At 36.1% G+C, this 63,911-nt stretch overlaps 1 protein-coding gene across 1 annotated transcript; it reads right to left on the minus strand.

The window, feature by feature from the left end:
• Positions 1–9,608: 9,608 nt before the first annotated feature.
• Positions 9,609–60,684, minus strand: LOC122040993 (phospholipase D beta 1-like). Its single transcript, XM_042600510.1, has 9 exons — positions 60,573–60,684; positions 59,917–60,111; positions 50,819–51,064; positions 50,669–50,737; positions 50,428–50,575; positions 37,966–38,114; positions 22,846–23,010; positions 10,903–11,100; positions 9,609–10,329 (listed from the first exon to the last, which is right to left on the minus strand). Exons 1-9 carry the CDS (start codon positions 60,678–60,680, stop codon positions 10,036–10,038), a joined length of 1,572 nt encoding a protein of 523 aa, XP_042456444.1. The 5' UTR covers positions 60,681–60,684; the 3' UTR covers positions 9,609–10,035.
• Between the last annotated feature and the right edge of the window lie 3,227 nt (positions 60,685–63,911).

Consider the following 63,911-nt stretch of genomic DNA (forward strand, 5'->3'; position numbering starts at 1 on the left):
CGAGCATCCCCATGCACCATCCTCCGCTGATGACCCTCCAGCTGATGCTCCTCGCATGGATGATCCATCTATTTGATATGACTATTTTTATGCATTGTACTATGAGCATCTGCACTACCTATTCATTTTGTTAGACTTCTTTGAAGGGTTATGTACTTACTTGAATACTTAGTCAGTTTCACAAATTCTGGATTTACTTATCATTTTTCAATTCTAGGAAAAATAATTTTCAAAATTCCCAATTTCCTAGATTGTTCAAAAAATTGAAATAACCTAGGCTTTCCCCCTAGAAATCATGTTCCCCTAGAATTCAGCCAGAGCATCTCACAAATACCTAGGTATAACTTGATTATGATTGAAAAACATAGAACGGCGTGAGATGCATAGGGTAAAGCCTGGACTCAAGAATGCTTATATCTATGCATTAATATGAGTCTGGGCGTTAAATACGCAATATACATTAATCAAGTTAAGTCCTCCAGCTCTAGTCAAGTCTATCTGGACCAAAGTAACTTAACTTGACTAACCAAGTGAAAGCTACTGTCCTGTAGACAATCAGCAAGTAACTAAAGGTTAGACAGTTGATAAAGGATACTCAATTTTTTAGTTAAGAATGTTTTGAACCTCAGGGCTCTGATACCTAGTAAGTTAAGAACCAACTGAATTTGACTAAGGACCAACTGAATTTGAACCAACTGAATTATAACTCATGCTTGGACTTAAGGAGCAACTGAATTTGAACCTAAACCAAATTTAAAATATTATCCAAACTTAAGTTTACTATCAATACTTCCATCTATGCATCATTACAATCTTAATATTCACATCCTTACTGAGCCTAGCTAACTGTAAAATCTATCTTTGCACTTAACTAAGAAATATCTAGTCTATTATTTTTATTGATATATGGCAAAGGGGGAGAGTAGTAAAATTCAACAGTTAAGAGGGAGCAACAATTAAGGGGGAGCAACAATTAAGGGGGAGCATAGAGTTTTAGCAAAATTTGTAATTAGCAAATTTACCTGTATTAAATGGTGATTTATTTTTTTTGGATTACTTAACTTTGAATTTGAGTTGCCATAATCAAAAAGGGGGAGATTGTTGGTGCGGGAAGCATCCGACGATCGAACTCGTGTTTTGATAATGGCAAAGAATTCAAAATTAAGATGTTTTGTATTCTAACAAGTCTACTTGAGGATTTCAGGAAAGTCCTAACTGCGGTTAGGCAAAGGAATAAAACCCTAGGGGGTGGTAACCCTAGGTCATAGGGGGTGGTAACCCTATGCGGAAAGTCTTGGCAGGTCGATAACTTCAGGCAAAAAGTCCTAGGGGGTGGTAACCCTAGGTGGAAAGTCCTGGTGTCGCGAGCCAAGTGAAAGACTGGACTAGCCGGGAAGCGGATGTCCAGCAGAAAGTCCGGAAGTATCGAGTGCTGAGCAAAAGTCCAGTCAATCTGGAGGATCGTACTGGCAACAGGTAAATCTCCTGAGTGGAGTAGGTGAGGACGCGTTCCTCGTAGAGGGAACAGTAGGCGTCGGGTCGACCTAGGGTTTCCGGTTGGAAATCCGAAGTCAGACCCGGACTATCCGGAGACTGTCTTAAATATTCTTTATTATCCATGATGTTGTTTTGTGCTAACTTTGTGTTGCAAGATGTTGTTTGAGAGTAACATATCTTGCAGGTACAAAATAACGATGATTTTCCTCGGATGAACAGTGTCCGAGGCGCCTCCATGGGGCTTGGAGGCGCCTCGGGTTCAAAATCCTGAGCTGGCGCGAAGAGCAGGCTTAAGGCACCTCGGAGGGGTTTAAGGTGCCTTAGACAGCTTGGAGGCGCCTTGAATGGACTTAAGGCGCCTTCAAGTCGCGGCAGTCAAAAGATTATCCCAGCGAGCAGATCGGGATAAAATTCAGGTTTAAGGCGCCTTGGAGCTTGTTTAAGGCACCTTAAACACTGTTTATAAAGGGGGTTTGACCAGCAGCTCAATCCAACGTGTTCCAAGTCTTCTTTACTCAACGTGCTACTCCAAAAGACTCCCGGAAGTGCTGCTACAAGTCTCCGACGACCCAGAGCTCCGAGATTTCTCGTTTTCGTCGTCGGTATAGAATTCTTTTATCGCATCTCTTGTAATACTTAGTTTGTAATAATCGAGCTTATAGTTGTTGCCCACCGGAAGCGATCAAGGATCGCGAGCCTTCGAGTAGGAGTCGCCTTAGGCTCCGAACGAAGTAAAATCGACCTGTGTTCTTGTGTGCTTGCTTATTTTTTCCGCTGCTTTAATTACTCTAACGCTGTTCTTGATTCCGATAAGTACAAAATAGCCGCGAGCGCTATTCACCCCCCCCCCCTCTAGCGCGTCTCGATCCAACACTTTGTTTGGCTCCGTTGGTCCGCTCATGGGTTGTGATGCAACGTGTTAGCCGGCAGGGATTCCTCCCCGTCATCGTGTACCGAGAGTTGAGAGAATTGCGCTCCCCCATTTATGATTTGGGGTAGGAGGATAGGTGTACTCCGACAGCATCCCGTCTACTCGGTCACTCATCAGGAGTAGTGACGACAGAGTGCACGGTTGTCACAGCCCTACCCATTCGGCCTCACTATTATGTGTGAGATGGTTGACTGGCGTCAAGGGTGACCAGGACGCATCATTAGCATCATATGCATGATGCATTTATTGCTTGTGTTTATGTTTGCTGCATTTATATGCTGCATATTGTTTGGATACCTATGTTTGACATGCATACAGGATTTCTATACCACTCGGACTGTTTGTCCTTATACTCAGGTTCTGGTTAGTACAGTTTCTCTCCTGTTTACTTCAGATGCATTTTTATCTTTCTATTATCAGGAGACTGTACGCATGATTAGTGCTAGGTGTTATTTCCCTACTTTGTATATCAGTTGTACCTGCTGAGTGTTGGACTCACCCCACCTCCATTGTTGTTATTTTTTCAGGTTGATGCTGTCAGGAGAGAGTTCCAGTTGCTAGTCCCTACAGACCTCGAGGATATTATTGGTCTTTTGGTTTTCTTACATAGACTATGCTAAATTTGTTTTGTTTGATGATATGGATTTTGTAATGACGATGGATTTGGTTTGGTTTTGCTTTTACTATATGCCTGCCTAGACGGCAGAAGAGGTAAATTGATCTTATCATCGGATTTGTGTTTTATGAGTGTAGTTGAGTAGGGTGGATTTTGAGTCTTCTTATCATTGCTTATTAAACTGCATGGAATGTCTGTGTGTTGTATTTTATTTCTGTTATTATTCCAGCCGCATGTGGCTGAGGTATATGGAGATGTAGAAAGTTTCAGATTGTCCGCCGTACAGGGGAGATGCTGCCGAAATTTCTTCGGACAGGGACTCCTCTGGGGCGTGACATCAAGTCCAAGGACTAATAGTCATACTAATAGCCATATGAGAAAGTATATGACACTCATATAACGATCCATGATACTTTCTCATGGTGGGTCATTCAGTATACATTCCCCAATGCATACCCATGTGTCAACTTGATATCTCCATATCCATGACTTGTGAGATCAAGTCATCGAATTGACCTACATGCTAGTCTCGTCGCATTAACATTGTCTCTAAATATTAATACTTGACTAGGAATGATTAAGAGTAGTGTTCCCTATATCATCTCACTATCGATTCAACTAACCAATTGATATATGTAAGAACCTTCTACTCAAGGACGCTATTATACTTAGTTATTTGGCACTAATACAAGTAAGCATAATAACCATAAATAAATGCCTTTATATATATAAGAATATGATACAACGAGTCCATACAACAATCATCAAATGATTGGCTCTAGGGCTCTAACTAACAGGAGCTAGGTCGGCCACTATATGAGTGGTAGCTTCTGGCCGACTGAATTAAATTTGTACTTCTTCTTTTTCTTCATATACCAGGATGGGCAACTTCTCTTGAATTGTATTAACTTCCATCCTCTAAATTTTTTATGCAGCATTAGCCTCCACCTTTATTATTTCTATGTAGCATTTGGCGCTACTAGTTGATCGCCTTTGACTTCCCTCATTTGGTCATCCACAAGGAATTTTATTTTATGACAAAAAGTTGAAATGATCACCCAGAATTCATTTAAAGCTAGTCGACCAAAATAATGTTGTAAGCGGAGGGCGTATCCATAACTATAAAGATGGATTGGCTCGTTCTTATCAGAGGATCCTCCCCTAAATATAAAGCTAACTTTATTTGGCCGATCGACTAAACTTTGTTGCCTGTGAACCTGTACAAAGGAGTCACCATGGGCTAAATCTCGCTCAAGTATATTTGCAGCTGCTCGAATGCTTGTTTGAAGATAATGTTAACTGAGCTACCTGTATCAATACAAATATAAGAAATATTATAATTATCTATAACATCCTTGATTATTAATGCATCATCATGGGGTATTTCCACCCCCTCTAGATCTTTGGGCCCGAAGCTGATTTCGGGCCGGGCTATCCGCTCTACACTACAGCCGACCGTATGAATTTTCAGACATCGAGCATGTGACTTCTCCTCTTGTTTGGAGTCACCATCGATTGGACCTCCAACTATCATGTTAATATTATCCCGGGTAGCATTACTGTAGTTTTTCTCTTGCCATGTTGAGGGTTGTTCCTGTTGAACTCAGGTAGGCATTGGAACTTGTTCAGCCTAGGGCTAAAGTGTTCTCTACTGCAATTCAACCACTTGGCACTCAATCATGAGCGGGATATTTTGTCGCTGATATGGTTGGTTATTTGGAGTTGGAGAACGCCGACGGTATCTGAGGTTATTGTTTCATTGATTCTGTAGAGTGTAACAATCCTCTGTGTTATAAGTGAATGCTCGATGGTATGTGCACCACCTTCGTGGAGCTTCCCAAGGAGCGTCCACATATTGAATGGCCTGAGGCTGCAGCTTTGGATGACAATATTGAGGACCTGCCCGGGATCCTTTAGGTGGAGGGGCAGGTAACGCTAGGCTCTTGATGGCTAGAGCGGGAGCGAGCGTGGTGCCCTTCTTCTTTTGGGCATCCTTTTCTTCTTCAATGTTGATGAATTCAGTTGCCCGTTTGATCAGTAGGTCAAAGTTAGGTGGAGGTGTTCTAACCAAATCATGGAAAAAATCATTATCGGTGAGTCCTTGAGAGAAGGCACTCAATAAATCTCCGTGGTTGCTATGGGGATATCTATAGCCACCTGATTGAATCTCTTGATATAGACTCGGAGTGTCTCTTTAGGCCCTTGTTTGAGTGAAAAGAGGTTCCAAGGGGTTTTGTGGTAACGTCAGTTATTGGAGAAGTGGTGGAGAAATACCCTACGGAAGTCCTTGAAATGGCGAATGGAGTTGTTTGGTAGCCATTTAAAACATCTCTAGGCTGCCCTATCGAATGTGGTGAAGAACATTCGGCATTTCACACCATCTATAAATTGCTAATGAAGGGCATCATTCTCAAATTTGAGGAGATGATCCTCCGGGTCAATTATTACTGAATACTTTCCTATGTTCAGACTCTGATAATATTTTGGCAATGGATCCTCCAATACCCATTAAGAGAACAGGGTGACAATTCACTCCAAAGAGCTATCACTGGCTACAACTTTTCCTTCGCACTTGTCTCGGACAGGTGCTTCTCCCAAAGATTCTTGGAGTACTTCTCCTTGGCCCAATTGCTCAAGCGGTGTGCGGAAGAGTACTTGAGGGTGCTGGATTGGTGAAAGAGGCGCCAAAAGCAAATGATGAAGGCCTTCCTCTTTAACTCCCCTTTCCCTTTGATGAGTTGTTATCAACGCTGTCGGATTTGGTGGCGACAACGTGCCACCAGTGTTTACTTGATGTTGTTGTTGTAGTAATTTTTGTGCTCTAGTGTTGATGAGCAACTCCAAATCTTCTCGTGTTAAAATAACGACAGTGAGTTTTCTAGCCTCTTCTAACTCGAAGCTTCAAATTCAAGTGAAGTTTTCTACAGACGGTACCAAATTTGATCCTATCTAAAGGCTAGAGAGATGGCGTATTGGCTCACGTGGATGGTCTGTTGACCAACGAAAGGCTTCTTTAACCGGCGATGAAGCTCCTCAACCATCCTGCACATAATCCGACAATCCAATAAAGCATTAATGACCAAAGGTTAGGGAGGGGTTTCCTGGCAAGACCCTTCGACGCTAAAGTCAATACGTTTTCCGACAGGTGGATGAAGAAGGATAGTAGGGTTTGAGAGAAAGGTTTAGATGATACTTATTGCGTACCATGCCAATGGAGAGGATCCCCTTTATATACCTCTCACAACCTCCATGATTGTAAGGTGGCCCCTTGCGTCAGAGTTTGTTAGGTGATAGAAAAGTACAATCTGGGTGCTCCGTAATGATAGTCCGAGGAATTTTTTTTCTACCCACAAATGTATCTCTTTTGTTGTTTATGCTTCACACCATTATTGAGGCAGTTAAAGGAATATGTTGTCATGATTAGATGGCTTATGAGAGACATAATAACCTTCGAAGAAGGCTTCAAATGAATATTCCCTGACAAGTTCTGGTAAGTTGTTATAATGTTGTCAAAAGTTGACTACTGCGTATATATTGGCAAGTCCATAAGGTCAACCATATTTATACCTACTTTTGTGTTAATCTACTCTGTCATGCATCAAATACTATAACATATATTCATAGACTGATATGGTGCCCACAGTATGCCAAAAATCCATTTAAGGAGTCATATGTTCATTTAAGAGATGATATGATATCAGGTAATCTTAGATCCTGCCAACCTTTACCCGCCCGGTTGTTCATGTCAAGCCTCCAAAGGATAAGTGCCTTTAAGCCCGACCGAACTTTCCCCGCCTGAGCATATATTGCAAGCTTTATGAGTCTGAGTGTCTTTGAGCCGAGACAACCTTTGCCCGGCCGAGCGTACACAAAAAAGCCTTATGTTCGACCAACCTTTTCCGATCGATCGTATATTAAGAACTTTATGAGGCCAAGGACGCTAAGCTCGACCGACCTTTGTCCGGTCGAGCGTACACAGAAAGTCTTATGTTCGACCAACCTTTATCTGACTGATCATATATTAAGAGTTTTACGAGGCTAAGGGTACTAAGCCCGACCGACCTTTGCCTGACCGGGAGTATATAGAAAGTCTTATGTTCAACCAGCCTTTATCCTACCGATCATATATTAAGAGTTTTATGAAGCCAAGGGCGTTAAGCCCAACCGGCCTTTACCCGACCGGGCGTACACAGAAAGCCTTATATTCGACCAACTTTTATCCGACCGATCGTATATTAAGAGTTTTATGAGGTTAAGGGTGCTAAGCCCGGCCGACCTTTGTCCGGTCGAGTGTACACAGAAAGTCTTATATTCGACCAGTCTTTATCCGACCGATCATATATTAAGAGTTTTATGAGGCTAAGGACGCTAAACCCAGCTGTAATTTATTGACCGAGCGTATTATTTCTTTAGTTTTAGAGTAAAGTCCTAGAGTCCTTAGATTCGACCTGGTTTGTAGCTGGTCAACCTTATTTAAGCATCTTGCTTTAGGGTTGTGCCAGCAAGATCCGAGAACTTTGAGGTTGGGCGATCAATAGAACTAGGTGTGAAATGCTTCTCCATTATGACTTTGACCGCCACATCTCCTTAACTTTAACTACCATGTCATCTTCTAGAACCGCTCGCTATAATCTGTATCAATGATATTAGAGGTCAAGGATATGAAAATGGATCTAATATGAAATGGAGACATAAAGGTGTATAGAAAATGTTACTTGAAATGAATCCATAGTTTTTTATACTCCTTGTGGTTGTCATAGTCATAATTTAGTTTTGTGTAATACGGAGAATTGTTGTCCTAAAGTTGTCATTTTTTGAAGTAATACAATGGATCTATACATTGTTCTTCTCTTCTACCAAGTGATGGAAGATTTTCAAAGACCATGTAAACGGTTTGACAACTAATCCATTGTCACAAACATGCTAGGTAAGTCATGTTGAGAGTGTTAAACCTATAAAGGAGCGAATTGCACAAATAAGAGATGTTTTGTATGACTTGGCCAATGATAGCCAAGATCTCAAAATGAAGAGTGAAGCCAAGTCCTTAGCATTAAATAAACTTGGGAATTTTAAATTCTTACTTGGTGTGATAATTTGGTACAAATTGTTGCATGCTATCAACATTATGAGCAAATTTCTTCAACTTGAAGATATGCATGTTGATATTGTTATCAAACTTTTATTGGGAATTATTTTATTTCTAGAAGAATTTAGAGAATATATGATAAGACCATGGTTAAAACTAAATCAATGGCATGTGAGATGGGCATTGAAATTATATTTCAAGAGAAACGTGTTATTTGAAAAGCAAAGAATTAATTTGGTGAAAGTAATAGTGAAGAAGTGACAGTCAACTACAAAATCTTTTTGATTCAATTGCTTTCTCTTTAATCAATCAAGTTTGTTCTTCTATGAAAACTTGATTTGAACAATTTTAAAAATATGAAGAAACATTTGATTTTTTTATTCAATCTAAAGAGGTCACAAAGCGTAGATGATGAAGTCTTGTTGAGATCTTATAAGAATCTTAAAAATTCTCTAACTCATAGGGGTTATTTTAATATTAATCGGAATGATTTATTTTCCTAGTTGACATTCTTGAAGTGCTCATTACCAAGAGAAGCAAAATAGAATTACTTAAAAAAAATAGATAGATGTTTTCTAAATGTTCACTGACTCTCTCAGTTATGGTAGCAAGTGTTGAACGAAGTTTCAAAATTAAAGCTCATCAATCTTTTCTTCAATCAATCATATCACAAGAAAGATTGAAGAAATTAACTATGTTATCAATTGAAAAAGAAATTACTAAGCAACTTAATTATACATACTTGATTAGTATTTTTTAGCTCTGAAATTGTAAGGTGGCTTATTTTTTAGTGATTATTTTTGACATGTTTATTTTATTATTAGATTATAATAGAAATATTTTGACCATTGCGCATTTTTTTAGTTTTTATATTTTCTTTAATGTATTGATTTAATTCGAAAAAGTTGTTATGAAACTAAAAGAATATGAATACTCAGACATTATGATTTAGAGGCTTTTTTAAAAGTCAGACTTAAGGTCCAAAAATTGTTAGGACCGACCTTGCGTGTCTTCCACCTTTGTCTTGATGGAATCTTATCAAGATAGGAACTTTTCTCCTCATCAAGGTGTAGAACTTGGAGAAGAACTCCACTGCTTATGCCTTTATCTTCGACTTGAAAAGGTCAAATTCTCGCGTCTCATGATTGCTCGACCGTGTTTAAAGTACAAGCTCTTAATTCTCTTAGTTTCTTGGCGACGCTCACAATTATTCATTACAATCAAGATGTTCTGATGAGTGCAAAGTCCTAAATAGGTCCTCACAACAAATGCTAGTGCCTATACAATTGATGATTAGTAAAACTATTTGCATATTGCCACAGGAAGTTTCTTCTGTCTATCTGTCCGACGGATCATCCACCTTGGCTGATCACACCTTGGCAATGGTAAAACTCCACCTTGGCTGATCACACCTTTGCTTATGTAAAGATGTTCCCTTGCAATTTATTGTGTCCAAAAATTCCAGGATACAAAAGACCTTTAATACTAAAAGTAATGTATGGCATTAATTTAACAGCTAAATTCACATAACACTAGAAAGGATGCAATGGGATTGAGTTAAGTACACAAGCCCATAGCTTTACATTGCTGAAGTTGCAACATAAAGAAGTCACAAAGAAGGCTGAAAACCTACACTCAGCAAAGCTTTTTATTTTTCTTTTGCAGAATCTCGTTTGGTGACAAAAAACTTGAGATCATGAAGATGAATAATGCTTAAGCTCCGCTACAATTTTAGACTTGATGGATACCTTCAGTCAGCAGATGTAAATGGCTGAAAATGAAGCAGGTTTAATCTAGCGAACAGGAAGGCCATTCTGGAAGTGTTTGATCCATATATAATGGTACAATGATCGAAACTGAGTCTCAACTGTTTGGATTGATCTATACAATTGTGAAGAACAAAACTCATATGGTAAGGTTCTCTTGAATGCCAAAGAATGATCCACAGATATTGCCACCAATGTCTGGGAAAGTTTCATAGCCAGGAATAGGTTTCACCTTGCCTTGCCTATCAACTTCCACTGGGTAATTCAATAAGTGGCCCTTCATTTCAGTAATGTCGTCAGCCACATATTGTCTCCAATTCCGTAGACCAAGGTTGCGAATCCTTCTCATACATTCAACGCTCTCAGGAGAAGCAAAACATTCCTCAAGGGTTCCAAGGTGCTCAGCCCACAATGCCAATCTATAACCGAAAATCTGCATGTTTGATTAACTAACAAAATTAGAAACAAAGAAATTGCAACAGATAGAATAATCAAATTCCATTCAAAGAAATTTATCTGCCTAGTTTTTCATTCTTTAAAGAACAAAAGAAGCCTTAACCTAGTACATGGGGTTCAAACATTGAAAACTTATTTACCTGAAACACTTTTATGGCCAAAGGGGAACCAAAAGTTATGCTCTATGGAATACCTAACATCAAGACGAATGCTTCAAATACACACACACACACATCAAGATGAATACTTCAAATACACAGACACGCATACATATTAAAAAAGGATCTTCAAAGCAAAGCATAGTGAACTCTCAAACTGATTTATTAAACCAATGCATTATATTAGCTTTGTACAAATGGGGATATCCCAAGAAAGATATTAGCAGAAGGAAACAAATATATAGTTTCCTTATAAGTCAATGCCAAAATGACAGAAATTTGTCATTAAGTCTTTGTTTAGATGATAAATTTTCCCTCAAAATTAGAGGAATGAAGATGGGCAGTAGTTGTATGAACATTGTAGAAACATAACATTAATTGAGAGTAGTTACCTGTCCCCGGGGACCAGAGAGTTTTCTTGCCCATGTATGCTCTGGTTGGTATGCGCCCATTGCAATTTCTGTATCCCTGGTACCTTCCAAGGACCTCTGGTTGATATTTGCTGATCCTATAATAACATATTCATCATCCACTATCATGCCCTTTGAGTGCACATATATCATGAAGCGTCTGCTTTTCTTTGCAAGTGCCTGAAGAAATAAGAATCATTAGGTTTTGTTATAAATTACGGTCCTTCTAAGTGAAACAAACATCATCTTTTATCAATACATGCACATATATGATAGTTAAACACAAGATGAAGAGCAAAGGGGTTCTGCACAAAGCATATTAGCAAAGGGGAAAAGAGCAAAACTGATGTTGGTTTGGATGATGGCTAAGCTTGGTGTTGATTCAAACATCAATTTTATGGGTTTCCAAATATTTGTAGCTATACCAGCATACTATGGGAGCCAGACTGTCTCCAGCAAGATCTTCCTCCTGATATGAGCTAGGATTTCCATCTCTGATGACAACTTTGCATCCTTCAACCACCTACCACTACAATGCCTAGTCCTCAACATGACTGAACCACATGCAAACCACTATTAAATGTATTGTTCGACTTGTCAAGCACTTTTAAACCTTCAAATATGAGCTCACTGATTATCATCGTCTATACTCGTGCTCTTGCTAATGCCCTAATTAACCAATAACAATCTTCTTTGATCAAAGTTTGATGGACCAGAAATTCCTTTGTGAATGCTCACATGCTCCACCAGTTCCGTACTTCACTTCACTCTGTCTTCTCGCTCAAATTGCACTTCTTCAAGGCTTTTAATATTGTCAATTGACATACACCACTCAATGTCAAACGCACTGGGAAGTTGGATTTCATAAATAAATAGGGCGTCAACCATTGGGTTCAATTAGAACAGTGGCTCAAATAGAACTCACTCTCTACCTTTCTCAACTTAATTAACATTGAAGCCCTCAATATAATCATGAAGTTGTGAAAGACATGAGTGTTTGCTCCAATGAAGTTGCAAAAGACAATCTCCGAGGATAACCCTTCCATCGCTGCAATGGGAAGAAACTTTGTAAATTTCTTGTGATACAAAGATTGTTTGGATTGACATAGAGAAGCAAAAAGCCACTATAATGAAGGTACTACACCTTTTTCAAATGACTTCAAGATTAATCATTGACTTCATATCGACAATCTAATAAACAATGGGTTTGATACCTGAAGGTGACTTAGATCACTCCCTAAAGGCTATTTGGTTTTTTGTTCTGTGAAAAGCCACGAGGATTGTGGATCCACCGTCAATGAAGTTAATGCAAAAAGTCCTATTTAGACTACTTGCTCCTCTCCTCTATGGGTGAAGTCCTGATCAAGAAAAGTGCATTCTTAGCCATTCTGGCAAACTACATGGGTGTTTATTAAATTCCTAAGTGAGTGAATGAAGCATATGATAGATTCTATAGGAGTTTCTTATGGGAAGGCAGCAGCCCGATAACCAATATTAAGAATAAGCCACATGAAGTGTTATTTAATGAACAAAAGCTCCTGATGGGCTAGAAAAATTAACTTTGATTGAAAATTCCTTTCTAACTAAGTGGAGGTGGTGTTATTTAACCCAATTATTGTGTACCTTTGGAAGATATTTTTCTCAACAATACTATCTTGCCATTTAATTGATTGGCTACTCAAAATGTCAATTGGTATGCATTTTCTCTATTAGTGACATGCTTAAGACCCTTCATCTAACACAAGAAGGAATGGAAAGAATGCAGATAAATGGGCATATATAGGATAACTGGTGGTGAATTTCCGCAACACTAGGCGGCTCTCAAGTCTCAAACCCATTCTTTGAGATTGAACACCCTCATCACTTTATTCTATATATATAGATGATTTCATATCTATCTTCAACTAGTACAGGTAAGTATTATCATAGTAGGACTTGATATGGTCTTGCACAATAAAGAATAAGGCAATCACCAACTAATCTAGTGGAGATGAGGGAGAGGGAGGAAGAGGAAGACAAAAAATGATAGCATGTTGATGATGATGAGTATGGTTCAACGAATTTAATGGATCCAAATCTATTAATGACTAAGTTTAAATTTGGATGTGTGGCGATAATTTTAGGTTCTTGTGGATCACAAGATATCATGAGTGGTTCATTGTAAACATATCATGAAGTAGTGCAGGTAAATATTTTCCTCTTGATATTGAGGCTATTGAAGCATTGCTAACACCATTAACTAATATGGAAGTGTGGGTATCATTTCAAGTTCCTGTTGATCATGAGATCTCGCAGGTGCTTCATAGTAGACATATAAGGAAGCAATGAAGGTTCATATTTTAAAAATGTGTGAAAGTTACAAATTCTTTTTGAGTGCAGAAGCATATTGTTAGCTTAGGGGACTAATTCTAATTAACCGTAGGTAGCCCTCCACTACCTATATATGGATGTTATTAGTTACATGAAAAATGATAGGACGACGATCCCATAGTATAATAATTATTGGACCATAAAACTCCATCTTAAGCTGATTTGAATATTTTATAGAATAGCAACTATAGATATATTCAACTATAACCCTCTTAAAAATTTAGTTAATGAATCTGCCAACGAATTGTTAGAATAGACAAAGAAAATGATGGTCTCATTAGCAAAAATCTTCTCTCTGATGAAGTGTAGTTTATCTCTACATGCTTTGTCCGCTTATATAATACTAGATTCGATTTGAGACTATATGTAGTAGAGTGTAATTTTCACATTAAATCTTCATTGGCTTTGCAGGGATGTATCCTAGCTTGGTCATAAAATGCTCAACACAAATAAGCTTGCACATTGTTAAGGACGTAACCCCATATTCTGCCTCTACATTTAGACGTTACCACAACTTTGCCAAGAAATAAGATTCCCTGCTATGAGGATACAATAACCCAAGTGGTGATTGCCTATCTATAGGAGAGTCCACCCAGTTTGCAATAAAATAATCAATATCTCAAGATAACCTCGATCAAAAAATAAAATGTTTAAAATTTTTGAGGTGTCATTGTTATACTATTGAAACTTTCAAAGATCTTATCTGGAATTTTTGGAAATATTTGGACCTTTTTGCAAAATGGCCATTAAATAACCAGAACCTCTTTTCCTCCTCACTCCTGTGCATGCGTTCACCTTTTTTTTCCTTCCAAACTCTATCTTTCTCCTTACCCCCAAACCTTAAATTTCTCTCCTCATGTTGCCATTGTTGTCGCACGTCAATGCCACCATTGTCATTGCACGTTAAAGTCATTGTCAATTCTATTGCAAGCCGCCACCACCATCACACGCGTTGCCGCTCCCATCACAAGCCGCCAGCACCATCACAAGCTACTGTTCTCGCTAGCCAACCTATTTCCATCATCGCGCGCCAACGTCGCTGCAACACAACATCCTCGCAACACTACAATTCCACAACACCGCCGACCTGTGTCACTCTTTGCCTAAATTCTTCTAGCAAAGTGAACCTTAACTAAGAGCCCTTCAACCAAAGTGACTTGGATTTACTCAGGTGGATTTTTGTGCTCGATTCTTTTGAATTACCTTATGCATGATTAATTAGATAAAATAGATGTCATAAATTATCTATTATTTTTAATTTAGCAAAAGGAATTAGTTGTGATCATTATTACTCTTGTTGCTTAAGAAACTTTCCCTAAATTGCTTGTTATATTTATATCCTAGTTACTTAGTTGTTTTATCTTTTTTCCGAATCTTAATAATTAGGCTATAACCAAATAATTCTAAATTAAAAGAAAATTTATAGAAACATAGAATAGTCCCTTTAACTACTATGAGAATTTTAGTAAAATTGAATTAAATAATTGATTATGCTAAACTTGCCCAATAAATAATATGAAAGAACTTCAACTCTGTGTTTTGAAGTTGTGTGATATAGTTAACCAAGTTAACAACGAAATAAATGTAACTTAGGACTCATGGAGCTTTGGCTCCACACTTCAAAAAAAAAAGTGCAAGACTATTTATCTCAGAATAAGAATTTGATAAATCTTATAATTATAGAGCATTTGCTCTGAGCTTAAAAAAAAGACTCTTTGAGTCTTTTTGCGCATTCCTAGGCTTCATCCAAATTGTATGAGATGTTTTACTCACGGGATGAATTGCGAGTTATTCACCCTATATATGTATGTATATGTGCATACACATGAAACATTTAGCTACGAGTGAATTGCGGGTTATTCACTCTTATATATGATGTATCCTTCTTGGGTGAATTATGGGGCATTCACCCTCATCTTACATTTATATATGATTCATTTCATATTGAATGGATTATTGGTCATTCATCCCATGTATATACTATACATCATAACGGGATGGATTAAGGATGCCAATGTTCTCCACGGGTTCGAGGCCCCGTGGGGAAAACTCGAAATGGGGGCAGGTTCCAGGAGCTATTTCAGGTATGGATTCGGGTTCGGGAATTTTCAAATCTCCGCATTTAAATTAGAGCGGGTATGGGAATAGCATCCCCACCTCGAACCGCTAATCGCATCGATCTCCGACGGTGGCACTCCCTTCGATCTTCAGTCTTCACTCACATCGATATTTGCCAACGTCGGCCCGGCACCACTCCCTTTGATTTTCAGCCTTCGCATGCATTGATCTCCACTAGCGTCACTCCCTTCGATCTTTGCCTACACCTCTCTAGTCTCCCGTCAACTTACACATCCTCGTATGCCATCAATCTTTGGACTTTGCATCTCTTGTTTGTCGTCTCCTATCCCCATCGGCAATCTACATCTCCCATCGGCAGATCGACTCTTGCCTGTTGGTATCTGCCACCGTCAGTCACATCTCCACTTAGCTTCCACCGTTGTTTAATATTTCAACAGTTGCTCTCGTCAGTGAGCCATATTTCAAGTTTTTATTTGTGCCAATTTCTCAAATAATTTCTTAAATTAATATTTCTATTTCTATCGGACCTAGTTCATTCCCTTAAAATTACTTAAGAGCTGTTATATCCGAGAAGTTTAGGATTTAGAAATATAGAAGTGGGTAAATTAGATATGAAAAAAATTGAAAAGAAAAAGAGAAGCATGACCATAAACAAACGCCCCTGGACAAGCAATATGAAATCAAGACTTAATGTGGCAAACGACAATAGGTCTTGTGTTTTCATTTATGCAATAGAGTTTGCGTATTTTGCTTTCACACACTATTAATATCTCATAACACAAGCTTACCTTAAAATAAGTCAATTTTTTACTTTACAAGTTCTTGTTAATGTGGGGATATTTGGATGAGTAGAATATGATTTTTTGATATTATGATATATCTTTAAGATGGAAATTAATGATAACGAGGTTGAGGATGCTATGCAAACTACTCAAACTGTGGGAAGTCAAGTTCTTGCATCGACAGCATCGCATTCGCAAACGCAAAATGAGAGTGTTCTGACTCTAAATAAGGCTTTAGATGTTGAAATTGTGGATACAAAAGGTGGAAAGAAAAAAATATAGATCTATTGCATGGGATCCTTTAGAGAAAAAGCTAATTGGAGAAAAATGGAAAACGGTCTGCAATTATTGCAAGACCTTATGTGGTGAAACTAAGAATGGTACCAAGCATTTACTTGACCACATAAAAACATGCTTGCACAAAAAATAGAAGACCATAAAACAATCACTATTGCACCCAACAAAATCCAAATTATGGGACAACGCAGCTTGGGACATACCATTTTAACCAAGATCACGCGAAGCAAAGCTTGCAAATATGATTATATTGCATGAGTACCTGTTATCTATGGTTGATCATGTGGGCTTAGAAGGTACTCTCATGCCTTCAACCAATATTTAAAGTTGTTTCCCGAAACACAATCAAGAATGACATCATGAAGATATTCGAGTATGAAAGAAATAAAACAATGAAATTATTAGACTCAAATGCTAGTCGAATTGTGTTGACAACTGTTATGTGGACATCAAGTAATCAGAAAAGAGGATTCATGGCAGTCACTTCACACTTCATCGATGTTTCATGGAAATTACAAAGTTAGCTTGTCTGGTAAAATTTTTTCTCTTTAATTTTATACTTGTATTTACCATTACTAATATTACTATTATCATTTAAATTTATTATATTTCTTTTTTTACTAGGTTTATATATGTGTCGTATCCACATATTGTTGAGGTCCTCCCAAATGCCCTTATTGATTGCCTCTTGATTGGAACTTGGATCGAAACTTGGATCCTAAGTTATCTATTTTAACTCTTGATAATTGCACAATTAATGATGCTATGATTGAGCTTATTCTAGACAAGCTTCCTCCGAGTTCACTTATCTTAGAAGGAAAATTATTTCACATGTGGTGTTGTGCCCATATTTTGAATTTGGTTGTGAGGGATGGACTAGAATTAATTAGTGAGTATTGAAACTATTCGTTATAGTGTCGCATTTTAGACAACAACGCCAAAGAGGGATGAAAAATTTATTGAAACAGCTCGACAAATAAAGGTTCCAAGCACAAAGAAACTGGAACTTGATTGCAAAACACAATGGAACTCTACATATTTAATGCTTAACACTGCATTGGAATATGAAGTTGTGTTTGCTCGTTTGAAAAAACATGAGACTTTATATAAAAGAGTTCTCACACAAGAAGATTGGTCAAAAGTAAGAGAGATTTCTTCTAAATTGGAGATGTTTGACGATGCCACATAGTTGTTTTTGGGGACCAAGTATCCCACTATAAATCTTTTCTTCTCAACTATTTGCGATATTAAGTTGGCAATTGGTGATTGACTTCTCTCGGATGATAATGTGGTGAAAACAATGGCAAAAAATATGAAAGTAAAGTTTGACAAGTATTGGGATGTGATGAATTGTTTATTGGCAATTGCGAGTATTTTAGATCCTATGTACAAGCTGAAGACAATTCGATTCTATTATCCTCTTATTTATAGTGATATGTCTTCATATTAGATTGACAAACTAAAGAAAAAGTTGTGTGACGTGGTTAAAGAGTACGAGAAGAAATCCAAACAATCACAGGAAGTGAAAGATTCACAATCTTCTTCTTCTTTAAGGTCTCCACTTCCTAAGCATGGTAGTTACGCTGATAAATTTAAGATGTTCATGGATTCTAATACTAGTATTGAACATGAGAAGTCAGACTTGGATTATTATTTAGAAAGTCTCTTTTGCCAAGAACAAGTGAACTTGATATCTTATGTTGGTGGAAGACCAATAGGATCAAATATCCCATTTTGCATGATATTGCTAAGGATGTGTTGGCCATTCTTATAATGATCGTTGCTTCCGAATCAACATTTAATACTAGTGGGAGAGTTTTAAGTGCTCACCATAGTAGACATCATCCTAAAACTGTGGAGGCTTTGATGTGTGCTTAAGATTGGTTAAGAAGTGAAATTCAAGATATTAAATAGTTTTTAAATGAAATTATTTCTAATACTTTCTTTATTGTTTTTCATTATAATATTTGTTATTTATTTTGTCTTATTAGATTCTACAACGTCCAATGATCAAAAGTTTGACAATAATTCTGATATAAAGATAAGATATTTTTGTTATTGTATTAAAGTGTTTTAAATTTAATTAATCTTTTTTCTATATGTCTTATTATTTTGTAGGAGACTGAGTCATACTCATGCACTAACAGTAACTCTATAGAAGAAACTCCATAGAATGATGGATGTGGTGAGGCGACATAATGGAGAAGAAAGTAATATGATGATGGTGATGATAATGATGGAGTTTCATCTTTTCTATTTATTAAATCATAGACTATTAATGTTATTATATATGCATTGGAGTTTTGTATTAATATTTGTATAAAAGGTGTTGAATTTTTTTTTTTTTTGCCAAGTCAATGTGGGATGGGGGTGGGGATGAAAATTTAATCCCCGTGGGTTCAAGAATGAGGATTCCCTGATTAGATGGGGGAGGGGATAAAATTCCGGGGCGGGGATGGGGAACCCGCCCCTGCCCTTCCCCATTGCCATCCCTAAGATAGATTGCAAGTCGTTCACGCTATATATATATCTATATATGTTTAAAATGCAATTCGTTATGAGTGAATTACAAATCATTCATCCCTGTATAAAATGCATCCTTCTTAATGAATTATGGGTCATTCATCCTTATCTTACATTTATATATAATATATTTAGTATTGGATGGATTGTTGATCATTCATCCCATGTATATACGATACATCTTTACTATATTTATATATGTTTAGGATGCATTTCATTCTAGATGGATTGTAGGTCATTCATCCCTATATATGAGGCATTCTTCATTAGGCAAATTGCATGTCATTTGCTCTTTATATATATATATATAAAAGAGTGTAAAAGAGCAAACACGAGAAATGATGAAACAGTCTAAGAGAAAAATTTTAAAAAAAATTATGTTAACAGATTAATGAAGAATGATAACATTAATTATTTTCTATTCATTGGATTCTTTATGAGATATCATGCACTTCCTTCTATCAATGGGAGAGATTGTGGGCCATCAATTGCTAAAAGTATGACAGCAATTATGGCTGAGATTTCAAGATCTAATTTACCATAATTTGTATATTAGCTGTATATATTCTTATCTAAAACAAATTAGCAATAATTACTGTATATATTCTTACCTAAAGTAGATTAGCAGTAATTAGTGTAATTGCTATAAATAATTTTTTTTGTCTAAAATAGGTTATACAACAATTCTTATTTAAAGGAAAGATCATCAAAGAAAAGGGCATTTAGCCATTTCATCAAATCTTGTCATGGTATCATAGCAAGGTTCTAAAATTCGTAACTGAATCTTCAAATCTTTATCAGTATATTTTGCTTCTGTTTTACAGAGTTTTCTAGTGTGCTTTCATTTTTTTTAGTTGATTAATTTCTGATCAACAACTTTGGCTTTGAGATTTCATTTTGTTTAGAATAATGTCTGCTAAGAATTTTCTTGGAAAAATGTATACACAAACTTTGACTATTAAATTTACAGGAAAGAATTATGCAGCATCGAAATTTCAGTTCATAATGTTTCTGAAAGCGAAGAAGCTTTGTTATCACATTAACGGGTCTGCTCATGCTCCTAAAGAAGGTACAGAACTTAGTCAATGAGAGGCAAAGGATGCTCAAATCATCTCTTGGGTTTTAGGTTCTATTGAACCTCATATGGTGAACAATTTACGTTCCTTTAGTACAACAAAAGAGATGTGGGATTATCTGCAACGCATATATCATCAAGATAACACTACAAGATTATTTCAACTAGAACTTGAGATTGGTAATTTTAGTCAAGGTAATCTCCTTATTGAGTAGTATTATTCTGGATTTATTAATCTATGGAGTAAATATTCTAGTCTTATCTATTCAAAGGTACCTAAAGAGGCCTTAGCCAGCCTTCAAGCAATTCATCAAGATAGTAGACGTGATCAATTTGTGATGAAACTGAGGCACAGGCTGGATTACTTAATAGAAATCTTGTCCCTTCCTTTGATAGATGTCTTGAAGAATTGTTGCGTGAAGAACAAAGAATGGTTGCACGCAATAGAGATCTGGTTTGGATATAGCTGTTTAACCATTATAAAAATTTTCATAATTTTTCCACGATTAAAAATATTTTTCAAATTACTTTTTTCCAAAAATAGTTTATAAATTGTAAAAATTCAGATTTTCAAAATTTAAAGTTCATGATTTTCTAGATAATAGTCACTGTATTTTTTATTTCTTAGACTCTGTTTTAAATTTACTTAAAGTTATTTTCTAACATACCCTTATTTTTAATATGATTAAAGGGGGAGAATTAGAGGTTAAATCTAGGGGGAGGGTACATTTTGATTTTTGCACATTTTTTTTTTTGCAAATTATATACTTGTTACCAAACTATTTTTGTTTTTATTTTTATCCTAACTTAACTTGGTTTGCTCACGGAAAAAAGGAGGAGATTGTAAGTACCCCGTGGTAGTTTTGATATGATCAATCAAGTTAAGTTAGGCCTGATGTGGTTTGATGCCTTGTATCTAAGTGTGCAGGAACTTAGGAGCACAAGAATTCGAGCGAAAGATACAGCTAGCAAGGATGGCACGGGAGAGAGTCGACGGGCTCGGTGTGTTCGAGAGACAAGGTGCTACGTAAGAGTACGATGATGGACGAGAAGGGAGCGCGCAGCGTTTCGGACGAAAAGTCGGAGCGGAAGACTGCTCGAGAAAGATGAAAAATGGGTTCGGGTGAGGCCTATTCCGGATGGCCGAAATCACCCAAGCGAGCGGAGCCGGAGTGGAAGACCGGAACTGAAAGTCAACTCGAAGTTGACTGCAGTCCGAGCACCCATACTTGGTCCGGGCGCTTGGATCCCCCGATGCAACCCGAGGGCACCTCGACGTGCTCAGCGATGCGGATAAGATTTATAAGGGTCCGGGCGTCGGGAGCTGGTCCGCTCAAACCAAAGAGTTTATCCAAAGCCATTGCGATGTGATCCGTTGCGATGTGGATAAAGTTTTATCCATGCCCAGGCACCAGGAACCCTTCCAGACGCCCGGATCAGGGTTATAAATACAGCCCTGATCTCAGTAGTTCAGAACAACACTTGTAAACAATTCTCTTTCTATTCTACTACTTTGTTTGTGAGCTGTCAACATTGTAAGAGGCTACTCTGTCTAAAGGAGATTTCTAGTGAGCTTTAATTGCCTTGAATTAGCAATCCTCTGATTGCAACCCAAGTAAATATTTCCTCCCTTTAATTAATTAGTTTCTTAATTCTTTTGTACAAGTGTTTGTCTTAATCAAGCTATAGGATTGAGAAAGGTATTTGTTTTCTTTGTGTAGGACAATTCACCCTCTTCTCGCCGGCCGCTAGGGGCCAACATGGGGAAGGACACACCCTTACGTGATCACGAGAGATGAGGAGGGTGTTGTCTTACAGTGAGAGATGAGAGTCCACATCCGTTTCCTTGCATGAATAATTCCAAGGAGGGGCCTTATCGCTTTCCTTCAATCTTGATACATGTATTGTCTAGATCCAACAATGACAACCAGATCAAACCCATACACCATGATTTCCTAGGAAACAAAATTACAACTATCCTCCCATGAGCTTTATCAAAATCCCATGACACATGTCTGATCCAAATTGGGAATGCTAGATGTACTCTACACAACAATACTGGAGAACTCCATAGACGCCACAGGAACTTGTATGAATAGTATATTATAACTATATTACAATTTATATTGTATTTCCATATAACATACTATAATATAGCTTAGATAACTTATGCAAGTTGCATTATAAGTTATACCATTAGTTATTAGAAGTTAATACCAAAGTTATATAGATTAGGAACTTAAATTATATTATAAGTTATTATTAGTTGTTATCTAACCTAATTTATATCATAAGCTAATAGAATAATTTTAGCTTTATTAAATAAATATTCGTATTTGTATTTTTAATATTGTTATCCTGAATTTGGTTCCAGTATCTATGAGATCCTATCTCCTCATTCTGGAAAAATCAAATGTCTAATTTTAGATCATACTGTCACATGTCCTCGTATGTGAAAACTGTCTCATCCTCGTATGTAAGTCTAAGTAGCATAACCTCTTTGTCTGAGATTTTAGCTCCACTTTGAATTTATCATATAATAAAAAATAGTATAATGTGTAAATTTGCCCCCAAAGAAGTCAGCTTCTTAATTCAGCAAATATTTCAAAATTATGTACTAGGTACAAAAACAAAAAGAAAGATGGCAGCAAGGAGTTCCCTTTGGTGAATAGTTCATTGTGATGAAAACAAGTAAAACCAAGACAGCAGAGACATTAGTAGAAAATGTGGATGTGAACAAAACTATACAAGTCTAAAACATATACACATAAGTGTCCATTATAGAAAGGTAGGGATTACTTGAGGAGAATTTTCTGCAATCTGATTTGAATTATTAAGATCAGAAATTTCACGATTCCCCAAGCAAAAGAAGTTCAAATAATCTTGTGGCTCATAAGTATTCTCAATACCAACTTCCTTCAAGGCTGTATAGATTGTCTCGTACATCATTTGCATAGTTTTGTGCTGCAGAAAACAACAGAAACATCCCAACTTCAATATAATGTTGTTCTTATGTTAATATGAAATGTGGGCATTTGCTACTCATGTCTGTATAGAATAAATGGGAAAAAAACAACTCGATTTTAGAAGTTCCAAAATTGCATAATATTTGCTGCAGAAAAAGAATAATCACTTTCACACGTAAATATGAAATCTCTGGCAGATACATATCAAGCTTTACACTAAAAGGATGGTCATACCTCAAAACGTGCATAGTCAATTGAGAGCAACATGTTCAAACAAGGGGAAAAGGAATGGTGATAATCAAAATGGAAAGAGAGAAAGTTGAGCCATCATACTCCATCTTCTCTGGGATTTCCACATCTGGTGAGAGAGAAGAATCGTCCCTCTCTTTAAATTACACTGCAAGCTGCGAGGAAGGGAAGCAAGCGATCTTGCTAAGGACATGGGAGGAGAAAAGGAGGAAGATAAACCTGATTTATCTAATACTTCCCTTTAATAAATCCAAATTAATCTCATTTACTTCAAATGATCACCCACATAAATCTAACTAGTTTGATATCAAATCGAAGTCGGTTCAAGCTAAAATCCCATCAAAACTTAGTTATCGATATTGTGAATTCAATTATAACTCAGTCCTCTAAAACAAAATTGAATTAAACTGCAAATAAAAAAATAAAAAAAATAAAAAATAACAAAAGTTATGCCTAGTTTAATCTCATTTAGAACTAAGGTACCAAAGCAAGTTTCATTGTGACCTACCACTAATAGACTATCATATTGTGTCAATTATGACCAACTCAGTATTGTTAGATAGAGTACAAGTGACGCCAGGCAGGATAGCCATTATCCTACGGACAAACGAGAAGGGGAAATTAAGAAAAGGAACCACTGTCCTCCAGATTTTCCCCCAAAAAGTATTATTTAATAACTAAGGATAATCTCTCAAATAGCTAAACACATTTATATAGACTTTAAACCTTAAGACAAAGAAAGTAAAGAAATCCTAACATATGGACCTAAATTTTTAAGATGCAAAGAAAGAAAATAAATTCTAAAAGAAAGAATCCTAAAATTCCTAAACAAAATCAAAATACAAAAAAATAAAAAATACCAAAAATACCTAAAATAACAAAAAAAAAAACAAAAAATAATAATTTACTAAAAATAATAAAAAAGATTCAATGAATCTTCCTACATCAGTCGCCTCGGGTTAAAAATTACTCGTCCTCGAGTTTATAGTGCCAGGTGTTAGCTCAAAAAGAACATCGAGCACTAAATCACAAAATTTACTAGTAGTTGTTGGACTTTCACCTCACTTTCATCCTGCTTCATAAGAGCAATGTGGGCTTCATCGCACGAGATCAATCTGATGATCAGCTTGCCCATGTCCTCTCGGCGAGAGCTCAAAGACTTGAATGGGGGAAGGTATTTGCCACTGACGTCCTTCACCAACTACAATGGATCTAAGACGAACACCACCGAACAAGCCAGGTGGTAGTGCGTCTTGAACCTCTTGTCGATCACCTTCTCTAAAGGAGCGAGCTTGATATACTTGGAGGTCCAGCCACTGACCTTGGACCACAGCTCCTACCATAGGGACAGGGATTGCCCCACTAACAGCCGCTTTACCTCTGTTTCCAAGACCATGCCCATCATGTTCCGCACATCATCACAGCAAATTGATTTACTAGATTCATTGAACACAACGGATTGCATAGCATGAGCAGAGGCCAAGATGTCCTCGACCATGGGGAAGACTTACAGCGTCGGCGCACCACCTTCGGCTGTGTCATAGGACGATAACACGTGGAGGAGGCACGCGCTGTCCAGCTCCTGGAGCTGGTACTTGTGGAAGATGTTCCTCACTTGCGGGTGCTTGTTGAAGAATCTCGTGAGCTTATGGCATTTGGCTGCCAAACAAGGAAAATCTCACGGGCGATGTCCATGATGAGACCACGGAGGCCTTGTAGCTAGCATGAGAGATTCACCATCCATGGATGCTGGTTCTCCAATTCCAAAAGCGCCTTGGACTTGAACTTGTCTATGATGATCCTAGCACCTCTGAGTGTTATCCTCGCTGGCAAAGTCTGTTACGGTGTCTAGCAGCACCACCTCTGCCAACTTGGACGCGGCTAGGCCGTGAGTGAGCAAGGACTAATGGAAGACAATGGTCCCGTTGGGGAGGTTCACCGTTATGTTAACAATATATGAGGATGAGTCCCTGGGTTTCTTCAACCCATAGTTGGACAACCGGAAGAAGAGAGAATCGTGGATGCGCGCATCGGTGTCCGCATGGGCATCCTCATAGAGTGCCTCTAAGCATTGGCCGACAAGGTCACAACAAGAAACTAGGGAAAGACCCACATTGCTGAGGAAGGCGCTGAACTTGGGATGCTCTGCGGAGGAGAGAGAGATGGCGTCGGTACTGACAGACTCATGGAACCAATCGGAGAGGAGGAAGGAGGCGGAGTCTGTTTGAGGTTTGAAGAGGGATGGAGCAGAGAAGGCCTAGGGGCTCTTCAACCTCTTGACATTGCACTCAGCATCTTCAATGAGCCAAGGTCCTCCTTCGTGCCGGAGAAAACTAGCAGAGGAGGTGGTAGGAGCGGGCGAGGCGGCGGTGTGGAGAACAAGACTTCGCCGTTGCTACCAACAAAAAGTCCAGGAGAAGTTAGAAGAGTCTAGGATGCGGAGATCTTGATCGAGATTTTTCGAATTCTACCGTATTCCACCTCCAACCAACGAAAATCCATCTTCTTCATCCCGGTCCTCTTCATCAAACTCTTCCTCATCTTGGTACTTTTCTAGGTTAATTACTCCTCCAAATCATCTTCGAATCCATCCAAATAATCTCGAACATCGAAACTATCGTCCTCCATAGCGAAACCTAATCATCCCTGGAATGAAATTTAAGTGTATCCAAAAGGAAGAAAGTGACTTTTCATTTTTTTTTTCATCTTCTCTAAATCTCTAATCTTGGCTTTGCCTTGTTGGTCTCATTAGCATCGCAAGTGATGTTAGTTAGAGCCCTAGAGCCAATCATTTGATGATTGTATGGACTCATTGTATCATATTCTTGTATATTAATAAAGGCATTTGTTTGGTTATTATACTTATTTGTATTAGTGCCAAATAGACTAAGTATAATAGCGTCCTTGAGTAGAAGGTTCATACCTATATCAATCGATTAGTTGAATCAATAGTGAGATGATATAGGGAACACTACTCTAAATCATTCCTAGTCGAGTATTAACATTCAGGGACAATGTTAATGCAATAAGACTAGCATGTAGGTCAACTCGATGACTTGATCTCACAAGTCATGGATATAGAGATATCAAGTTGACACATGGGTATACATTAGAGAATGTATACTGAATGACCCGCCATGAGAAAGTATCATGGATCGTTATATGAGTGTCATATACTTTCTCATGTGGCTATTAGTATGACTACTAGTCCTTAAACCTGAAGTCACCATAGTTCCCTACATAAGGAGTTATGTACTTTGGTTTCGTCAAACGTCACCCGTAACTGGGTGGACTATAAAGGCGATTACTGGGTATATAACGAATTATGCAGAGGGATGTGAGTGATGTAGATGGGATCTATCCCTCCCATATGACGGGAGCGACATCGGTATTCTTGATAGAGTTAGACCACGAAGTGCATGGCCATGCCCAAATGAGTCAACATGAGATGTTGAGCTCATTTGATCGAGTGAGTCTACTTGGAGTTCAAGATTTAGATTGGTCAGAGGATGACACGGTCTATGCCTCACATTGACCAATCTAGATGTCTAGGATAGAAGGACAATGTCACATTTTGTGAGGAGTCACAATTAGTAGTCACAAAGTGATGTCGGATCTCGACATTCTTGTAACTTGGGTAGTAATGATGTGTTGCTAGATACCGCTCATTACTTATGCTCCTAAATGGGTTTAGGGCATTGCCAACGTTACAAGAACCTATAGAGTCACACACTTAGGACAATTAGATGGAGATTAGGTTCATATGATGAACCAAGAGGATTAGATTTATTTGATGAATCAAATTGGATTAAGAGTAATCCTAATTGGGCTAACTTGAGTTTGACTCAAGTTGATTCATGTGTTCAATGAGTCTAATTTAGATTTTGACTCATTGAATCAATTTAATTAAATGAATTAGATTCATTATATTAAGTTGGCTTGAATCAAATGGTTAGATTAGATCAACCATGGAAGAGATTTGGTCAAGTTTGACTTGACTTGAGAGGAAGATTAAAAGTCAAGTTTGACTTGACTTTATGCCACCTCATTGGTGAGTTGGCATTGATGTGGACCACATCATCATGGTTGCCACCTCATGGGAGTTACTAGTGAGTGCCACCTCATGGAGGTTACATTCTCTCCTTGATGACAACTTAATGCATTAATGAGGGAGTTACAATTGAGAGTGGCCGGCCACTTTTGATTGAATGAGAAATTCAATTACACCTTTGTGTAAGGTTTTCTCCACCTCCGTGTCCGTGTGGATACTTCTAGAGGACCGACGCTTACGGTCTAGAGATCCGGCAATTCCTAAGCGGTCTAGAGATCCGGCAATTCCTTGGACGAGCGGGAACGCGAAAGGGCACGCTTCAAGGTATACTTCTCAACACATAGATCTAGGAGTAGATCTAGATATTTAAAAACTCGTACTCGTAATTTTCGTTTGGTTTTCCTTGCACGAATCTACGGCTTTGGGTGATTCGGGGTTTCTGCGACGTGAAAAGCGGTTTTCGCGGCCCGAAAAACCCAACAAGTGATCCCACGATGTTGATGTTAGGCCTCCAAGTTTGAAGACAACTAATTTTACTTTCGCCTGACCAGGAACTTCCTCATAAAAAAAAAATATTTTCCACTTTGTTAAGCCAATCAATGAATCCCTACATCTGTGGCGTACTAAAAAACCCTGGAAAATCAACTGGAAACCCGATATCTCGATATCGTTCCTCTCGACCATGGTTTTCCTAGAACTAAGTACAACTGTGATGTGGATTTTTGAAAGCAGAACTAGAAGTAAGATAAGAGAACTAACGACCTTTAAGATCTTGGGCACTACGATCACAGTGTAAGGCTTCCTTAACAGAAACCTACCTCTCACAACCTCGACCACGTACCTCATGATCTTCAAGGAATTGTGCAGCTAGATGCTGGGTTAAATTTGTGACTTGCCTCTATATATCCTCAATCTCATCTTGGGTGCTAGGACCACGGTGCAAGGCTTCCTTAGCAGAAACCTGCTTAGTACGACTATGACCACAATGACCTTCCATTAGATTTGATGCTCAACTTCCTCAATCAGAACTTGCCTGCTCTGATACCAATTGACTCCGAGCAGGATAGTAATTATCCTACAGGCTGACGAGAAAGGAGAATTGAGGAGAAGACAAGAGTAACCGTTGTCCTCCAGAATTTCTCGAAAAAATAAAATTTTATTTAATAACCTAGAATAATCCCTCAAACAGCTAAACACATGTTTATATAGACTCTAAATCTTAAAACTGAAAAAAGGAATAGAATTTATAACATATAGACCTCAATTTCTAAGATGCAAAGAAAAGAAATAAATTATAAAAGAAAGAAAAAATTATTAACAAACTCATAAGGGCAGTCGGTGCACGAAGCTCCCGCTATACGGGGTCTCGGGGAAGGATCCATTGTACGCAGTCTTACCCTGCTTTTTGCAAAAGGCTATTTCTAGGATTCGAACCCGTGACCTTTTGGTCACAAAGCAACAACTCTACCGTTGTGCCAAGGCTCCCCTTCATTATTAACAAACTTATAATCTTAAAATTTCTAAATGGATTCAAAATCCAAAAATACATAAAGATAGAAATTACTAAAAATACCTAAAAAATTAAAAAAAACCCAAAAATTATAAAAAAGAATAATTTACTAAAAATAATAAATAAGATTCAATAAATCCTTCTCATCAACAAGAACTGAAATTTAAGAACCTGATCTATACAAAAATCAACTAACAAAGACCCTATTCCTAGAATAAGTGACAAAGCTTCTACATGAAAATAAGACTAATGTGTTAATTCAATTAGAAGTTATAAAATAAGCATTAGACCAATTTTTCTCACACAAAAGGGACTGATAAAGCAACATGAAGTTTCCTAAAGGGGTTTCTCGAAAAGTGTTTATGGCATCAGTGCATAAAAACATAATCTTCAATATCACACTCCTCTTGTAAAGGTTCAAAATCTCAAATCATACCAAAATGTCCATACCAATCGGTATTTGAATTGAATATCGTGATGATATTTTGATGCAGGGTGTCGGTGATGGCTTGGAAGTTGAAGGAAGGAGACATTATTTGTGTCGACTTGTATAAAGTGGTATCGAGTTTTGGTAATTTATGGAATGATACATTTTGATTGTTTCATCTAGCACAAAATAAGATTTCAAACCATGCTCATAATTATGGTGTGCATTAGTATGTATTTTAGTTTTTATTACTCAATTCAAGCTTTCTCTTAATTAATCATTCTTCTCTTGAATAAGTATGCAAGCTCACATGGGAAAGAAGGCATAAACAAAGAAAACATATCCATTGGTTGATGTGTCGAGTGTTGGAAATAGATTTTGCAACTAATTAGTCAAATAAGAATACGAACGACTATTTTACGAGTAGATCGTCGTAAATCAATTTCTCATATGAATGAAAAATTAATACCCAAAACTATCTAAGTGATAGAGGAAATCGTGATATTATTAGTTTGGTCAAACTTTTTGACAAGGGCATGAGTTTATACACATGCATGGTCCATGGGCATAGAAACATGAACACACTAACTCAAGTATGTTTGGATGTTAGTTTATAGAGACTAAAATCAAGAGATTCCTAAGACGTGCATTAATTGTGCACGAAAGAATGGCAGCATTGATTGACACTTATTTGCACGTGCTAAATGACATGTGAGAATCATACTCTTCAACATGTCTAGCTGAGTCCCCTTTCATCGAGGAGACATATAAGAAGAAAGATTTGTCTTCTCTCCTATTAATGGAAATATGTCATTCATATTACTCGTTCACACTTGTTTACCTCTTCATCAAATCACGAAATTTTTAAGTTGTAAATTTTTCTCTTGAGTTCTTCTCTCTTCCTCTACTTTCTAAAGAGGTTCATTGCTTCGAAAGGAACCCAAAATTTAGAGTGCTCTTATTTTGAATAGTAGACCATTATATTTTTGAGGCAATTGTTAATAAACCGTAAGCAACTAGGTTAGGCAATATCATCTTAAGGAAAGAAGGCTTGGCATCATCTCAACCTTAATTCTCTTATCTAAAGGGATAAAATGACCCAAAAGTATGTGTTGGCATCCATAGAGATTACTTGACAACTGACATTATTAAGTCAGTGACTGACATTAGTAAATTGGTGATGATGCTACCAGAAGGGATCCATCTATCTTCCAAAGGGGTGCATCTACAATCGAAAAAGGTACCCTAATAGTAGAAAAGGTGCGTTGAGAATCTTAAGAAGGCATGATCCACATCACCATACCAAAATCCCACTGGTTCGAGCTATTGACTTGTTATGTTGTTGACTTGTTAATGAACTCACTTACCAGGCCCAACATGTTGGACCAAACTCAATAATTGAGAGAAACTCCAACACAACAATCTAGAGACAATATTTACAATTATGTTTGTTAGTAACCTGAATGGTTGAGGGGAAGATTGCTAGGACCCCGAGTAATATGTACCACAATTTTGATGTTTGGTGAAGTAAATTTAAGTTAGGCCTTGCTATGTTTTTAACATGTATATCTAAGTGTATAGGGATTTAGGTAAACACACAAGGAGAATCTGATGACTCAATATCCGATGGAGTACGTTAAAGAGTGGTATGGGACACCCGAGAGATAGAAAAGGACAAGGAGTATAGGTGACCACGAGACTTGAGGCAAAAGACGCAAGCAATGGAGCCGACGAGCTCGGTGCATCCAAGGTATGAAAATCTTGGCGGAAGAGTATGTCAGTGAGCGAGAAGGGCACATGGGGAGTAGGCCAAAAGGGTTCGGTGCATTTGAAGGATAAGAAGCCTGCAAAAGTCTGCTCAAGTTAAGTTAGTGGGCTAAGTTAAGTAAACTATACTCGAGACGAGGGTAGAGACCTAGGCATACTCAGTTGCAGTGCAATTGAGTCAGGAGGTTTAGGCGACCGAAACATGGTCTTGGTCAGCTGATGCACATTTTTACTGTTTAAACAGGTTAATAGTGAGATCAAGTGACCTCTTTGGATCAAACGATCAGAAATCAAGATCAGGCAACTAGAAAGCCATGTGGAACATGATCTAACTTGAAGATCCGATTTGATAGGGATCAGGTGATCAGAAAAGGTTCTCTCAATCAAAAATGTCGCTACATTAGTAGAAGCAAGGACAGACGACTTGTTCGTAGATGAGGCAGGAAGTCGAGTCAACATTTTTTGATCAATCAAATTAGGTTTTTTTTGGTTAACCAAATATACCATGTTTGCACTTTAACCAGATCGGGCAGAGGCTATAAAAGGATATTAGTAGCTCGAAAATAAACAACCACACTTTGAATACATATGTTAATAACTATTGACTTCATTGCAAAAAGCCACTTCTTATTACTCTAATATTGTATAAGAGGTTTGCCTCTGACCTTTTATTGAAGAAGAGAAAGATAGTGGACAACGTTCTGTGCATAAGCCTTGGACATAAGAGTTGTGAACCAAATAAAATTTCGTGTCCTTTCTTTTTGTACGTTTTATTTATTCTTCTAATATGTGTGTGTGGCCTTGCTAAGTAGCAAGAGATGGAAAAGTTTTTAATGGTAGGTATGCTATTCAACTCCTCCCGCTTTTGTGATCCTGTGCTTTCGCATTAAAATGGCAGCTACGCTATTCAACCCCTCTCCCTATAGTGATTCTGTGCTTCCGCATTCAAACCATCAATGTCAATTATGAATCTTGCTCCCACTAGAGAGAAACCATATAAAGTCTCTGGACTTCAAGTAGTAGCATCCAAGGATGTTGTTTATTTAGAAGATAATATACCTCACGGGGTTATAATTAGAAGATGCCCCTAGCATCTTAAGATAAGCCTCAAGTAAAGGAAGAGTTAATCACATGGAAAAATAGAGTTTTCTATATAAGAACCATGCCATCAAAGGGCTAGAGAATAAACTATACAATGATTATAGTGCAATCATAATGGCCAAGGCTTTCTAAGTGGCGTTAGACTACAACTAATAAGTGGAGAATGACGACTTATAAAGTAACCAAAAAAGTGGCCCAACAGAAGGCTTCAATAGAAGCTCCTACCCACTTAACCAAAAGCTAAGCTTGAGCCAAAAGATGAGATCTATGTGAAGGTTAAAATGGATGTTTGATGAGTTAGGATTGTATTACACATGTTGCAATTAACCAAGAAGCGGGTCTCACCCCTATTACGACGAAACTAAAAGGGTTCCTACTTACGACTCTTCGACCGCAACCAAAGGACACGTCCTTAACTTTAGTTCCACGCTTAACAGGCAATGGACTCACTTTGGTTTACAAGCTCAGCATGTGATAAAATCCTTTCAAGTCTCATGATAAATGGTGATTGGACGTGGCCCTAGTCAACATTTTGAGATACTTCCCTAGCACAAATAATACTCATCGATTAGACGTGACCCTATTTGATTGAACAATTAAGGATGGTTTTCAAGATTAAAAGGCACCCTAGTCAGCACTCTAATGAAACGACAACTTTGGCTTGGCACGATGTGAAGACCAAGAGATATGAGCTTCATCCACCTCTAGTCAACACTCTGATTAGGTGGTCGCTAATTTGGCTAGGCACAATATGAAGACTAAAGGATGCATGCTTCCTAAGTTGAGTGTCTCTCAATGAATAAATGCACCATTAGTCAACACTCGCATTAGACTACTATAGCTTTGGCTCAATGACATTAGAAGGCAAAGGGTGCATGAGTGTATCTTGAGAAGAAGAGGAATCTAGGTCAGCACTTGGATTGGAACACCATAGCTTTGGCTCACTGAAATTGAAAGACAAAGGATGCATGAGTGTTTCTGGAGAACAAGTGCAATCCTGATCAACACTCGAATTGGAGGACTGAAGTTTTAGCTAGATGAAATCGAAAGACTAAGGAATGCATGAGTGACTCTTAAGAACAAGCACAATCCTAGTCAACACTCTAATTAAATGATCGTACCTTTGGCTTAGCGAAATTATAAGACCAAGGAATGCATGCTCTCTAGACCAAGAAACTCCAAACGCAATCTTGGTCAACACACTTTAGTTTGCACTATTAAAAGGTCAAATGAGGATGAGTAGTTCTAAACTAAAAATGCGACTTTGGAAACTTTACCAAAGTATCACAATCTTATTGTCTTGCCATCTTTAAGGAACCCATACAATTGTATGAGATATAGAGACTTGCTGAGAAGCAAGATCAAGGCCCTGAAGTGTTTAAAACACTAGAAATGTGGTTGAAAAAATCAACCAAAGCAAAATCATCTACAGTGATCAAGTAAGAGAATAAAAGGTTTTAGTTGAGGAATGTTTCTTTGAAATGAGCAACATTCATGAATCAACTATATTCGACTGACCTCAATCCAACGATATTGCAGAATTTGAGAACTGCGTATCAAGGAGATGATAAATGCTATGTTAATAAGTTTGAGATAATCCCTGAACTTGTGAGAGAAGTTATCCTCTCGACAAACCACTAACCCCTTTGAGATATAGATGAAATTCTTATGAGTCATAGAAAGGTCATACACCATCCGACAAAGCCAGGAAATATGGGGCGTTTAGCTAAGGTTTCAAGTGCCTAAATTAGGGCTACAAGAGTTGATTGCATATTCAATAGATATACATCAATATGTGCTAACGGTTATAATATACTATGGTAGACAAGAAGCTAGGAGAAGGGCACAACTATGAAATGATAAGTTTTGATATGTTCATCAAAACACTTAATAGCATTTAAGTAGTAGATCTTTAGTTGGCATTTTCATTGAGTAAATTGTACTGCTGATCGACTAACTAAAAAAAGGCCATACTCAGACATGAAGTATAATGTATAATTAGGGGAATGGATTGAAAACCCAACATGTGAAGTATTGGTAACACAACCATACTAACTAGAGTTCCCAAGATCATGATTCAAAAAAGATAACTAAGCTACATGATTCAAGGCATGTAGGAGTAATTATTTCAACTCATTTAAGAGGATAGATAGTGCGACCTATAAATGGATAAAGATGAGCAAGAAGCTTTTAATGATTATTATATTATATCATAAAGGATACAATAGAATATTGCAAGATACTCTAGATAAGAGATCACCTATATAAGTGCTAAGTGACGACCACTAATTATAAGCACTTATGAATTCCCAAGAGTCCATGCTAGAAACATACACTTCAAAGAATTAGTAGAAGCCTAGGGGTTATTGTATGGGTATGATTGTCTGAGTTTACATTTGAACAATTCAAGACATACTTCACTAGGCAACAAGTAAATCCAATCATATTGCATTATAAAAGATTCAAAACTACAAGGTATCACTCCTGATGCAATAGTAATTTTTATTTGAGACTTCTTGAAACTTATCCATACTTTTCCTTCATGTGTAGGTATTGTTGGAAATTGATTTTTGAAATCAATTGATTAAATGAGGTTATGGACAACTATTTTATGAGTAGACTATTGTAAACTAATTTCTTGGTGAATGAGAAATTAATATCCAAATTATTAGAGCGATGGAGTAAATTGTGATATTATCAGTTTGGTGTGGCTTGATCAAATGAGGGCATAAGTTCATACATGAGCATAGTTTAAGGACGTGGATACATAAATGCTAACTCAAGTATGCATGAATGTTACCTTGTATAGGATTAAAATCAACGAATTCCTATGATATGCATTAATTATGTATGAAAGAATCACTAGTTGACACTCACACGATGTCAAATGGCATGTGGGAATCATATTGTCTGACAATGTCCAAACGAATGCTCCTTGGTTAAGAAGAGAGAAGAATGATTTTATCTTATCTCCCATTAATGGAAACATTATATTCAGATACTTGTTTACACTACCTCTCCATCACTATATAAAGGCCTCAAGACTCTCTTCTCAAATCACTTAATTCTCAAGTTGTAAGTTCTCCTCTAAAGTTTTTCTCTTTCTCCTCTCTAAAGAGTTCTAAGGCTTCAAAAGTTTATCGGGACACCAAATTTGGAGTGCTCTTATTTCGAATCTTAAATCATTATATCCCAAGAGGCAATTACTAATAAACCTTAAGCAGTTGAACATGCTAATATCATCTTAAAGAAAGAAGGTTTGCCTTTGCCTCAACCTTAATTCTCTTATCTGAAGGACAAACCAACCCAAAAGGGTGTGTCGACATCCATAGTGATGTTTTGACAACTGACATTAATAGTGACAAAGCTACTAGAAGGGATGCATCTACCACCTGAAAGGGGTGCTTCGATAGCCGAAGGAGTGTATCAAGAATTAAAAGAAGATTTTATCCATATCACCATACCGAAGTACCACTTCAAGTTATTGACTTGTCAGAGTTGACTAAGCAAACCCAACTTGTTGAACTAATCTTAATAATTAAGAGAAACCCCAACACAACATTGAGTATCAAAAGATAGCATAAAATGAATATTTAGTAGATAAATTAATAGAGCTATTATAAGAAAATTTGGTAATCGACAAGATAAAATCACAAATATCAAATTTCTCACCAATGCAAGGTTTAAAATTTTCCATGCTGAAGTTTGTCCTAGACCAGAATAATATAGTTTCAGTACCGTACTATACCATGCTAATATAGTTTTGGTAATTTTTTTTAAATATAAGTGTATATTAATTAAAAATTAATTTTATTAATATTTGATTATCAAAATGCTCACTATTGATGTTATATTTTGAGGTATTGAGTTCATATTTCAATATTTTCTCATAAGATAATGTCTATTAAATTTTTGTAAAAAATATTTTAAAAAGTAAGTAATTCTTAAAATTTAAAATTAAATATAAAATTATAAAATTATTTGAAAGACTCAAAGAAAATTATAAAATTATTTGAATGTCTTAGATTATTTTTTGAATGTATATACAAATTTTTAATTTTTTAAAACTTATTCGAAATGTTTAAGAATTATATTATTAAAAAATATATTATTTTAAATTCACATTCAATTTCAACATATATTTAAAGTATTAAATTATTTTGTTATCTTTTAAAATTATTTTTTTAAAAAAATCTTAATATTTTATAACAATTATTAATAATATATTAGATTTATAACTATTATATATAATTAATAGTTATATAATAATTAATAGTTTATTTTATAATAAAAAATACATTTAAAAAAATAACCTCTAAAAAAATTGCAGCAATAGCTGCAAGTGCCTTGACCTTGCTGAGGGCATTGAGGGGCATGGCAGCCTCCGCTCGTGACACTCATTGGCGCTTCCGCAGAGGACCGTGACACCCTCCGCGCCCCCACGGAATGTCTTCGCATAGTTGCAACACTATCAGCGACCCCATAGAGGGCTATCACGAGGTAGCAAAACCCTCCGCGAGGTTGCAATGGTCTCATGGTCATGGTGTTGATAGGGTATTGGTGACGGTCTCATGTCACAACGGTAAGTACCACCCATTTTGGACGGCACGGGTGAGCACTTCAAACTATGAACCAATGATCTACAAGAGAAAAGTACCTAGGTCAGAGTATTCAATCCTAATTTAACAATCAATTTATAGGTGAAATGCAAATGGGAAATTAATTTAGTTGTCAAACATTTTCTATGTGAAACATAATTTAAAAATTACCATCCCCACGGGGTGCCTAGTTGACTAGAGGAGGGTAGATTTGCTACAATGGGGCAGGGATCATTTCTTAGCAGACACATGCCCTCGGGGAAAAAACTCTTCCCGCCGCCTAGCCACTTTGTGGTCGGCTATAAGTTGACTCATTGATTTACCTCCCTTCACATAAACTGGGGGCGAGCTCTAAGGGGCGCCTAGGGTGAGTGTAATCACTTTTTACTACAATAATTTAAAATTTATCCTTGTTTGACATGATGGACTATGGTAATGCATGCAACCTAATAATTTTCTTAAAAACAAATTGATAATGAATGATACATCTTTCGTTTTACTTTTTTTAAAACCAGTGTCATTTTGGTGAGCATGTTTGCCGCCATCAAAATGGAAATCATGACCTTGACAAATCCTATACAATTTTAAAGAAAAGCATTAAATTTCATAGCGTTCATAGGAATGAGATGGTGGTGTGTGAAGACTAACACTTTGCTTGGTGGCATTAATCATTTGACATGTGCAACACTGGAGTTGCAATCTGTGAGCAAATTTTATGTTGAAGTTGAGCATATAAATTATGGATTTCGATCAATTTGTGTAATTTTACATGAAACTCTAATCCAGTATCTTCTCTCTTTGACAATTTGGCGTAATGGGTTCCTTCAGTTTTTCTTCTCAAAAGAGGATTGCAATACAAATCTATGATGGTTAGGATCTAACAACAAATAAGTTAAACATGATAGTTGGCTTACCAAGGGAAAGTTGGTGAGATTAGAGTGACAAGGACAAGATGGGGTTTAAACAAGGGAGGAAGTTGATGGATAAAGACTAAATAGGACCAGTATGCAAAAGAACAAATTTCTTCTCTTATACCACTTCACACTATACAAAATAATTTAGGCCTTAGTAATTTCACAAATGATTGTATGCCTCAATCAAATATCCTACAAGCGAAACAAGTGGATACCAGAATACACTTGAATAATTAATTGAATCTTGCTCTATAAACAAAAAAGTTAAGGTTCATATAATCCAAGAACACAGAGAAGGAAACTATGTAATTATCACTTGGTATAAAAGGAGATAACCTGCCAGAATAGAATCCTTTGTGTAGGAGCACCAGTTGGATTACCCTCTGGCCACATGGGAATAACAATGTATGCAGTAAACCTCTCGTTTGCTCTTATTTTACTAGCAATTTTAAAAGCAATTTCAATGGGTATAAGATTATTGGCACCTACAAGAAGAAAATAACCATTTTTAAAATTGTAAGACAAACAAATCAAAAAGATAATGCAAATAGGGTCAATCTGTTTAAGAATATTCAACTAATCAACTAATGTCATTACAAGAAAAAAAAAGAACATGCTATTGCACTATTTCTATTATTAGAATAAGTAGACAAGTCATGATAAAAACTAATTCTTCTAAGATTTAGCACAAGACAAAGCATACAAATTAAATTATTTTTTTTCAAAAATTAAATAGAAACTATGGCATACCTATGGCATACCGAATTCAAGAGAATGAAATGGTCTTGTAAATGGATTGGTAAAACTCAACTTATGTATAATCATGTTATTAAATCAGTTTGGAAAATGTAATGTTGCAAGTATCTAAGGATACTAGAGCCGGAGACATTAAATAAAAACATCAAATCTCAAAATTATGATATTTGTTCATAGAGAAATCAAGACAAATGAATAGAAAACTCTATATGTAAATGAGCCTTAGAACATATAGAGAAATTCTAAGGTCATCTACTCATAGTTAAAGAGATGAATCAAATCCTTGTACTACCTTCTGAGTTGTAAGGTGCTGCAAATGAGCCAGCTAAGCCAAGCTTGATGATGAAGCTTGTTTGTTTATCTTATCAAGCTTGCCTATCAGAAAACTTTTCAAGTTTGAGCCAAGTTCAAGTTTTATAGAGCTCAACTAATTTCGTAGTTGTCCTTGTAATATAGTCAAATAGTTGATTGATCTAGTAAATAAAATTTATCTTGTTATTCATTTTTAATATAAAATAGATACTTTCAAACTCTAAAATTTGAATGATATCAAAATAATAGAGAAGTAATACTATAAATATGCATGTGTACTTACACTTTAATCTTTATATGTTCTAAAACTAAACAAATATGGTCATAATTGATTCTTAGATGACTTGGTACACAGCATTGTTAATGTACTATTCATGAGTATTGTTCATGAATCTTGAAAAGCATAGCTCAATAGCAATCAAGTTTAATCTTTACATGTTCGAACTAAAAACTAAACAAATAAGGGCATAATTGATTCTTAGATAATTTTGCAGACAACGTTGTTCATGTAATATCATGAGTATTACTCGTGATGTTCACGAGCAAAGCTCACTAGCAATCAAGTTTGTTTATTGTATTATATATTTTTAATATTGAATGAACATAAATAAACACTTATTAAGTAGAGTAGCAATCTTATTTATTAATATTATATAAATTTACACACCTAAACCCATGGCAAGAATAAATAAATAAATAATAACGAATTGAGTGCCTAGCATTTAGTGCCAAAGGTTCTAAAAATAATTTGTTATTTTATTGACACTTCTTGGTTTCTTTTTGTTGAATCTAAAAAGCTCCAAGTCTCATATGGACAAGTGTAGTGGTCCATTATACAAACATAAATTGTTGTCTCTCTTGATAGCTTGCTTGAGCATTTGGAATTAGTTAGCCAATCAACTTTAGTGTGGTAATAAAGTAGGGGTCTAAGGTTCAATCGCACCTTTCTTAAAAGAATACGATAATTTCCCGAAGGGTGCACCCTAGGTTTAGGATTGCCCAAAAGGCACATCGAGATTTTAGAATGTCCAAAAGGCACAACTCTTTTTAGTTTTACCCATCTGCTAAAGTTGACTTTTTCTCCTCTTTTCTCTCTCCTTTGTATGTAACATTTTTCCTCTCTTCTCTTTCCTATTAAATTAAATTAAATTAAATTAAAATTTAATAAATAATCACTAAATTTATTTATTTTTTATTTTAAAACTTAAATAAAAAATTAATAAATATAAAAAATGATTAATAAAATAATAAAAATATTTTTATTTGTTAATATCTAATTATAAAAGAATAAAAAAATAACCAGTACGACAGCTTAACAGACTAGCATCGTTGTGGTGCTTATGTTTTAAAACCAATACAACTTAAACGCTAACACTGTTGTGATGTTAATTTTTTAAAAATAATAAAGGGCATATTTGGACTCTAAAGCACTACAAAAATCTATAGGAGTTGGAATGGGTCCAATCGAAGTTCTCTAGCTCCGTTTTAACTGAAACCCATTGATGGAGGATATTTGGATTTTTCAAAAGTTGACATGTAATGGAAGAGGGTAGTGCAGTGAAGGTACTGCCTGGTTTTGACATTTCTACGATAAGTTATGTGTATGTGTCAATTGTCTACTTCCAAAGGCCATAATACTCGGTTATCAAAGTGAGACATTCTACGCGCCAAATTGAAGTTCATTTAGAGATCTACATTTGCTACCGGATAAAACCCACAAAAATCCAATTTTGAGCCCAAAAAATATCATTTAAAGCCTTTTCAGGTCCATCAATGAGTTTCGATCAAAACTCATGGACTTAGAGAGCTTTGATCGAACTCATTCCAAGTGATATAGGTTTTTGAAGTGCTCTAGAGTCTATAGGTGCTCAAAGATATCAACTTGAAGTCATTAACAGTGATCAGAAGATTTTCAAAGTTTATGACTTTAAGGCAATTGGTACATACACATAACTTATCGTAAGGATGCCAGAATAAGACATGAACACCATAAATACTTTCAGTATACTATCTTTCATTACATGTCAACTTTTCAAAAATCCAAATTCCCTATGTCCATCAATGAGTTTTGTCATGGTATTAGACAAGGTTTAAAATTTCGACCCGTGCCGAGGTTTCGGTCTTGGACTGGAACGATACGGTTTCGGGATCGTATCGTGCCGTACCAATATAGTTTCGATATTTTTTAAATGAAAAATATATTAATTAAAAACTAAAATATTTAACATAAATATTTAAAAAATAAACAATATAAAAATAATCTTTAAAAAAAGGAAAATATATGAAAATAGATAAATAAATAAATAAAAAATTTATTATAATTTTTAAATTAAAATAAATAAAATATAAAATTAATTAGATAATTTTATTAGGATTTAATAAAGTCTCTTTAGATTATCTTCATCATAACTAGGAGTTGATTAAAATAATTAACCTAAGTTTAATTAAAAAAAATGAAATCCGACACCACTCACGAGTCCGCACGACTTCAGTGCTATCACGGGGTTGCGCGCCAAGCCATGGCCACGGGGATTACCTGACTCCTTCGGCACGACCGCGTTGGTCATGTGACCCCTCTACAGCGACCGCAGGGTCGCACGATGCCTCTGTTGCAGTAGAGGAAGGGTTATGCGACCCCTCCACTATTGTTGCAGGGTCAAGCGACCCCTCCGCCGTGACCACGGGGTCGCGTAACACGTCGCACCTATCGCGGGTCTGGTGCCGGGTTGTGTCGGTGTCAATCGCCGAGCAGAACGAGATGTTTCGCCCATTTCGCCCGTCTCGACACGGCACTTTAGACTATGGTATTAGAGCCTACCTCTCAAATTCGTATATGAATCTTTGGATTTTGTCAATTTTGCTTCTATCCTTCAAAGTTTTATGGTGTGTCTTGTTATTTTTTTAGGTTGATTAATTTCTTATCAACAACTTCTTTCTGGATTTTTTTAGTCAATCAACTTGTGATTGAGAGTATTGCATTGAGAATTTTGATTCAGATTTTTTTCAAATGGCTATTGAGAATTTTTTTGGGAAGAATACCTATAGAGACCTTGGCTATCAAATTTACTGGAAAGAATTATGCAACATGGGAATTTCAATTCAAAATATTTCTAAAAGGGAAAGTTTTGGAGTCACATTGATGGGTCTTCTATGGCTCCTGAAGATGCTAAGGAACTTAGCCAATGGGAGACAAAGGATACTCGAATTATCTCTTGGCTTTTAAGATCTATTGAATCTTATATGGTGAACAATTTAAGCCCCTTTGGTACAGCTAAGGAGATGTGGGATTATCTGAAGCGAATCTACCATCAAGATAACACTGCAAGACGATTTCAACTAGATCTTGAGATTAGTAACTTCAGTCAAGATGATCTTTCTATTGAGCAATATTATTCTAGATTTCTTAATCTTTGGAGCGAATATTTTGGTATTATCTATTCAAAGGTACCAAAAGAGGCCTTAGCCAGTATTCAAGCGTTCATGAAGATAGTAGGCGTGATCAGTTTTTGATGACAGTGAGACCAGATTTTTAAGTTGCTCAGATTGGATTGCTGAATAGAAATTCGGTTCCTTCTTTGGATGTATATCTTAGGGAATTGTTGTGTGACGAACAAACTGGCTACACAAGCTATTATAGGTGTATATAGGAGAAATATTATCAATGTTTCTTATGCTGCTCAAGGGAGGAACCGTGGAAAGGGTCAAATGCAGTGCTACAGCTGCAAAGAGTTTAGGCATATTGCTTGCAATTATGGTAAGAAAGTCTGCAATTACTGTAAGTGCATGGACACATTATCTAGGAGTGTTCTACATGTCCAAAAAATCAGTAGCCTAAGCTTTTCAAGCTGTTACCTTAATATTATTGGTCTTATTTCTATAGTCACTAGCACCAATCAGTCAATTCTTACTCCAAAAATGGTCCAACAGATGATTCTCGCATCTTTTTCCACTCGTACGCTTCAGGGCTAAGGTAAGACTACTTATTCTCCATGGTTTGTTGACTCTAGAGCATGACTGGGTCACCTGATTTGTTGCATAATCTACGGCAATATATTGGTACACAAAATATTCAAATTGCTAATGGCAGTAATCTTCTAATTACAATCATTGGTGATCTAGGATCGTCTTTTCATCATATATTTGTCTCTCATAGGTTGTCTACAAGTTTAATTTTCATTGGTCAAATTGTGGATAACAACTGTGATGTACATTTCTCTCGTGGTGGTTGTATTGTACAGGATCAGGTATAGAGGAAGGTGATCGTAAGGGGGCCTAAAGTGGGAAGATTATTTCCGTTGCAATTTACTGATCTAGAAATTTTTCCTCTCTTCTATTATTGTTGTAAATAATGCTGATGTTTGGCATAAACGATTGGGTCATCCAAATAATGTGATGTTGTCTAATTTAATGAAGTATGGTTTTCTTGGTAACAATCATCAGTCTTCTAATCATCGATAGCCTCTTGCTTACTCTACTTGTAAACTGGGGAAAAGTAAAGTTTTACCTTTTCATACTTATGATGGTCGTGCTAACACATGCTTTGAGATAACAGATAGTGATGTTTGGGCCCTTGCTCCTATCATTTCCCATGCGCAGTATAAATATTTTATAACATTCGTTTACAACTATAGTCGTTTCATATGAATATATTTTCAACGTAGTAAAGCCGAGGGTGGTCACTATTTTTAAAAAGAAATTAGCTTATATTGAGACACAATTCTTCACTTGTATTAAGGTTTTACAGTTTGATAATGGTTGCGAATATCAATCACATGACTTTCAAGCCCTTTTGCATCAGAAAGGTATTATATCTCAACGATCATGTCCTTATACTCCCTAGCAAAATAAGGTGGTTGAACGTAAACACTGTCGCTTGTTGGATATGTTTCGCACATTACTCTTGGAATCTTCAGTTCCGCCAAAATTTTGGGTGGAAGTTTTGTCCACTGTTGTTTATTTGATTAATCATTGCCTTCTCAACAATTGAACTTTGATTCTCCTTACTATCAGCATGCATCCTAATTATCACATGCTACACATATTTGGATGTTTTTGCTTTGTTCACTTGCCTTCTCATGAGTGTCACAAGCTTACAACTCAGTCCGTAAGATGTGCTTTTGTAGGTTACAATAATGCTTAAAAGGGGTTTTTGTGTATGATGTTGTTGCTATATTTCCATAAATGTGATTGTCTTTGAACATGAGTACTATTTTCCGTAACATGTTTCTCCTTCCAACAATGTTCTTCCTAGCTTTGATGATATCTCTCCACCAATTGAGCAATTTAAACCTATAATTGTCTATCAACGATGACAACTCCTATCGTCACAAAATCCTTCCGACCTAATCCAATTGCCGGTGGCTCTTTGGAAATCCTCTCGCATTCGTTATCCTCTTGATAGATATGGTTTCTTTGCCACTTTAACAAATACCTACCTCTTATTCTCAGACAACTAAACATGCATGTTGGGTAAAAGCTATACAAGAAAAACTTCAAGCTCTTCAGGAGCATCACACTTGGGATATTGTTCCTTGTCTTACTGGTGTTAAGCTCATTGGTTGTTAATGGGTATATTCCATTGAGCTGCGGTTTGATGACTCACGTGACAGATATAAACAAAGGTTGGTGGCACTCGGCAATCGATAGGAGTATAGAGTAGATTATGAGGAGACATTTGTTCCAGTAGCCAAGATGATGACAATGAGACTTGTTCTAGCTATGGTTGATTCAAGGGTTGATTATTACAACAAATGGATATAAAAAATGCCTTTTTGCACGGAGATCTTCAGGAAGAGATTTATATGACTCCGCTTGGTTATTTTCTACACTCTTTTTTGATGTTTGCAAGATGAAATGTTCACTCTATGGTTTGAAGCAGGCTCCATGTGCTTGGTATGATAAGTTCCACTCTACACTTATTAACTTCTCCTTTGTCCAAAGTTAATATAATTCCTCTTTGTTTCTTTGCAAACCTACTAACGAAATTGTCTTGCTTCTTGTATATGTTGATGATATTGTTATTACAGGACTGACTCTGCCTTGATTACTCAACTTTAAGAGCCTCTTCTGGGTTCATCTATACTATTTTTTAGTCCTTGAGGTGCATTCTACCTCAGTTGGAATTTTCTTACACTAATATAAATACCTCCAAGAGATAGTCGCTTTAGTTGGTCTGCAAGATGGTGATTCTGTTAATACCCCTTTAGAAGTAAATGTTAAATATCGCCATGATGAAGGTGATTTTTTCTCTGATCCCTCTTCATATAGACAACTAGTGGGGAGCTTGAACTATCTGACTATCACTTGGCCTGATATTTCCTTTGTTGTTCAATAAATTAGTTAATTTATAAACTTTTGTCTGGGTCTCTTCTTTTTTGTGGTTCTCCTATTCGTTTGATTGCATATAATGATGCTAATTGGACTGATTGCTCTGATACTCGACGTTCAATTATAGGTTGGTGCATATTTCTTATACCTCTCTGATGCGGACAAAAGAGAAAATCGAGAAAGCAATTTTAATATTTTTATTATTTTTATCAAGTTTGGTATTTAGGATATTTTTGTTAACTTCTAAAATTGGTATTTAGAGTATTTGTTAATTTTAATTTTTTATATTTTTGAATTTTTAGTATGTTTAGAATATTTTCTTTCTATCAGGCTCTCTTTCCTTTCTTTGTGTCTTAGGGTTTTGAGTCTATTATATAGGTATGTTTAGTTGATGTTAAAGATAGTTTTTGTTCAATACTAATTCGGCCACGCCGTTCTTTTCCCCAAAGCTTCGAGTAGTTTTTGGATACCTATTTCCTGGTATTCTTTTGAATCAATAGCTTTAGTAGGTCGCTTCCGGTATTCGTACATGAATCAATGAAATCGATAGTCGTTTCTGATATTTGTGCGCAAATCAACGGATTCGATAGTTATCCGCTGCGTCAATTTGGAATCGAAGTCAATTCATTCTTGTGGAAGCATGTCGCTGAGAAGATAGCAACGAGTTGGCTATGCTTTTGATCGTGATATGGAGCAGTAATTTCGAGAGATGGATGTTTATGAAGATGTTCATAGGAGGAAGGAGTTTTTGTGTATAAGAAAGATATGAACGACAAAATCAAAATAATTGGAGATCCAATTTACGATGAAGATAGGATCGAGTTAACTAGCAAGCCCGTTTATAAAATGACGAAGTTGATAAGGATACGGACTTTGAAAAAAAAAAGGAATCAATTATTGAAATTTGTGCTCTGCTATATATAACAAAAGCTCGAGGAGCACTATCTGTGTTGGGTAGCGTTGTCCAAGAAACATCAATAGAAGAAGTTGTTTTCATCCTTTTGCCTTTTTCTTTCAGAAGCACGATAGCAGTCGCATCCATCTTTCAGCATCTGCGACAGGATCCATCCAGGGCTTCGCCCCCTATTGAAGTCCTCTCCGTCTCAGCCTTCCGAGAAGAGCGAGGTCTCTGATCTTAAGTCCCCTGCTAAATTGTAGCCATACGCCTGGTGCTGATGACTCCAAGCAAGATCTCTTCAAGCGCGTGATCTCCTACATGACGGTGGGGATAGACATCTCCGCCACCTTCAGCGAGATGGTCATGTGTTTTGCAACTTCCGACATCGTCCTCAAGAAGATGTGCAATCTCTATATCAGAAACTATGCACGTTGCCACCCGGACCATGCCCTCACTATTAACTTCCTGTAGAAGGATTGTCATAATGTGGACTCTATGATCCGTGGCCTCGCCCTCCGTAGCCTCTACTTCCTCCGAGTTCACAACCTCGTTGAGTACCTTGTTTCCCCCCTCACTAATGGGCTCGAGGAAGACAACCCCTATGTTCGGTGGTTGCGGTCCTTGGTGTCCTCAAGCTATATCACATCTCCGCTACTACATGTTTCGGCTCTAATTTTCCAGCTTCGCTCAAGAACCTTATGCTCACCAATTCGGATGCCCAGGTGGTTGCAAATTGCGTATTTGTATTGCAAGAGATATGGAACTTGGAGGCCAATAATTTAGAGGAAGACAATAGGGGAAGAGAGACTCTTCTCAACAAGCAGACCATATACTACCTTTTGAATCAGATTAAATAATTCAATGAATGGGCACAATGCCCTATCCTTAAAATAATCTATAAGTATGTACCTTCTGATAGAAATGATGTATTTGGCATAATGAATCTACTTGAGCACCAACTTCAGCATGCAAATGGAGTTGTTATCTTAGCTATAATAAAAGTGTTTTTGCATCTGACAATGTCAATAACCAATGTTTATCAGCAGGTCTATGAGCGCCTTAAAGCTCCTTTGCTCACTTTAGTGGGGTCAGGAAGTTTTGAGAAATCCTACGCAGTTCTGAGTCACTTGCATCGGTTGGTGATGCGTTCTCCTATGCTCTTCTCTTTTGACTACAAACATGTTTATTGCCAATTTAGTGGTTCATCATATATTAAAAAACTTAAACTTGAGATGTTGGCTGTCATTGCAAATGAGAGCAACACTTAAGAGATTGGTGAATTGTGTGAATGTTGATGTGCACATTGCAAGGGAGTCAATTTGAGCCATTCGAGCAAGGCTGAAGTCTTCCCTGAGTACCAGAGACATGGATTTCGACCTAGATTTATTTGGATTAGAAGGATATCAACAGAAGCTCATCGACGAAATCACTCGAACTTCATCACCCCGTGCGAATTGGGGCTCAAACAACCAATTGGCAGAGGATGAATTCGAGGACAAGAGCAACGTCCACGATGTCATGCTCATCGACAGATCGACAAGGATTTTCAAAATCCAACAATTTAGATTTTACCGAGTTGATACCAAATGATCTTGCTCCTGGGCTACCACCTGATACTATTCTAAATTCGAAGGCGAATTTTCTCCACCATGGGGAGAATGATGCGGACATAAGAGCAAATCGAGAAAGCAATTTTATTATTTTTATTGAGTTAGGTATTTAAGATATTTTTGTTAATTTTTAAGTTTGGTATTTAAGGTATTTTTGTTAATTTCTATTTTTAGATTTTTAGTATGGTTAGAATTTTTCTTTTTGGTCAAGATCTCTTTCTTTTCTTTATGTCTTAGACTTTTGGGTCTAGATAAAGGTATGTTTAGTTGATGTTAAAGATAGTTTTTGATAAATACTAATTTGGCCATACCGTTCTTTTCCCCAAATCTTTGAGTAGTTTTTGGATGCCTATTTCCTGGTATTCTTTTGAATCAATAGGTTTAGTAGGTCGCTTTCAGTATTCGTGCGCAAATCAACGAAATCGATAGTCGTTTCCGGTATTTATGTGCAAATCAACAAATTCGATAGTTATCCACTACGTCGCTCTCATTGCTTGGAAAAGTAAGAACCAAGATCGAGTGTCTAAGTCTTCCACAGAGTCAAAGTATCGCGTTATGTCCTCTGCCTATTATGAAATAGTTTAGCTTCAGGGATGGCTGGGTGAGCTTGGATTTCCCCAAATTGAGCCTACTCCGCTCCATGCGGATAATACTAGTGCTATTTAAATTGCTGCTAATCCAGTATTTCACTAGTGCACCTGTTGGTGCAATCAGTACTGATAATCAAACTCAGGTTTTAATGTATGACAAAAGGTTAAAGTTAGATGTTGTGTGTTCCAAGTTGTTTATTAAGTGTGCAAGACTAAAAGACTTGATGGGACTTGACATTGGTTGAAGTCCAATTAGGTTTAGAAGACCTGATAATTAGTAGGAAGTTCAGATAGGTTGATAGCTTGCATCTGCAGGATCTGACAATCGGCTGAAGTCCAGATGAGACATCTGGCAGAAACACCTGATGGGTCAATAAGATCAGAGTCAAGTAAGTCTGCAAATGGTAAGTGAGGTAAGCACCGAAGGAGAGAGATCTAGTGAGGACAAGCCCAGTGGGGCTGAAGGTGTTGGTCAAACTTAGATCTATTTTGGAAGTCCAAGTTGAGACCAAGACTAGATGCTGGTCTTCGTAAGATAGTATATAATTCATAAATTTTATCTTGTTATGTGCTAACTCTATTTTGTAGGTTATTTTTTTGTTATTGGACTGATATGTTTTTACAAGAGTTAAGTGAAAAAAATCATCCTCGAATGAACAATGCTTGAGACGCCTCAAGTGCTTATAGGCGCCTCAGCTACGGTGATGGAGATGCCCAGAGCAGATTGGAGGCAGGCTCGCGCAGATAGAATTCGAGGCTGAAGTTTCGCTGAATGGAGGCATGTTGAAGCTGATGAAGGCGCCTTCAAGTGGATAGAGGTCGAAGATTTCGAATCGGATCAGCGACATTGGAGGCGCCTCATGGCATTAAAGGCACCTCCAATGACCTATATAAGGTAGTTTCAGCCAACACCTTAAACTACGCGCTTCCTCAATCATCTTGCTGCTCCGCCTTCGTGTTACTGCTGTCCTACGACGCTGCTACGCCCAACTACTGTAGACGGACCAATACCAACACTTGAGCTCAATCATTTCTCCGTCTTCATGTTAGGTAACACTTTTAAGTTAAGTTAATAATTGCATGAGGAAGTGTAGGTTTATTACACTTCCTTTCTTTTTTGTACTCGATTGCTCTACCGAAAGTTTACCGGTAGAGAATTTTAGTGGATTACCCATCAGGAAAGGTCCAAAGGGCCTAGGTCTTGGAGTAAGAGTCGTCAAAGACTCCAAACCAAGTAAATACTTATGTGTTCATTTTTCTGTCTTTTCCGTAAATACTCACGGTTTCCAAAACTGAAAAAGAAAAGTTTTTAAATATACATGATTCACCCCCTCCTCACGACATCGATCCTACAACACCAAGCACCTTGAAGTGGATTGTCACTCTATTCGTGAAGCATATGATGCCCACATCATCACTCTTCTATATATCACCACTAAACTCCAGACTGCTAATGTGTTTACTACTCTCTTCTTGTTGACAAATTGATGCTTGTTGATCACCCAACAACAATTTGAGGGGGATATCAATGGCAGAGATTGTGGAATTTATTTTACCATAATTATACTATTAGTTGTGTATATATTATTACCTAAAATAGATTATCTGTAATTAATATATTAGTTGTATATATTTTCTTACTCAAAATAGTTTGTACAACAATTTCTATTAATGGAAAGGATCCTCAAGAGGAAGGCATTCAACCATTTACTCAAATTTGTTATCTTTTTCCCTTAATTTTTCTAATTAAAAAAAAATGAAGAGTTTAGTTTATTTAGGAGCATGCTCCTAGGATTATGTGTTCAAATGGACCTTGACACATGAACTATAACAACACCAGCCAAAGGTATAATTCTCTTCGTATAATTTGTCTAGGTTAAGATTATGGAGTTCAAAACATTCAAAGTTCTAGAATAGAAGAACGACAAAGTAGTTGAAGAACTTGTTATACCAGAATCGAAGATATATAGAATTCATTGGGAAGACTGAAGAGGACTAAACAATTTAAGGAAAAAATTATCACTAGAAAGCTAGGGAACAAATAATTGGTGTAGTAAAAAATTTTCCCATCATTTCATATCTCGGAAATTTGTAACTAATTAGTAGATTGTTGAGGTAAAGCTGATACCTTGAAGAACCTCAATGTAACAACAATTCTTGCATGAAGATAATTATGATAATAGGAAAAAAAAAATAAACAATACCCATAAGCATCTCAACAGAGAAGCAAATTTCCCTTAATACAACAAATGTCAAGGGCAAATTTCCAATAACTATACTATAATAAAAAAAGGTTCATGCTCACCTAAGTTCTTATTTGAATCCCAGCCAAATGAAGAACCCAGAAAATACTGATTCTCAATGTAAATGAAGTGTTGTGCAGCTCGGATGGCATGAATATAAGCTTGATGTATACTCATATCAATTAATACATTTTTCCCACAAACAAGGTTCTGAAAATGGAAGTTTTCAGGTTTACTTTAACTTACAATAAGAACTTTTTTAACTATTAAAATTGCAATAATAAGACATATGTGGATGTATACCTTATTGGAAGCATCGCTTGGATCTTTTGGGAAACCTTTTGCTGAATTTGAATCAATTGACCGGAAAATCTGGAATTTTTTAGCAATGTAGCTCTAAAAGTTATGACACATCAATATGTCAAGAATTAAAAGTTCTAAAGATAATTCTACCTGAACATGCCAAGTCTCAGGATCATTATCATTCCTGTACATTGTATCATCAATCCCTATAATATCTGGAATTCTGTCAATACTGAGCAATGAGTCATCTGATTTCTTTAACTTTTTGATCCCATGATGCTTTGCAGCTTTTAACCAACGCTCTTCAAAATTTTGCAGAACATCAAAAGCTGCTGGACCATCAATTCTACAGTGCATATCATGCCATGGTTCTCTAGGACCACTCTCATCATAGTTCTACAAATAATTTTTGTTAGAACAGAAGCTTATTTTCAAATAATTATGCAAACAAGCTAGACTCCAGTTAAAAGGATAGGGAAACTAGTTTGCTTGGTACAATTTGTCAGATTCATTTTTTGAAGAAAAAAATGTGATGAGTTAAACACAGGAAAAAATGGAAGTATAATTTTTCAGTATTTATAAAAAGAAGGACAAGGACAAATAATATCATATGGAGAAATCATATATAATGAAAACAAGGACATACAAGGTTCATCAAAATCCATAATAAATGTCATAGTTCATGATATGATTTGCCTGCTAACGAGGAGGCAAGCTTTGGCAAAAAGACATCTTTTCACCTTGGTGACAAACAGTGGCGGAAGGGGGTGTTAGCCCAGGCTTTAGCAACAGGACCTTTTTATTTTTTTATTATATATATGCAATTGTTCATCCGATCAATCCTAAATCCCAAATCAAATTCTGCAATCAGCCGGGGAACTTTTTTTTGTACGCAACTCCTAGATTATGATTCCGGGCTCCACCACCGGTGACAAAGGTTCATACCAATTCATGTGCAATAGCCCTCTCATGCCTCATCATAAAGAATCATGTATGTCATACATATTCGGTTTTCTTCCTTTTTTAATGCTATATTATGTATACAAAAATGTCAATCAAATTGCTTCTTAAGAGTTTATTGTGGATAATGATGAACTAGTGTGTGCTTGCATCATGTGACAGTAATTAGAAATTGTTATGTTATGCAAATGTAAACACTCTAAGTAGTAGGCAATTATTGTAACTCATATGTTGATTAATAATATACATAGGTAGTGAGGACTAAGGTTAGGATTAACTAGAGTAATTAACCCTAATCTTCCCATAAAAGGGTATAAGAGCTAAGTTGTCAACAAAATCCAATGGAATCAGTACTATGCCTAATTCCTCACGAGATCTTGCCTAAGGTTGAGCATCAACAAGACCTCACTGCATAGCATCTTCACATCATCTAACTCCGATTACCTCCAAACTGCATCTTATAAGAAATGGCCAATTAAAACATTGACAATGACACAGCTCGACAAAATTGCACCTGCTCCTCTCCCTTCTATTACAAAGTGCACAACATCAACTTGCTCTTCTCTCCTCTCCTTTCTTTTTTAATTGAAAACTACCATTGACTTTTGTTAATCATGCCACCCAGCTTGCCTACTAAGAACATCAAACTCAAGTACAAATAGGATCAAAAATCCATGATCTTTTAGCTAGGCTATGATAATCTCATTGATCGCACCTACTTCAATACTAAAGAAACCATAACTGTTGTCCTTTAGCAAGAATGCCAAAATAGCAAGCTCAATTCTGAGTTCCTACTTCATAAGAGCTCATTTCTCCTTCATCTTTCTCTTATTTGGCTTAACTTTAGCTCTTTGGCAAAGCGACTAAGGTCAAGAAGAAAATCTCCAAGACAATAGGAGTGTTTCACTACGCTATGTGACGTAAGCTATTCATATGATCTTCAATTACTTTAGAAGTAGAGTGTTATTGTAGAAGAAATTAAAAAAATATTCAATGTTGTATTTATTACATTTGATTCCTCAACTATATCCCCAATATTGATGTAGGATTGACCCAAGAAGGCCTCCCGAAGACCTCCCAAACTTTAAAGGGTCATAACTTTTGACTCGGGTATCAAAACAAGGCATAGTTTGGCTTGAAACGAAGCTTGTTCAGAGACCTAGATTTGTTACTGGCGGAACCCATAACCCCCAAATTTCGGATTAAAAAACAACATTTAGAGCCTTTTCAAAGCCTCCAAATATCTATTTTACTATTTTTGGTAATTTCTATTTTTTTTGTATTTACGGTATTTTTGGCAGTTTTGCCTATTATGAGTTAGGGTTTGTATGTTCTGTCTAGCTATTTGAGGGATCATCCTCTATGATTGAATAAAGTTTCTTTTTTTAAAAAAACCTAGAGAACGGTGGGGTTTCTCTTTATTTTTTACTATTTCTCTTCTTGTTCTCTCCACAAATCCTCCTCCTCTTTAGCCCGCAGAATAATTACTATCTAGCCCGACATGAAATACCTCTACCATCTAGGTTTTTAGTAGTTTTAGTTAATTGATTATTATAGCTAAAAAACTAAATTGGAATGGATATGCTTTAAGGGCAATGATTAGAGTTTGGTTAGTGGGTCACAGTCAACTAGGAAATCTCACCATTTTAGCTACTGAGATTCCAGAGTCCACTAGAGCTATATAAGAGTGAATTAATACCTAAATACTTGCCCTTATTTAATAGTTCATTGGTTGTAGCCTACTAAGCATTTTCAAATGTTTTTTTTCCTGCTATGGGCCTTGGACACAAGATGAAGACTTGTATACAAGGAAATGATATTATTCATAATCTCTTCCAATTGTGCCTATAAAACATTGAGATGACCACTTGCATCTATCAATTTTAAGCTTTTGCGGCTAACTTTAAAAATATCATCAAGATTGCTTTAGATGTCAAAGTTATGTAGGATCACTAGAATAAGCTATCCATCTTTATGTTCTTTTACATCGTCCATTCTAAGTTAGATATGATGAAGACTCATATTTTGGCATACTCTTCAATTTCACATCTATTGGACATGTACATGCAAATTTTATGAACTTCTACGACCATCCCACCATCATTTAATCCTACGGTCAATTGATTTATGTCAACCATTATTTAGATGTTAACATGGTAATTTAGGCCGCTAACAACAAGGTTGTGGCAATTGTGCTAGTGGGTAAGGAAAGTCATTTTTTGATTGTGTAAAACTTTGGCATGTTAGGCATAGTTGTTAAAAGCGTGCTCCTGGTTGCACCTAGGCGCAGCCAGGCGCGCCATTTGCGCTTCGATAGTGACTCAAGCGTAGTACATGAATGAAGCACAATTCAGTGCGCACCTTTTCAGAGGTTAAGGCACGCTTAAGGTATGATTTTTCTCTGTTTATTGAAGTTTTAATTTTTTTTAAAAGTACAACTCATACCTTTAAATACCTTTTAAATTAATTAGGTTGCATTAACTTTACATGCATGCGCCATATTTTTCTTGTTTGACTCTTCCTCTCCCCTAGAAAATGAACATCAACCTCCCTTAGTCCCTTGCAAAATTATTTCACTGATTTTTCTTGCATGACTCTTCGTCTCCCCTAAAAAATCAACACCAACCTCCCCTCCCCTCCACTCCCTTCTCAAAGGTAACTCTTCTCTCGCCTACAACATCAACATCGGTCTTTTAGCTTTGACTACGCTTTCTTATTTTTCTCCTTTTGCTTACTCATAACGGTAAGTTTTTTTTCCTCACGGCTTTAAGTTCATATGTTTTCTTATCGGTTATGTTTTTTCTCTTACATAATCAAATTATAAATTAGTTTAGAATTTACATTCTAATGATTCTATTTTCTCGTTCCTCACAAATTCAAATTATAAATTAGTTTAGAATTTTCATTCATTTTGATTTTTCTTTAATTTGAAGTTTGATTTTGATTATGAAGATAAACTATTTCAATATTTAAATGTTAGTGAATTTTATATTTACATTATTGTTTAATAATTTGTGAAATATTTGAATTTTGTTAGTAAAATATTTTAGCAAAAATTTCCTATATATATTTGAATTGTAAAAATGTATACCCAAAGTGTTGTACGCCTCACCTTGCGCCTAGCTCCTCGGCCCCTATGCGTTTTTGGGCGCCTCACACCTGAAATAACTATGATGTTAGGGATATGCTTCTCTTCCATAGCTATCGACCTAACCACCCTTTTCGAGCAACTTGTGTGGCCTAGTCAAATACAACTTTTCAAGAGGGTCCATCAACTTGGTTTATTTCCACTATCGTAGTTCCTACCAAAAAGTATTTGCACATACTCTATTTATAGGTTCTAGTTAGTGTCCTTTCTCATTCAATCACCTCTCTAGCCATGGAGGTATATGTTCTATTGTTTATCCCCTATATTTGGATTATCCTAGATTCTAGATTTGGAAGCCTCTAACGCACATTTCTGACAGATCCCATGACTCTCAGCTCTAACACCACCACCATGTCCATTCAATGTCACAACAGCCAATCAGTTTCATTCATAGGTTAAGGGCAATGGAAATGTATCTTTGTTGGTTTCATCTTTTGTATCTTATATCTTGAATTTTTATTGAATTTGTTATTCTATTAATAAGTTTACTAAATCTCTAAGCTATTTTATGACATTTAATATTGCCTTTATTTTCACTCTTGTTTTGAAGACAAACAAGCTGATTAATTTGCAACATGAGTCTCACATACTATACTATACCAATTAGATGTACCTTCATCATCTTGTATTCTTTTGGCAACTCTATGACCCCCTTAAATACACATTTATCTAGGTCATCCTAGTCTTTAATATCTAAAATAAATGATTTCTAGTTTATTTAGTCTTTAATCACTTATGTGTGTCATATTAATTAGGGAAATATAGTTGGTTGTCATTCTCTAATATTGTCATAAGTGTACCTGTTCACATCTACATAGGTTCATTTAAATGTTTGGTGTCCATCTCGTGCCAATTCTACTCTTGAGCTCAAATATTTTGTAATATATACTTAAATGATGGTTTTTCTTAATGAAAATATTCTGAATTTTTCTCAACTTTTTTCTCTATGATGAAATCAAAACCTAATTCGATATGCCTATTAAATTTTATTTAGAGATAATACTAGTGTACTTCTGCTATACCTTTTAATCATTTCTTTCTTATGTTAGTATGCTCTACCAACCTTCTTATCATCTCCACACTCTCATCAACATATGGTATAGTAGAAAGGAAGAATCAATGTTTAGTTGAGCCTAAGGTTTAAAATATCGACGGGTGCTAGAGTTACAATTTTTGAACATAATATAGTTTTAGTACCATATCATTTGAACTTAATCAATTAAATTAATAATAATATAATTAATTTTTTTATCTTTAATGTTTTAGATAATAATTAAACTAAATGAAATTAATATTTTTAATTTTATAATCGAGTGAAAGTTAGTTTAGGGCGAAAAAAACTTATCAATTAGATATAGCGATTAAGATCGAATAGGCTCAAACCAGACTCAATTTGGATTTATTCTGATCTATTTAAAACTAAACCAACTTTATATGTAGAATAGATATTTAATTAGGATAATTGTATTTTTATTGAGGTTTAAAATCTCGTACCATAATGGACGACACGCTCGCCACTTGACACCAGCACCACTCTGTGATCCCGTAACGGTCATGGAGGCACTGCTATCCAAAGGCGATCATGGAAGCGACGCAATCCTGCAACAACCTCCACATGATCGTAGGGGCACGACAATATCAAACGACCTCTACGGGGTTGTGGAGGTCACCACGGGATCACAACAACCTCCGTAGGGTCGCGGGGCCGCTATGATCCTGCGCGTCGCAGGGGTGTTGCAATCCTTGCGGGTTGCAAGGGCACCAAGGGATCGCGGTGACTTCCGCGAGATCGAAGGGGCGCCGCAATCCCACGGGTCGTGTTTTCATTCTTTTTAAAAAAATATATTTTATTTTATATTTTGTATTTTTATTTTTAAATATTTAAGTTAATATTTTATTTTTAAAAACATTTGAATTTTTTATATTTAAAAAAAATCGAAACCATATTTGCATGATAGGGTACTAAAATCATATCATTCTAGTCAAAAACAAAACAAAACTACGGCATGGGTCAAAATTTTAAAAAAAGATTTTTAATAAGGTTAGAAATTATTTAGTTATGTAATTAGTTATTTTTCTTTCTTCCTCTCAATTCACCTAGTAGCCTAGCGTCATCCAATCCCCTGCAACTTGATTTGTCCCATAGCCACCCACTTTTCCCACAGTCCACAACCACCCACAGCCACCACAATTGCCCACGGCCCAAATCCCTTTTTGCACCCACCACCTGCAATAGCAACACTTGGCAATCGTGACCTCTCTCTCTTCGGTATTTTTTCTCACCACTTCTCCTCGTCTCCTTTGATCTTTCTTCTTTACTTCTTTTTCCCCTCTCCTATCTTTCCTTCCCAACTTTCACTTTTGATGCCAATGTTGAGCTTCTATATGCCAATTAGCGAAGGAATGATAAATTTTGTTCATGCCAACTTACATGGGTTGCCATTACAAACACCAGTTGTGACTGCTTATATTCTACTTTTGGATATACATGTTTATTTTTCCTTCTAGCCTCTTGGATGAAATAAGTAATCCATGCAATTAACAAGGGTGTCTTTCTTGGCTACTCTCATCTTTGGAAGAGCTACCATAGTACTCTCTCGAGACACATCGTGCTCGTTAAATTGAGTTCATTCATCAACTCTTCACCCTCTCCATTTGAGACAATCAAATGTATAATTAAAGATAGAGATATGAGCAAGCTTTGACACATTTTAGGCACACTTTGTCTCTACATCGCCTATCAATACCATCTTTTGGATTCTACCTCTGTTTGGAATCCCATTGTTCTTCTCGTTTATTTATCCTATGCTCCTCTATGACTTGAATATTTTTCATTTTTATCTTCTTCAAAGAAATATCTAAGAGACTTTTAAATCTCAATTGACGACAAGCTAAATAAGAAAGGGCAACGTAGTGCACGAAACTACCGTCAATGCATGGTCCCGGGGAAGGGTCTATTGTACGTAACCTTACCCTGCTTTGCAAGAGGCTATTTTTGAGACTTGAACCATAACCACAAGGTCACACGACAATAATTTTACTGTTACACCAAGGCTCAGCTTTGACGGCAAACTACAAATGATGAGATGAAAATTCACCACTATAACTATGCTTTGAGTCTGTTCTTCACCTTATAAGGAAGACTTCAATGGTATGTAAGTGGATTTTCAGTATGAAATGCTCTTCTGATGACACCATAAGATAGTTAGGGGGTGTTTGGTTGATGGGTTTGGGAATGAGGGAATGGAATGATAGTAAAAGATAGTGTTTGGATTGTGAGTTTGGGAATAACAATTTGGGAATGATTTCTAGATTTATGGGAATCAATAAAACCCATATAACTAGATGGGTTTCATTTCCATTTCCATTCTCATTCCACCTTACTATCAAACCCATACTCATAGTCATTCCCATCATTTAACCAAACGCCACCTTTAAAAAGTTCACTTGGTAGCTAAGGTTACATTTAAATTTATAGAGCAACTAGCTTGATACTTTCTTTAGTGGGATGCAAGTGGTTTTTCACTATGAAATGGCCACCTAATGGCACTATAGGCCAACTAAAAGCTCACTTGGTGACTAACAATTGCACTATCATCACTAAGATCACTTATTTGTCCTTGTTCCCCTAATATCTATGCTTTGTTGGCCCCTTCATTAGCTTGACAACAAAAATAACTTTCTTCAAGGTATCTTGATGAGAAGGTTTATACAAAGCAACCTCCAACATTTGTTACAAGGGGAAGATTAACCTAGTATACAAGATGAAGAAATCATTGTATCAATTAAATCAATATACAAAGGGCTTTTTTTGAATCTGAGTCAACCAACCAGTTGATAACCAAATTGAGACATGCTCGTGTAGCACCAACAAAGCTTTATTGCAACAATCAAGCTATCATTCACATAGACTCTAATCTTATGTTTGAAAATAAATCACTACATAGAGATTGATTGTCACTTCATTAGTGAAAAAGTGCAATTAAATAAAATCAGTACCCATTTGTCATCTCCAATTATCAGCCAATAGATTTATTAAATCCTTAAGAGTCTCATAATTGAATATATCTATAGCGCATTGGTTTTCCACAATATATTTGATCCTTCTTGAGGGAGTGTTATAGATCCAAATGTAAATGCTACTAATTGTAGGGACCTACTAATAATATTTATGATGGTCAATAATATACATAGGTAGAGGGACTACCTTGGGGATTTGACCTTAATCTTCAGTAACAGAAATATCACCTTCAATGTTGGATTTGGTCAATCAACTATAGTTAACAAAGATGGGGGAGTTTTAGAATATAAAATTAAGATTAGGATGCTTTAGTAATTTCAAAATTTCTAATGGTAATCCAACAAACCATTAATTCTGTATGTCAATAATAATTGTTTATCATAACTATCTGATAGTGTTTAACAGATACCTTTGTGAAACTTTCTAAGCAAGAAAAACAATAGATTAATTATTTATATAAGAAGGTTATTCTTCATCAAAATGTAATCAGAGAGACCATTTGCCATTAGTATAATGTGTGGCAGTTTCAAGTTACCATACAACCAGAACAAAGGTTATCTATATTATCGCAAAATAATGCTTAAAGATCAAGCTAGCACATTTGCTTCAGATTTATCAAAATTGAAAACTCATAAAAATTCAAGGAAAAACTTAATTATGAAGATTGTTGGTTCTTCTTTACTGGCTTTGAATGGACAATAAACACACAACAATCTAATAGATTTAAATTAATACAAGGGCAAGAAACATACATAAGATTGGTTGATCTGTCTTGAATATTTTGCTAGGAAACCTTGAGGTGTGAGAAATCCAAAAATCATTATATTTCTATTCAACCACTTGTGAAATGAATTATCAATATCAATTAATCATTTCAGTTCTGGCTTTCCAAATATCAACCAATCAATTAACCACATCTTTTATATGTTCCTATGTTCCCAAACCTTAGTAAAAATAAGCATACTATTTTTGTCACATCATTATATGTCACATCTTGAGATGTATATATACTCAATAGGAGAAAAATAATACAAAAAGAATGAAACATAAGGCAACAAGAACAGAATCTCAGCAGAAAAATGATTGAGACTATCAAAATTAGGTACATTAAATATTTACCACAAAATTAGGATTGTGATAGTCATCCTTATGCAGTGTTTGCAGCGTCCTAAAGATGGGATGCTCAGGTGTGTCATAACGGCCACCACATAAGTCAAGGCCTCCAATAAAAGCTACTATTTTTCTTCTGTTATTACCAGCATCAGCATCTACAACAACTTGTTTTTGATGATGGGTATAGATAGTTCCTGTTTCCTGATACCAGAAAAGTAAAACAATAATATACTGCATAGAGACCACTACCTAGAATGATATTCTTCACACAATTCATACTGAACTGTATTCAAATATTTTTTAGTCTGAACTGTATCCAAAATCCAAATATTTGTAGCAGATATAACTGAGTCATGTTAGATATTGCCTTGTCCTGTCATACTGTGCTAAATGAGCAAACCAAACTTTGGCTCATGTTGAGAATCATAAGGAAAACAAACTAGCAAAGCCTGTTGGACATGTCATGCTAAAATGGATTATCCATAAAAAACTGATTATCCCTTGACTAAAATAAGAATTTCAATGCTTAACATATTTAACTTTTGTGACTATAAGTCAACATTGAGATGCTGAAATAACATATGCAGAATTTGAGGAGAGTAGACCTGATGATGAGTAATTCATGCAATGACAAACACAATATGTCCATGAACAGTACTAACATGTTGTTTCACAAAGCTGTGTTTTTTTCCAGCTGAACGAGGACAAAGCAAAACTTGCACCGTAGAGTGCTTGAAAAAGCGGCGAGTCTCTTCGTCACGAGTTCCCATTACCCCATCCTGCATTTACATATTGATTCATAAATGTATTAATTGAAATGATCAAATGCTTGTAGAAAGGACAGAAGCTTCACCATGATGGTTTGCATGCTGAGAGAGATTATATGTTTCAAAATGTCAACCAACAAACAAGTAGGAATTGAAAATGTTTCTAATATACCTATATCATTAGCACTTCTTGAGTATTGTGTTTTGCATCAAGAACAATTACTAAGTGAAGTGGGTATCTCCAATTGAAAGAGAGACAAAAGGTTGATTCCTCACAGCTTATTTTGAAACAAGATGCAATTCAATAGATATACAGCATGATATGTCTTTATGGTTATAATATACTATGGTAGACAAGAAGCTAGGAGAAGGGCACAACTATGAAATGATAAGTTTTGATATGTTCATCAAAACACTTAATAGCATTTAAGTAGTAGATCTTTAGTTGGCATTTTCATTGAGTAAATTGTACTGCTGATCGACTAACTAAAAAAAGGCCATACTCAGACATGAAGTATAATGTATAATTAGGGGAATGGATTGAAAACCCAACATGTGAAGTATTGGTAACACAACCATACTAACTAGAGTTCCCAAGATCATGATTCAAAAAAGATAACTAAGCTACATGATTCAAGGCATGTAGGAGTAATTATTTCAACTCATTTAAGAGGATAGATAGTGCGACCTATAAATGGATAAAGATGAGCAAGAAGCTTTTAATGATTATTATATTATATCATAAAGGATACAATAGAATATTGCAAGATACTCTAGATAAGAGATCACCTATATAAGTGCTAAGTGACGACCACTAATTATAAGCACTTATGAATTCCCAAGAGTCCATGCTAGAAACATACACTTCAAAGAATTAGTAGAAGCCTAGGGGTTATTGTATGGGTATGATTGTCTGAGTTTACATTTGAACAATTCAAGACATACTTCACTAGGCAACAAGTAAATCCAATCATATTGCATTATAAAAGATTCAAAACTACAAGGTATCACTCCTGATGCAATAGTAATTTTTATTTGAGACTTCTTGAAACTTATCCATACTTTTCCTTCATGTGTAGGTATTGTTGGAAATTGATTTTTGAAATCAATTGATTAAATGAGGTTATGGACAACTATTTTATGAGTAGACTATTGTAAACTAATTTCTTGGTGAATGAGAAATTAATATCCAAATTATTAGAGCGATGGAGTAAATTGTGATATTATCAGTTTGGTGTGGCTTGATCAAATGAGGGCATAAGTTCATACATGAGCATAGTTTAAGGACGTGGATACATAAATGCTAACTCAAGTATGCATGAATGTTACCTTGTATAGGATTAAAATCAAGGAATTCCTATGATATGCATTAATTATGTATGAAAGAATCACTAGTTGACACTCACACGATGTCAAATGGCATGTGGGAATCATATTGTCTGACAATGTCCAAACGAATGCTCCTTGGTTGAGAAGAGAGAAGAATGATTTTATCTTATCTCCCATTAATGGAAACATTATATTCAGATACTTGTTTACACTACCTCTCCATCACTATATAAAGGCCTCAAGACTCTCTTCTCAAATCACTTAATTCTCAAGTTGTAAGTTCTCCTCTAAAGTTTTCTCTTTCTCCTCTCTAAAGAGTTCTAAGGCTTCAAAAGTTTATCGGGACACCAAATTTGGAGTGCTCTTATTTCGAATCTTAAATCATTATATCCCAAGAGGCAATTACTAATAAACCTTAAGCAGTTGAACATGCTAATATCATCTTAAAGAAAGAAGGTTTGCCTTTGCCTCAACCTTAATTCTCTTATCTGAAGGACAAACCAACCCAAAAGGGTGTGTCGACATCCATAGTGATGTTTTGACAACTGACATTAATAGTGACAAAGCTACTAGAAGGGATGCATCTACCACCTGAAAGGGGTGCTTCGATAGCCGAAGGAGTGTATCAAGAATTAAAAGAAGATTTTATCCATATCACCATACCGAAGTACCACTTCAAGTTATTGACTTGTCAGAGTTGACTAAGCAAACCCAACTTGTTGAACTAATCTTAATAATTAAGAGAAACCCCAACACAACATTGAGTATCAAAAGATAGCATAAAATGAATATTTAGTAGATAAATTAATAGAGCTATTATAAGAAAATTTGGTAATCGACAAGATAAAATCACAAATATCAAATTTCTCACCAATGCAAGGTTTAAAATTTTCCATGCTGAAGTTTGTCCTAGACCAGAATAATATAGTTTCAGTACCGTACTATACCATGCTAATATAGTTTTGGTAATTTTTTTTAAATATAAGTGTATATTAATTAAAAATTAATTTTATTAATATTTGATTATCAAAATGCTCACTATTGATGTTATATTTTGAGGTATTGAGTTCATATTTCAATATTTTCTCATAAGATAATGTCTATTAAATTTTTGTAAAAAATATTTTAAAAAGTAAGTAATTCTTAAAATTTAAAATTAAATATAAAATTATAAAATTATTTGAAAGACTCAAAGAAAATTATAAAATTATTTGAATGTCTTAGATTATTTTTTGAATGTATATACAAATTTTTAATTTTTTAAAACTTATTCGAAATGTTTAAGAATTATATTATTAAAAAATATATTATTTTAAATTCACATTCAATTTCAACATATATTTAAAGTATTAAATTATTTTGTTATCTTTTAAAATTATTTTTTTTAAAAAAAAAATCTTAATATTTTATAACAATTATTAATAATATATTAGATTTATAACTATTATATATAATTAACAGTTATATAATAATTAATAGTTTATTTTATAATAAAAAAATACATTTAAAAAAAATAACCTCTAAAAAAATTGCAGCAATAGCTGCAAGTGCCTTGACCTTGCTGAGGGCATTGAGGGGCATGGCAGCCTCCGCTCGTGACACTCATTGGCGCTTCCGCAGAGGACCGTGACACCCTCCGCGCCCCCACGGAATGTCTTCGCATAGTTGCAACACTATCAGCGACCCCATAGAGGGCTATCACGAGGTAGCAAAACCCTCCGCGAGGTTGCAATGGTCTCATGGTCATGGTGTTGATAGGGTATTGGTGACGGTCTCATGTCACAACGGTAAGTACCACCCATTTTGGACGGCACGGGTGAGCACTTCAAACTATGAACCAATGATCTACAAGAGAAAAGTACCTAGGTCAGAGTATTCAATCCTAATTTAACAATCAATTTATAG

This window comes from Zingiber officinale, chromosome 2A (genome assembly GCF_018446385.1).
Source record: "Zingiber officinale cultivar Zhangliang chromosome 2A, Zo_v1.1, whole genome shotgun sequence".
In the NCBI taxonomy this organism is placed as follows: domain Eukaryota; kingdom Viridiplantae; phylum Streptophyta; class Magnoliopsida; order Zingiberales; family Zingiberaceae; genus Zingiber; species Zingiber officinale.

Coding starts and splice junctions, on each gene's coding strand:
- LOC122040993 (XM_042600510.1), bottom strand. CDS start 60,680: ATGGGAACTCGTGACGAAGAGACTCGCCGCTTTTTCAAGCACTCTACG. Junction 38,115..50,427: donor GGATTCAAATAAGAACTTAG/GTGAGCATGAAC, acceptor TTCTTCTTGTAG/GTGCCAATAATCTTATACCC. Junction 10,330..10,902: donor TCTCTGGTCCCCGGGGACAG/GTAACTACTCTC, acceptor TCAAACATGCAG/ATTTTCGGTTATAGATTGGC.